We start from the raw sequence: 72,089 nt of genomic DNA, 5'->3' as shown, positions 1-72,089 counted from the left end.
TTTAAAGAAATATTATCGGCAGCAATTGAGAGATTTATACTAAATAAACTAACAAACGACGGAGCTGATCCTCCTTCGTACACAAAACGGGTTAGAAAACTGTTGCAGAATCAACGAAACAAACATGCCAAATTTAAACAGACGCAATATCCCCAATATTGGCGATCCTTTACATAAACTCGAAATTTAGAGCGGAGTTCAATGCGAGATGCCTATAACAGTGTCCACAACTAAACTTTGTCTCGAAACTAGCAGAGATACTGGTCGTATGAGAAGTATGTTAGCGGCAAGAATCAATCAATGCCTTTTCTGCGTGATAACGATGGAGATACTATCGAAGACAGTGCTGCCAAAGCAGAGTTACTAAACACAGCCTTCCGAAATTCCTTCACAAAGAAGACAAAGTAAATATTGCGGAATTGGAATCGAGAACAGGTGGCAACATAAGTAACGTAGAAGTAAATATACTGGGAGTAGTGAAGCAACTCAAATCACTTAATAAAAGCAAGTCTTCTGGTCTAGATTGTATACCAATTAGGTTCCTTTCCGAGTATGCTGATGCATTAGCTCCATGCTTAACAATCATATACAGCTGTTCGCTAGACGAAAGATCCGTACCCAAAGACTGGAAAGTTGCACATGTCACACCAATATACAAAATGGTTGTAGGAGTAATCCACTAAACTACAGGCCCATATCGTTAACGTCGATATGCAGCAGGATTTTAGAACATATATTGTGTTCGAACTTTATGCATTACCTCGAAGGAAACGGTCTATTGACACACAGTCAACATGGGTTTAGAAAACATCGTTCCAGTGAAACACAACTAGCTCTTTATTCAGATGAAGTGCTGAGTACTATTGACAAGGGATTTCACATCAATTCCGTATTCCTGGATTTCCGGAAGGCTTTTGACACTGTACCACACAAGCGGCTCGTAATGAAATCGCGTGCTTATCGAATACCGCCTCAGTTATGTGACTGGATTTGTGATTTCCTGTCAGAAAGGTCACAGTTCGTTGACGGAAAGTCATCGAGTAAAACAGAAGTGATTTCAGGCGTTCCCCAAGGTAGTGTTATAGGCCCTTTTCTGTTCCTTATCTATATAAACGATTTGGGGGACAATCTCAGCAGTTATCTTCGGTTGTTTGCAGATGTCGCTGTCGTTTATAGACTAATAAAGTCATCAGCAGATCAAAACAAACTGCAAAACGATTTAGGAGAAATATCGGAATGGTGCGAAAAGTGGCAGTTGACCTTAAATAACGAAAAGTGTGAGGTCATCAACATGAGTGATAAATGGAACGCGTTAAACTTCGGTTACACGATAAAGCGGTCTAATCTAAAAGGCGAAAATTCAACTAAATACCTAGGTATTACAATTACGAACAACGTAAATTGGAAGGAACACACAGAAAATTTTGTGGGGAAGGCTAACCAAAGGCTGTGTTTTATAGGCAGGACACACAGAAAATTTAACAGACCTACTAAGGAGACTGCCTACACTACGCTTGTCCGTCCTCTTTTAGAATACTGCTGCGCAGTATGGGATCCTTACCAGATAGGACTGACGGAGTATATCGAAAAAGTTCAAAGAAAGGCAGCACGTTTTGAATTATCGCGAAATATGGGAGAGAGTGTCATAGAAATGATACAGGATTTGGGCTGGAAATACACTCCTGGAAATTGAAATAAGAGCACCGTGAATTCATTGTCCCAGGAAGGGGAAACTTTATTGACACATTCCTGGGGTCAGATACATCACATGATCACACTGACAGAACCACAGGCACATAGACACAGGCAACAGAGCATGCACAATGTCGGCACTAGTACAGTGTATATCCACCTTTCGCAGCAATGCAGGCTGCTATTCTCCCATGGAGACGATCGTAGAGATGCTGGATGTAGTCCTGTGGAACGGCTTGCCATGCCATTTCCACCTGGCGCCTCAGTTGGACCAGCGTTCGTGCTGGACGTGCAGACCGCGTGAGACGACGCTTCATCCAGTCCCAAACATGCTCAATGGGGGACAGATCCGAAGATCTTGCTGGCCAGGGTAGTTGACTTACACCTTCTAGAGCACGTTGGGTGGCACGGGATACATGCGGACGTGCATTGTCCTGTTGGAACAGCAAGTTCCCTTGCCGGTCCAGGAATGGTAGAACGATGGGTTCGATGACGGTTTGGATGTACCGTGCACTATTCAGTGTCCCCTCGACGATCACCAGTGGTGTACGGCCAGTGTCGGAGATCGCTCCCCACACCATGATGCCGGGTGTTGGCCCTGTGTGCCTCGGTCGTATGCAGTCCTGATTGTGGCGCTCACCTGCACGGCGCCAAACACGCATACGACCATCATTGGCACCAAGGCAGAAGCGACTCTCATCGCTGAAGACGACACGTCTCCATTCGTCCCTCCATTCACGCCTGTCGCGACACCACTGGAGGCGGGCTGCACGATGTTGGGGCGTGAGCGGAAGACGGCCTAACGGTGTGCGGGACCGTAGCCCAGCTTCATGGAGACGGTTGCGAATGGTCCTCGCCGATACCCCAGGAGCAACAGTGTCCCTAATTTGCTGGGAAGTGGCAGTGCGGTCCCCTACGGCACTGCGTAGGATCCTACGGTCATGGCGTGCATCCGTGCGTCGCTGCGGTCCGGTCCCAGGTCGACGGGCACGTGCACCTTCCGCCGACCACTGGCGACAACATCGATGTACTGTGGAGACCTCACGCCTCACGTGTTGAGCAATTAGGCGGTACGTCCACCCGGCCTCCCGCATGCCCACTATACGCCCTCGCTCAAAGTCCGTCAACTGCACATACGGTTCACGTCCACGCTGTCGCGGCATGCTACCAGTGTTAAAGACTACGATGGAGCTCCGTATGCCACGGAAAACTGGCTGACACTGACGGCGGCGGTGCACAAATGCTGCGCAGCTAGCGCCATTCGACGGCCAACACCGCGGTTCCTGGTGTGTCCGCTGTGCCGTGCGTGTGATCATTGCTTGTACAGCCCTCTCGCAGTGTCCGGAGCAAGTATGGTGGGTCTGACACACCGGTGTCAATGTGTTCTTTTTTCCATTTCCAGGAGTGTAGTTAAAAGAAAGGCGTTTTTCGTTGCGACGGAATCTTCTCACGAAATTCCAATCACCAACTTTCTCCTCCGAATGCAAAAATATATTGTTGACACTGACCTACATAGGGAGGAATGATCACCACGATAAAATAAGGGAAATCAGAGCTCGTACGGAAAGATATAGGTGTTCATTCTCTCCGCGCGCTATACGAGATTGGAGTAATAGAGAATTATGAAGGTGGTTCGATGAACCCTCTGTCAGGTATTTAAATGTGATTTGCAGAGTATCGATGTAGATGTAGATGTAGAGGAGCCATGGACAGGATTGAGCGGCCCCTCCCGCCGCAGGTTCGAGTCCTCCCTCAGGCAAGGGTGTGTTTCGTTCTTAGGATAAGTTAAATAAGGTAGCGTGTAAGTCTAGGGTCCGATAACTGCAGCAGTTGATCCCCTGTGTGTAGACCGTACAAACTTCTGGCGGTATTGTGTGTCTTCAGTTTACCGATGGCTAGCCTACGATGGTTATTGTTTCTGTCTATTCATAGCACGGTCAGTTTTGCTTAGCGGATTTATGGCCAGTTTTTAATTTATTAGACTGAGCTTGCTCTCAGTCGTTGATTTCCTTGATTCAGCTAAGTTCATATTCTACGATTTTCTATCGTCTCTTTTCATTTGCTGGGTTTGCATGGCTCAACTGATGCGGCGCCTACTGATGTATTTTTGTACCACTGGAAATTGTTTTGATAGAAGGTCCATGTTATCTAGTACTTTCAAACGTCAGCTGAAATGTTTCCAGTTGTTTTCATTTGTTTTCTTACATTTCTTTGGAATTGTGAAAGCAGAGCAGAAAGTGAAAGTTTCTCAGTTCGCAATTATTACATATTTTGCTTGTTTCCTTGCATGTATAGTTTTAGATAATATGGTTTGAGGGTTTGAAAGTGGTGTATTCTAAATTATGGTTTAATAAAACAGACAAGGTTGCAACCGCCATTTATTTAAAAATGATAAGCTGTTTTGGTCTTTATGCTAGCCATCTTCAAATCCAAAACAGTGCAAAGATATAGAGAGTACGACATTAAATATAGAATTATAGAATAATGTTGCAGGCGAGAAAAAAGACCAGCAAGAGTTAAAATAACGTAGCATTTACCCATATAGCTGCAGCCGACTGTGGACGGAACATTTGCGTGAAATCAGTTGTTTACTGCTGCTGATGGCTAATCTTCCCCGCGTTCAGTATAGTAGAAAATGTGCACCTATTCCGCATGACGTCAGCCTTAGCCAATTGACAACGAGTAACGTAAGATGCGTTCAAGTGAGTGAATAAAAATTTGAAAGAAAGTTTAAAAGCATTCGTATAATACTACACGAAAAGTAAAATAACTATGTCAGTTCGTTGATAATAATCGTGTGAATCAAACACATTTCAAATTAACTAGAGCCAAAGTGAAAGGCTATGTGATAATCTATCCCTGCCTAGTGCTATTGGTTGGCACTTTCAGCGACGCTGTTTCCACAGAGACGTCGTCATTAACATGGCTCCGGAAGTCAAAGATGTACCAGGAGGAAGGAGTATGTTGCTATTACGATGGCTTGTCGTTATCATTACGTGCTGTCAAGGTTGAAGCAGTAAGGTACCGAAGACTCTGTTGGTGGCAGTGTGTCGATATGTTGTCGCCGGCACCAGGACATATGTTGAACGTTAATACAAGAAGCCAGAAGGTGAATCATTTCATTGATGACTTTATAGGGTCAAAATTTAATATTAGTAATAACAATCTATAAAATTGTAATAGCATAATAAATAATTGTATGTACGAAAGCACTGAAGAATGTGGCCATCTGAAGCATAAGGGTCTATAAGAATGTTTTTCATTATTTTTTAATTCTTATTTGTGATAATACTGTAAAATCAGTAAGTAGAAATCTGTATCTTACAAATAATAATAATAAAAACAAAAACAGCATTTTTAAAATATCTTGGTGTATTAAATAATTGAAATTAAATAAACACAGAAATATTAACAGTTTAAAAATTTGTAAAAGTACATGAAAAAACCGGAAGTAAAGGTCACTGGGCTTATCTGCATTAAAAGAAAGGTATACAAAACAATTTAAGAATATAATTGAAAGTGAAAATTACATGAAAATATAAAAGAGGAGATTAAAATCAACGAAATTGTGAAACTTCTAGTTCCCAGTATTCTCCTTAGAATTTCTTTTTCAAATTTTTCCAGTTTGTAAAGCGTCCTAAATATTGTAGTTTATGTTTTTCAGTTGCATACAGCGTTTCAGACATAACCACTGTTTGATAGTGTATTTTTTTGTGTTACAGGACAAATTATTTTTGTTGTATATGTTTCTGTCATTTGGAATGTCTTCCCATGTCATATACTTATTTTCTGTGGCTATCTTCTCTTTCGTGTTGCTTGTTATCTATTCTCCTAGGTGTTTAAAACAGTTTGTTTCAGATATTTTGTTGTTTTCTAATGATATTTTCATACTACCTTATTTATTGTATGTTACATCATATTTTAAGCAATTATTGGTGCTGTTTGAGACATATTTTCTGTCCTCTTTTTTTTCTGTTGCCGTATTTTTACTTAGGTAACATCTTGTCATCTGCAACTATGTGAGCGGCTGTCTGTAAACAAATACCAAAAGGTGAACTTCGTATGTATATATATTGCTGACATACGAAGTGCACCTTTTAGTATTTGTTTACAGACAGCCGCTCACATAGTTGCAGATGACAAGATGTTAGCTAAGTAAAAAGACGGCAACAGAAAAAAAGAGGACAGAAAATATGTCGCAAACAGCGCCAATAATTGCTTAAAACATGCTGTAACATACAATAAATAAGGTAGTACGAAAGCATCAATAGAAAACTACATTTCAAAAGACGAATTGTAAAAATGTATTAATGTTTTACTGTGTTTGTATAACCATGCTATTTTCTGCATGTTTTAAATTAGAAAACCCCACTGATGATGGTGATATTTGTCGCCGAAACCAGTTTGGAATAATAAAGAAATAAACGACTAACAAGATGTTCTGCATCAAGGCGGACTCAATTTCTGGCATTACTGGTATTAATGTTCACGTTTATGAAAGGAACTATAAGTTTTTATTAAATAATTTCTTTACTGACTGACGTTTTATGTTTTTGTGGTCTGGATCCTTACTACTCACAGCTCCTCGATAGGTACAGTATTTCAAGAAAGGTCTAGAACGTGGCAGGAGAAGTGGGGTACTTGAGTGTGGGGGGGGGGGGAGGAGGGGAGGAGATGAAAAGCTTCATTACTTTTAGAATGCCCTTCGTACTTCGAGAACTGAAACACAGCGAGGAAACACCGCGCGCTAATGAACGCGCGGCGGGCCCTGGTGGAGTCCGCGGCGGTAACACGGCTGCGAAGCCCGCACGTCCGCCGGCAGTCAGGCAGCGAGTGTTGCCGGTTGCGCGGCTGCGGTAGGCGGCGCCCGGGCCGATAGCCTGCGGCGGGCAGCGGCCGCTGTTCGCGCCTGAATGTTGATGAGGGCGCGTGTAGCGTGTAGCGCCGCCAACGTGTCGGCCGTATGCATACTGCCGCCCGGCGCGTGAATATCTCAGCGCGCCCCAACTTGCGCGTCCGCCACACCTACTGCTGCACGCGCATCCGGTCGGCGCGTGGCTGCATTCGCTTTGCGGCTACGTCGCTTACTATTTCCTGTATAGCCATGCCGTGGTGCCGATCCGGTACGAAATTAGAGTATCGGTCTGAGTACATGACGTACCTGAACGTAACCCGTACCTCTAATTGTAAAGACGTATAGCAAATTCAGATGATGTCACACGTCCACAACTACACTCCTGGAAATGGAAAAAAGAACACATTGACACCGGTGTGTCAGACCCACCATACTTGCTCCGGACACTGCGAGAGGGCTGTACAAGCAATGATCACACGCACGGCACAGCGGACACACCAGGAACCGCGGTGTTGGCCGTCGAATGGCGCTAGCTGCGCAGCATTTGTGCACCGCCGCCGTCAGTGTCAGCCAGTTTGCCGTGGCATACGGAGCTCCATCGCAGTCTTTAACACTGGTAGCATGCCGCGACAGCGTGGACGTGAACCGTATGTGCAGTTGACGGACTTTGAGCGAGGGCGTATAGTGGGCATGCGGGAGGCCGGGTGAACGTACCGCTGAATTGCTCAACACGTGGGGCGTGAGGTCTCCCCAGTACATCGATGTTGTCGCCAGTGGTCGGCGGAAGGTGCACGTGCCCGAAGACCTGGGACCGGACCGCAGCGACGCACGGATGCACGCCAAGACCGTAGGATCCTACGCAGTGCCGTAGGGGACCGCACCGCCACTTCCCAGCAAATTAGGGACACTGTTGCTCCTGGGGTATCGGCGAGGACCATTCGCAACCGTCTCCATGAAGCTGGGCTACGGTCCCGCACACCGTTAGGCCGTCTTCCGCTCACGCCCCAACATCGTGCAGCCCGCCTCCAGTGGTGTCGCGACAGGCGTGAATGGAGGGACGAATGGAGACGTGTCGTCTTCAGCGATGAGAGTCGCTTCTGCCTTGGTGCCAATGACGGTCGTATGCGTGTTTGGCGCCGTGCAGGTGAGCGCCACAATCAGGACTGCATACGACCGAGGCACACAGGGCCAACACCCGGCATCATGGTGTGGGGAGCGATCTCCTACACTGGCCGTACACCACTGGTGATCGTCGAGGGGACACTGAATAGTGCACGGTACATCCAAACCGTCGTCGAACCCATCGTTCTACCATTCCTAGACCGGCAAGGGAACTTGCTGTTCCAACAGGACAATGCACGTCCGCATGCATCCCGTGCCACCCAACGTGCTCTAGAAGGTGTAAGTCAACTACCCTGGCCAGCAAGATCTCCGGATCTGTCCCCCATTGAGCATGTTTGGGACTGGATGAAGCGTCGTCTCACGCGGTCTGCACGTCCAGCACGAACGCTGGTCCAACTGAGGCGCCAGGTGGAAATGGCATGGCAAGCCGTTCCACAGGACTACATCCAGCATCTCTACGATCGTCTCCATGGGAGAATAGCAGCCTGCATTGCTGCGAAAGGTGGATATACACTGTACTAGTGCCGACATTGTGCATGCTCTGTTGCCTGTGTCTATGTGCCTGTGGTTCTGTCAGTGTGATCATGTGATGTATCTGACCCCAGGAATGTGTCAATAAAGTTTCCCCTTCCTGGGACAATGAATTCACGGTGTTCTTAATTTCCAGGAGTGTATTTATTCAGTGGTTAACGTCGCTATCCTTAGGTCATGGGCTTCTGTGTTCCGTTCTAAGCCGCCTCGGAGATTTTGTTCGCTCGAGGATTGTATGTGTCCTAACCCTGCAGCAGCCAACCAAACTATACCAGACGGGCCAATAATACACTACTCGCCATTAAAATTGCTACACCACGAAGATGACGTGCTACAGACGCGATATTTAACCGACAGGGGGAAGATTCTGTGATATGCAAATGATTAGCTTTTCAGAGCATTCACACAAGGTTGGCGCCGGTGGCGACACCTACAACGTGATGACATGAAGAAAGTTTCCAACCGATTTCTCATACACAAAACAGCAGTTGACTGCCGTTGCCTGCTGAAACGTTGTTGTGATGCCTCGTGTAAAGAGGAGAAATGCTTACCATCACGTTTCCGACTTTGATAAAGGTCGGATTGTAGCCTATCGCGACTGCGGTTTATCGTATCGCGATATTGCTGCTCGCCTTGGTCGAGATCCAATGACTGTTAGCAGAATATGGAATCGGTGAGTTCAGTAGGGTAATACGGAACGCCGTGCTGGATCCCAACGGCCTCGTATCACTAGCATTCGAGATGACAGGCATCTCATCCGCATGGCTGTAACGGATCGTGCAGCAACGTCTCGATCCCTGAGTCTACAGATGGGGACGTTTGCAAGAGAACCATCTGTACTAACAGTTAGACAACGTTTGCAGCAGCATGGACTATCAGCTCGGAGACCATGGCTGCGGTTACCCTTGACGCTGCATACAGACAGGAGCGCCTGCGATGATGTACTCAACGACGAACCTGGGTGCACGAATGGCAAAACGTCATTTTTTTCGGATGAATCCTGGTTCTCTTTACAGCATCATGATGGTCGCATCCGTGTTTGGCGACATCGCCGTGAACACACATTGGAAGCGTGTATTCGTCATCGCCATACTGGCGTATCACCCGGCTTGTTGGTATGGGGTGCCATTGGTTACACGTCTCGGTCACCTCATGTTCGCATTGGCGGCACTTTGAACAGTGGACGTTACATTTCAGGTGCGTTACGATGCGTGGCTCTACTGTTCATTAGATCCTTGCGAAACCCTACATTTCAGCAGGATAATGCACGACCGCATGTTGCAGGTCCTGTACAGGCCTTTCTCGATACAGAAAATGTTCGACTGCTGCCCTGGCCAGCACATTCTCCAGATCTCTCACCAACTGAAAAGAACTGGTCAATGGTGGCCGGGCAACTGGCTCGTCACAATACGCCAGTCACTACTCATAAAGCTGCATGGGCAGCAGTACCTGTACAAGCTATCCATGCTGTGTTTGACTCAATGCACAGGCGTATCAAGGCCGTTATTACGGCCAGAGGTGGTTGTTCTGGGTGCTGATTTATCAGGATCTATGCACCCAAATTGCGTGAAAATGCACATGTCAGTTCTAGTATAATATATTTGTCCAATGAATACCCGTTTATCATCTGCATTTCTTCTTGGTGTAGCAATTTTAATGGCCAGTAGTGTTTATAGGATCATTTCATTTTTATGTTGCATTACCCGTTCACAACAACAAAAAGCTGTGCACGCTACGGTCACCCTTAATCTAATTTTTCATGGTGTACTGTAGGTAAATTACAGGAAAATACCGGCCTCGTAAAGCCGGCCGAAGTGGCCGTGCGGTTAAAGGCGCTGCAGTCTGGAACCGCAAGACCGCTACGGTCGCAGGTGCGAATCCTGCCTGGGGCATGGATGTTTGTGATGTCCTTAGGTTAGTTAGGTTTAACTAGTTCTAAGTTCTAGGGGACTAATGACCTCAGCAGTTGAGTCCCATAGTACTCAGAGCCATTTTTTTGAACCAGCCTCGTAATATCAGCTCTGACTGACATCACCACCAATATTTTTTTTATCAGTCATTAATTTCGTCACTCTTCTTCTGAAGTGTGTTGTCCTCACCACCATCCAGGCCATTTGGCACACAACGCTATGCAAATTTTCAGTTACCATAGCTATATAGTATATTAAAAACTTGTATCATCTGGTAGGAAGACAAACTTTTTGAGCACAGTAGAACGCCTACAGAATAAGGTAGAAGACATATTGTCTGTTTTAAATGTAGATACCGTTTGAGATGTAGTGTATGTGCAGCCAAAGCTTTTCAGTGAACAGTGAGGACAGAAATAATTTTGTTAATGTACTGCACAGTTAATAATGGCAAGGCAAATAATTCAATATTAACTTAATTTCTATTGGTGTTCAAACTGTAGATCGGTTTGAGTAGTATTTAGTACAAAATGAAGTTTCTGACCAATACAGATTTTCTTCATTAAATTAGTGGTCAAGTAATACCAGTGGATTGTCTCCACAGTGTTTCTCCCATAACTGAAGGGATACTTACTAGAACCGTCTTTAACACTTTTAATTAATTTGTGTACAGTGACAATTCACATATGAGGATATCAGATGGAGTTAGTCTGTGGCAACCAGTATTTATGTATATCGATGTTGCAAGGGCTCAGATCTGAAGATTTTCGTCCCAATTAGTCTCTCTTCTGTTATAAATATACTATTTTACTTTTTATGATCAGGTTCCTTTCATCTTCACCGAGCGAGGTGGCGCACTGGTTAACACACTGGACTCGTATTCGGGAGGACGACGGTTCAATCCCGCGTCCGGCCATCCTGATTTAGGTTTTCCGTGATTTCCCTAGATCACTCCAGGCAAATGCCGGGATGGTTCCTTTGAAAGGGCACGGGCGACTTCCTTTCCCATCCTTCCCTAATCCGAGCTTGTGCTCCGTCTCTAATGACCTCGTTGTCGACGGGACGTTAAACACCAATATCCTCCGCCTCCTTTCATCTTCAAATTTGTATTTATAGTGATTTATTAAGTACGTATTGAACTGCAGAACTATTTATAATCTGAGCTAGGATTCCTCATCATTTCAGAAGTATTACAAGATCCAATTTATCACCAGGTTCGACTGCCTTCAAGTTAATAAGAGGAAAGTCGTAACGAGTAATCCTCGGTTGAAAGAAATTTTTTGTGGGCGGAGATACGCATCGCGGCTTGATGAACACCTTGATAAAACAATTTCGCAGTATTTTACATCATGAAGACAGAGTCCACTCACACATAAGGCTGACTGATAACTTATTAATTTTGCTAGATGGGTTGAACCCATGATCCATTCCGAGAAGCACATGCAAATATTGTTAACAGAGACAGCTCTTATATGGCTTGCTTATGACACCAAGCACCTGCAGCTAAGCAGTCAAACTTCGGGGGTAGAACGGTTAAATCTGTCTTCAATAAAGCGAACGACGACAGTACAAATGCTTGCTGTGACGAAAACAAATGCATAAAACTAAAGACTTACACACACAAATAGTTACTAGTGTAACATAAGCTATAGTCACATTCCACGTGTGCACTGCATCTATCGTTCGGTAACTTTTAAGGAACAAGCCGTACAAATACATAAAATGTTTGCCTAACAGAAATGTATGAATATTTTACAATATAAAAGATGAAACACATTTGACTTTGTAGTCAAATAGGTCGATCAACATCTAACATTGCAAACTAAAGTGTAAGTGTGATCTAATGTATGATCAATTAAAATTGTATACCAATGCTGCAATAAATCTTGTTGTATGTGACGTACAGCCAATGTAAGTTAACTAAATGTCAATATATTACAACAAATGAAATTTGAACTCTTACGTGACACCAGAATCAACTATATTAACAGAACATTAGATACTGTGAGTATCTAAGAACAGCCATTTCAACATGTACACAGTGAAATAATGTGGCTATACAGATACTGCAACTATTTTTAGAGGCGTTTCAAAATGAATGGAAACAATACTGCAGATATTTTATAGACTTTTAAAATAAGTAAGAACAATTTTATGGAAAAAACAGATCACTGAATGTGCAAAAAATTTGGGTAACTTGGCACTAATATAAAATTGAGGCAAGACATATTGATATCCCTATTGGAATAATTACATAGTTTGTAAAATGTCTTTTAAATTCCTATATTTCAGATGAGATATTTCATTTAAAACAGTAAAGCTTTATTTAGTTATCCATTTATTTTTTTCCAGAAGCGCATGAATTTCCAATTATTCTAAAATATCCATGCGACCGTCTGTCATTTCTGTGTAACAGCTGTAAATTGTCCACTATATATGAAACGTAACGGCTTTCACATTTTAGGTGTAGAGAAAATGTGATGTGGTTGTTCTCACTATTACAAATATGTTCTTTGTATATGACACATCTTTTTCAACCAGTTTAGGCTGTATAAACTTTATCACAACCAGTGCAATTAGTTCTGTATATCCAAACTAGTCAGACTGGCTTATTCATCGACGGTGTCAGCGAGTATTTCTGACACTGTTGTTTGTATAAGAGATAACTGCAACATTACTATTTTCGGATGTATGTGACTGTGACAGACTTATTTTTCTTTCGTTTTAAGGTTTCATGAGCTGTATTTAACAGAATTATGAAAACTGCTGAAAACTTAAGATGGAAGAAAATTACGTTAAAAAATGTAATGTGAAAAAGGAAAACATAGTATGAACTGACACAGCTTTTTCATACAGTAATTTTATTTGGCGCCAGTGATATAGAAGTGGGCACCGACCCAGAACAAATGAAAAGAAATTACTCAGTATACTAAATAATCAAATGCCACATATAACCTCCACTAGCTACTGAGGCAATAAACAGACAACATGAGTATACGAAACTACTTAACATAGTGGCAATGGATAGCAGCGTAAGGCAGAAGGTCTACAGTCTTCTGGCTGGTTTCATGCGGCCCGCCACGAATTCCTATCCTGTGCTAACCACTTGATCTCGCAGCAGCACTAGCAACCTACGTCCTCAGTTATTTGCTGGGTGTATTCCAATCTCTGTCTTCCTCCACAGTTTTTACCGTTTACAGCTCGGTCTAGTACAATGGAAATTATTCCCTGTTATCTCTTAACAAATGTCCTACCATCTGCCCCTGCTTCTGGTCCGTGTTCTGCATATATTCTTTTCCTCCCCAATTCTGCGCAGAACATCCTCATTCCTTCCCTTATCAGCCCACCTAATTTTCAACATTCACCTGTAGCACCACATCTCAGACGCACTTATTCTCTCCTGTTCCGATTTTTACTGCCATACAATGCTATGCTCCAAACGTACGTTCTCAGAAATTTCTTCCTCAAACTAAGACCTATGTTTGATACTAGTAGAGTTCTCTTGGCCAGGAACGCTCTTTTTGCCAGTTCTAGTCTGCTTTTGATGCCGTCTTTCCTACATCCATCATCGGTTATTTTACTACCTAGGTAACAGAATTCATTAGCTTCATCTGCTTCGTGACCATCAGTGTTATTGTTGAGTTTCTCGTTGCTCTCAATCCAGCTACTTCTCATTACTTTCGCTTTTCTTCTATTTACTCTCAGTCCGTATTCTGTCCTCATAATTCCATTTAGCAGATCTTGTCATTCTTATTCACTTTCACTCAGGATAGCAATATCATCAGCGAATCTATCATTTATATTATTTCGCTTTGAATTTTAGTTCCTCTGTCCAACCTTTCTTTTATTTCCATCATTGCTTCCCCGATGTACAGTTTGAACGGCAGGGGCGAAAAACTACACCACTGTCTTAAACCTTTTGTAATCCGAGCACCTCGTTCTTAGTCTTCCACTCTTACTGTTCCGTCTTTGATATTGTACATATTGTATATAGCCCGTCTCTCCCTATAGCTTACCCCTATTTTCCTCAAAATTTCGAACATCTTGCACCATTTTACATTGTCCAAATGTTGTTTCCAAATCGACAAATTCTATGAACGTGTCTTGATTTTACTTAAATCTTGCTTCCATTATCAACCGTAACGACAGAACTGTCTCTCTGGTGCTTTTACCTTTCCTAAAGCCAGACTGATCGTCATATAACTTATCGTCGATTATCTTTTCCATTGTTCTTTACATTAATGTTGTCATCAGCTTGGATGCATGAGTTATTAAGCTGATTGCGCAATAATTCTCAGATTTGTCAGCACTTGCAGTCTTCAAAATTGTGTGGATGATATTTTACGGAAAACCGGATGATATATCACCAGACTCATTCATTCTACGTAACAACGTGAACAGTCTTTTTGTTGCCAGTTCTCCAGTGATTTTTGAAATTCTTATGTATTGTTATCTGTCTCTTCTGCTTTATTTGGTCTTAAGTCTTCCAATGCTCTTTTAAATTCTGTTTCTAACACTGGATCCCGTACCTCATCTAAATCGACTGCTGTTTCTTCTTGTACCACATCAGACAAGTGTCCTCCCTCATCGAGACCTCCATTGTATCCTTTCTACCTATCCACTCTCTCCTCTACATTTAACAAGGGAATTACCGTTGCATTCTTAATGTTACCACCTTTGCTTTTAATTTTACCGAAGGTTCAGTGTACTCTTTCCACGTATCGGCTCTCTCCTCTTCATTTAACAGTGGAATAACCATGGCACGCTTAATGTTACTACCCTTGCTTTTGACCTTACTACATGGTGTGTCAATCATTCGGTGAATATAAAACTCAGTACAGAAATCTCAGTCTTATGCCTTCGCAGCCACGCTATGTTCCATAGATTCCCCAACTTGTAATAGATACTCCACATCCGAATACACAGTAACAGTTACTGGTGGCCTCCATTGCTCTCAATATCCTCTACACAATAACTTCACCGTGACGTGATCAGTTAGTTTCCCATCGGTAGATGCGGTTTTCAAAACACAATATTTGCTTATCAGTACAGTACAGCAACAACTAATATTAACCATTCCTCGTCTCTGGCTGTGGTTACTATGTTCTGCTGGGCAGCACGAAAACACACTGTCCGCTCGCCAAATGGGCGATGTCCACGTACAGCTTGGCCATGCCCTGCATTGACTACCGCGACTCTTCACAATCCACGTTACTCACCTAGTCCCTGTTTCCGTCTTGGTTTCTGTGCACCAGAGAACGCGCTATCATCCGAAATGCAGACTGCATCGATTGTGTGGGATAGCAACGCTACACCCAAAACAAGTGCAGCCACCTCCCCCTCTGAACCTGGCGCCGCCGCAGAATTCATCAACTGCTGAAGACTGAGGCCTCTGGTGATGGCTCAAACTGTTATCACCTCGTCGGCTCGTAATAGCAGGTCGCCCTTCCAGCTGCAGCCTTTTGACAGATAAACAGAGAAACCCATCTGTTACGCCAGTACACGGTTCCCGACTGTGCGCCGGAATACCTACCAGCCGGTACCACAGCGGCCACGACGCTGACCCTTAGACGACGTCGACTGTACGTCTGCATACATAAACCGCTCTTCCACTGAATCACTCTTGCGCAGCAAAGCTTTGGATGGCGCTACTGCTAGGCACATACAGCAACATGTGCCCTCTCGTGATACTTCCGAATGTCGGACCTACAAAAGTTAGACCCGCTGTGCCAGGGAGAAAAGAAGTGTGCCGCTAAACTCAGTTTCATGGCACAACATTTTCCACCCACTTCCTGTGCTAGCGGCGCCGCGAATTTTGCACAAGATATAATTTACCTTTCTTACTTTATGCTCAATCGGTTCACTTGAGGCAAAACAAGAACATCAGAGACAAGGAAATAGATAACGTTCTATTCATCAATCAGATTTTTATAACGTTTCCTCATTTTTGGATGTGTTGCCCATCAGAACAACTAAGCATAAATAGTTATAGCAGCGAGGAGTTTCAGTGTCTCCGAGGTTATAGATCGAATCAGTATAAGCGAAGTATTTGTTTCAAGAGGAATTTATATAAGTTACAAGTTACCGTGGGCGCCATCTAGGTACACTAAAAATTCGAAAAGATACGATTTGGTAAATATGGTAAAAATACAAAACCCCGTCTCTGTTTCCTAAACGGTTATGACATTTGGGTCAAAGTTACACAACAATTATGAAAATCTGATGCAAACAAGTAGACATTTCAAACTGAATTACACTGACACCACCAAGCTCGGCTTCTAAAATCAACGCACAGTACTGCTGCGAAATATTGTAGATAAAAGCACGGTCGAACAAATTAGGTGGCATATAGCGACACTGGGTTACGTATGGGTGTGTATCCAATTAACTATGAGACAGGCAAAGAAATGAAAGAGGACCATGTCCTATTTTGTCTACCTGGCATTTCCACATGACGTTCAGGCTCCAAATTGGATTTGTTCAGATGGCGAAAAGTACTGAGAAGGTTTAAAACTTTGTTTAGTTTCAATACACCACAGACAATTAACTTTTCCAGTGGAGTAAGCGGAGCCGTCGACTACGCTATCTATATATTTCTCTTTTTTTCCTTTACAATGTAATAGAACCAAGATGATCTCATAGACACGTACGGACAAACTTAAATAGAAACACGGAGTAAAATTACCGCAGATTCCAGATTTTAGATTTGATTGAGTGCAACAAACTGTTCACTCCAGGGCTATTAAAAACGTATTTGTTATCATTTTAACCGATCACAGTGACTTGAACATAATATATAATGACAGATCCAAAGGGGGAACACGACTGGTTATTCCGTTATTACTCGCATCCGTCGATACAGACTCCGCTTGGCTGATAAATTACCTGCCTTTAAGGCTGCGTTCTATGCGACTCTTAAACTCTGGAGTAGACGAAAGTTGACTGGAATTTCAAATTCCTGATCTGCTTTGATTCACTCAGCGCTCTGCTGACCATTCATGACATACACACAGAGGATGTAATAGTCCAGAACATCCAAGACACTCTTCTCCAATTGCAAATACAGGCAAGAGAAAGATTTTTGATGGGTACCAGGACAAGCGAGGTTTCATGGGAACGAGTTAGCCGATTCTGCAACCAAGGAGGCATGTACCTTTCCGAACGAAATCCATTGTCTTTCTGTGGCCGGCCGGAGTAGCCGTGCGGTTCTAGGCGCTACAGTCTGGAGCCTGGCGACCGCTACGGTCGCAGGTTCGAATCCTGCCTCGGGCATGGATGTGTGTGATGTCCTTAGGTTAGTTAGGTTTAATTACTTCTAAGTTCTAGGCGACTCAGAAGTTAAGTCGCATAGTGCTCAGAGCCATTATCTCTCTGTGTGCCGTTATGTCATTGCTGAGAAAGTCCATAATGCCACTTTTGGAGAAAGAATGGGTAGGTATGACAGATAACAAGTTGATATCAATAAAATGAACCACACGGCTGTGGTGCACCTCCTTACGGCCAGTTATAAGTGATAAAATCTGCTTAACACGTCTTCAAAAAGGACTACACCCCCTGATCAATGGCTTCTTCTCAGACTTGAAGAGCCGCCTCTTTGTGATGCATGTGGCGTAATGATTACATTTCGGCACATTTTAACCTATTATACAATCTACGACAAAAAAAGCAAAGAACCTCAAAGGAATTATCCGACTCGGATGGAAATCGGTATATTGCTCCAAACGTTCTCAATTGGGCAGAGATCCAGAGACCTCGCTGGCCAAGGTAAGAGTTGACAAGAACGCAGACAAGCAGTATGAGCTCCCATTGTCTGTGGGAGAGCGATATCTTGTTGGAATGTAAGCCCAGGATAGCTTGCCATAAATGGCAAGAAAATGGGGCATAGAATGTCCAAAAAGAAAAAGGTCTAGCGTGAGGGCGCCACTGTAGTGCACGTGGTCCCAGTGGTCAACAGTGACATACCCTGTGCTGTATTAGGTGGCTGCCTCTCACTCAGCGAGGTAGTCTGGCATTCGCGTTGAGTCGGTTGATATCTAGCTTACAAACATCGTGTTTACGTTGCGTGTGCTTACTTCCCATTTACGAGTGGACGTTGTATTGATTTGGTGAGGTTGTCTCTTGTGACTCCGTTGCGTAATACTTTCTTGTTGATCTTGCTGTCTTGCTCGGTTGTCCGTCGTCGTGCTTGTCCTTCCATTGCCGTTCGTCCGTCTTGTTTGTTCGCGGGCCGCTCCCGCCATTCCTGTCGCGGTTACAACAACAACCAAAGGGGTCCTGCTATGAAAAGAAATGGCACCCCAGGCTATCATTTCTGGTTGTCGAGCTCTATGGCGAGTGACAGTCAGGATGGCAACCCACAGCTCTCCAGGGCGTCTCCAGGCACATCTTGTCACTGGAGCTCAGCTCGGAGGGGACCCATCACCAAAGACATTTCTACTCAATGAGATTCCAAGCCAAAGACGTGTCTGGAGACGCCCGAGAGAGCAGTGAGACACCAACCTGACTGCAGCCCGCCATACGATGTGAAAGAGAGGCCCTCTTTGGTTGTCATCCACGTCGCATTTACAGCACAGTAGAACGTCGACTATATTTTGCGCCCCGTATGGTTGTCCTTCATGGAAAGCCCTCTGACGCTCCAGTTGGACAGGATTTGACTCGATATCCCTCAGGAGGACATCCCACAACTCTGTCAACCAGTCTCAAGCTATATAAATACTAGCATAAGGGCAACAGGTGGACAATTTATTTGCCCAGTTTGTGAAAATCTTTCTCTTGAATAAATAAATCAATTTTTCTGAAGTCATTCGTTTGTCTGTATGTGTACATCACTTCTACCATTTTCGTCCCATTTTGATAATTTCTTCATGGTGCGTCGTACTTTCTTTTCTTTGAGTGTTGTTTATATAATAACGAGAGGGCCGACATAAGTAGTTTCCTCAATTTTAGGTGATGATGAGGTGAATATGGCACGTTTTCGGATTTTATGTTCTGTGTGCCCTTATACCTACGCTTCTTGGTAGAAGGTTTTACTGTGTGTAGAGGCTGGTTGGTTTACCCAGTTTCTGTGTAAGTGACCAGCCAATTATATTTTCTGACATAATCCTCCATAGGTTTCCATATGTGACAGCAATGTTTTAATGGTCTCTTCAGTCACTTTGTACCTTTTTACGGTTCAGAGTGACTGTGTTAATGTGTGAGGGAGTCTGAGGGCGCAAATGTGACCTTGTCTCGCTTTTCAGCGTAACCTATTCTTATGTGTTTTAACCCCATTCGTCTCATGCAGTTATTGCACGGGTCCTCATGACTGCTATGCTGAGCGCCCAGACAAGCAACAACAACAACAACAACAACAACAGAGAAAGCAAAACCGACGAGACACTAGGCGAAGATTATTTATCAGTTACAGGAAGGGAAGAGGAGCCCGGTAAGCAAGAGTGACTACCCGGCAATATAGACGTAAAGGCGCTAGGGGCGTAGGACAAGGATGGAAGAAAGTATTAGCCATGACTTAACGAAGAGTGTCCCCACATTCGTCTGAAGCGATGTCAGACAAACACGAAAATTGTAAACTTGACTGTTCCGACAGGTAGCCTATTTGAAACACAGGTGTATCGAAATTCAACAAAATTTTTACTGCGATATATGTGTCATGTTGACCAACATTTTCTACACTTGTGAATGGCCTTTGTTGGGGCGATGTCTTTCCAAATAAATTGCAGCTACACTGATATGCAAAATAATTGAAGGACGCAAGTAATTTTCGCATGATGTGTCACTGCCAAGTAGGATAGCTCGATGAAACCTGGACCATGCCTTGAAAGAGCTGCTCAGTACAGCATAGTGTGGTATGATACAGTACAGTACAATACAGTGCAGAAGACAATTGAAAGACATACGCAATGAAACGAACAAAAATGTCACATTTATTCAAAGACAATAATGTTGTCCTAGACATTACAAAAGGTGGAACATGGTTCTTAAGAGGGCGTGCATTTACAAAGCGCGGCAATGTGTCCTCTGTAACGTTCTACCATGCTGGCCACAAGGTTGGCACAGATTTCTTGCGGTAGGTCGTTCCAGTCCTCCACCAGTGCGGTTGTCAGCTGCTGGATCGTCGTTGGTGCTTTTGGACGTCTCGCAAGATCATTCAAGACCTGATCGATGGGATTTAAGTCGGGGGATTGGTCAGGCCTTCATATCTTTGAACACCGGGAACTCGCCGCTCGACGTTACTGTAACACTATACCCCTTCCCTACGCGCGCCTTTTCCACGGTGTATTCTTTCCTGACTTCGTTTTTATGGATCACAATGAGCGGCCGCATCTATCTACGCATGCGGAGGTGCTCTTGCAACGAGAGGATATTCGGCCTTTTGGCTGGCCTGCCCTTCTCTCCGACTTAAATCCCATCCAACACATAAGGAATGTATGGAGGAGTCGTATAGCAGTACGACCACATGCACCAATGATCTTGCAGCAGTTCGCAGTTGGGCTGCTGGAGGAATGGAACTTGATACCGCAATAACTCCTTACCAAACTGTTGGACAGCGTGGGAGAAGAGGCTGCGTTTTCGTCTATGCTAATCATATACCCCATTGAGAAACACGTCCCGTCTTTTGTAATATCCTGGAAACAATCATGAATCCCGGTGACGTCAGTGTAATTATTTTCTGCGACAAAAAGTGTCATTTCTGTTCGTCTCATTGAGTATTTCTTTCAGTTATCTCCTGCACTGTACTATAGTAGTTCATTCTATAATCCCCATAAAGGGCGAGTGAGGAGGAAAGGTACACGCTTTGAGGAGTTATAGTTTTTGTGATTCTGAACAGAAAACTTCAAATGGACAAATGCCCTATTCCGAATCTTTTCCGATGGAATTTATTGAACATTGTTACTTATTTTCTGCGTTATTCAAACATTGTCATTAAGGAAGTAGAGGCACACAGTAGTCAGTCGAAACTGACAGCTGTCTGTCCCTCCTTCCTTACAGTCGACGGTCCCTGTGCACAACAGTTCCAGATGGAACCAAAGTTGGGGTAAAACATTCTCATTGTTTGCGGTGTACCGCGGTAGTGTAGTGGACTTCGGGATGAATAATTTGATACAGGATATTTGTGGTCTATAAAGGCTGAATACTATCTGAAATTGGCGTACAAAAACTACCCAAGGTATAGCGCACGTGCTTCGCGCGAGCTTTTCAATAATATCGAGCTTTCTTCTCGCAAACTATGTGTTATAAAGAAAAATAGTAAGAAATTTGATGAGTTTAATTTTGTACAGCCTTTCGCAGAAGGGTGCTGTTTCGAGTTATTCATGAACAACAGACAAAAGTAATATTAAATATTTTCCATCTCGGGAATAATTCGGAATTGGATGTACGTCCATGTGAAGTTTTTTGTTCTGAATCACTGGTACTAATACTCCTCAAAGCATGTACTTGTCCCTCTGGCTCACCCTGTATTTGGTCCTACGTACCATCGAGCTATGTTATATGGCAATGAAACATCGTGCGAAAATTACGTTCGTCCAATACTTTTCAGTATCAATGTATTTTCAGGATGATTTTTATTTCACCCACCTTGTTTCATCTACGTTAATTTTTTATTTACATACAACGCTGTTCACAATTTGTCAGGTTTTCCATTATTACAGTGCTTGTTTCCCATTATAATTTCTATTATGCTGTACTCAATTACGTTATTATCTAAATCATCGTTTCCTGAAATTATGAGCTTTGGAAATGTTTCTAGTCAACAATTAGTTACTTCGGTTTCCCAACATTCAGAAAAGAGATTCAATATTCCAAAACAGCACTTCCTTTTGACCTTTAATTTAATAGGTATTTGAATATGTTCCTATACTTGTGAACTCCAAATGCGGCAACTCAACAGAATCCTACACAGCTATGCATTATAAGACGTAGTTGCTGATACCTTATCTGGGGTACTACTTTCATTATGCTTACTTTCCGCCGCGCGGGAGTAGCCGAGCGGTCTGAAGGCGCTGCAGTCGTGGACTGTGCGGCTGCTCCCGGCAGAGGTTCGAGTCCTCCCTGGAGCGTGTGTGTGTGTGTTTGTCCTTAGGATAATTTAGGTTAAGTAGTGTGTAAGCTTAGGGACTGATGACCTTAGCAGTTAAGTCCCATAAGATTTCACACACGTTTGAAATTTTTTTTGCTAACTTTCCCATTTTGAAATTCGATATGGTAAATTTTAGATGGTCGAAATAGAGAGGATATAAAATGTAGACTGTCAATGTCAAGGAAAGCGTTTCTGAAGAAGAGAAATTTGTTAAAATCGAGTATAGATTTAAGTGTCAGGAAGTCGTTTCTGAAAGTATATGTATGGAGTGTAATCATGTATGGAAGTGAAACATGGACGATAAATGGTTTGGAAAAGAAGAGAATAGAAGCTTTCGAAATGTGGTGCTACAGAAGAATGCTCAAGATTAGATGGGTAAATCACGTAACTAATAAGGAGGTATTGAATAGAATTGGGGAGGAGTTTGTGGCACAACTTGACTAGAAGATCGGTTGGTAGGACACGTTATGAGGAATGAAGGGACTGGAGGGAAGCGTGGAGTGTAGAAATCGTAGAGGGAGACCAAGAGATGAATACACTAAACAGATTCAGAAGGATGTAGGTTGCAGTAGGTACTGGGAGATGAAGAAGCTTGCACAGGATAGAGTAGCATGGAGAGCTGCATCAAACCCGTCTCAGGACTGAAGACCACAACAACAACAAAAACAACAACAAATTTTAGAGTGCATGAAATCCAAACTAAGACCTGGATATCAGCCTTCAGTTTTACCCAGTCAGGTGCCGTCATTGAAATGAGGAACTGTCGTGCCTTTTCTCCTTTTTAGCCTGGGACAACAGGCTGCCCATTTCATCAGCTCCTTCGTTCAGATCGTCCTCGCCTTCGCTGTCATTCTTCAGCGTAGCACAGGTAACGGATGATTGTACACTACTGCAATCTGGGCCAGCTGAACCGCGATTTTCTAAGAGCCTACTCACTTACAAACACAGACCTTTTCCTTCTACCACGCCACTTCCTTAGGTGCATCGTGCATGTCCGTCAATAGTGTGGGCATCAAATAGTGAACCCTGTCAACTGTGGACTACTTTGCTTCCGCCTAATACTGACGGACATGGAAATTCTTCTATCGAGGGACACAAAAGCAAGAAACGGTGTACACACTCGGTCAGCCACGAACCCGCAGTGAGACATTTCCGCACCAACAACTTATTTGACAGTATACTTCAGTCCCGCAGACAGCTCGGTACAGCACTGTAAAGACTGCTTTCCGATGTAGCAGTCGCTGTATAGAGAGTAATTGGATTATTGAGTGTCCACTCAATTAAAATCGGTGGCAGTTGTCGTGTGTTCCAAACAGCGAGATCTCAGGTTACAGTCAGTCCGCGCTGCTGCTACGGTCGCAGGTTCGAATCCTGCCTCGGGCATGGATGCATGTGATGTCTTTAGGTTCGTTAGGTTTAAGTAGTTCTAAGTTTAGGGGACTGATGACCTCAGATGTTAAGTCCCATAGTGTTGTTCAAATCTGTGTGAAATCTTATGGGACTTAACTGCTAAGGTCATCAGCATCTAAGCTTACTCACTACTTAACCTAAATTATCCTAAGGACAAACACACACACCCATGCCCGAGGGAGGACTCGAACCTCCGCCGAGATCAGCCGCACAGTCCATGACTGCAGCGCCTTAAACCGCTCGGCTAATCCCGCGCGGCTAAGTCCCGTAGACCCACAGTGCTTAGAGCCATTTGAACCAGGTTACACTTGGTACCTCACAACGGCAGCATAACCTGAAGACAGACATTGTCAGACCGAGACGCGAGTGAGAGACGTAAGCAAAGACACGTCCTCAAAATGTTCCATACGCCGTCGCTTCTGGGTGTCTACTTGCGTCAGAACGCAGCACCGCTCGCCGCACTCTCTGATGGCTGATGAACACAGCAGCATCAACATAATTCAGATCCCACAGCGCTAGTATTAGTAGTCGGAACTGCGTACTAAAGTTTAAAGTTAAATGTACACTGATATGTGATTGTCCTTCGGTACTATTCAAGTATAAACGATTATTATTGTACTCGGAGACAGTACTATATATGAGCCGTGCGTGCCTCGTGTTGGTGCCATATCTCATTTGACATCCTGTTTTTACTGTAGCACCACCTCGTTATGTTAATTTCAATTACTGGTGTCACTGAGCGCCGCCTTGCCTGCCCATGAGTGGCAGCAGCGGCGCTTATCGATATAAGCCATGGCGTATTATCTTTGCTGACTGCTATTACTTCCCGGTTGTCGTGTGTTCCGAGTTAGTTCGGATCTGCCAGTAAGTTGAAACGTGCCAGCAGTTAGTTTGGAGCTGGCAGTGTTTGAGTTGGAACGCGGCACAAGTTCAATCGAGGCGCGGCAGCAGTGAGGTCCGGACCGACATAAAATTTAAAAAGGACGACTGATAGCTGAAATATATTATTTACAAATTTTCCAGAATGCTTTGGAGAGGAGAAGAGTGTGTGCGAAGTTTCTCCTGCACTCCAGAACAAGAACAACGACGCGTGGATACCTGCCACAACCTGATTGAAATGTGAAAGATGTTTTTACTTTTCTTTTTGGCGAAAATCATCACGGATGATGAAACCTGACGTTATCAATACTAACCTACAACGGAATCGGTCTCTGATGGTTTTGGGTTGGGGTTGGGTTGTTTGGGGGAAGAGACCAAACAGCGAGGTCATCGGTCTCATTGGATTAGGGAAGGATGGGGAAGGAAGTCGGCCGTGCCCTTTCAAAGGAACCATCCCAGCATTTGCCTGGAGCGATTTAGGGAAATCACGGAAAACCTAAATCAGGATGGCCGGACGCGGGATTGAACCATCGTCCTCCCGAATGCGAGTCCAGTGTGCTACCACTGCGCCACCTCGCTCGGTTCTGATGGTTTTCAAGATGAGTTAGGAATGATACACGTCAGTTGAACAACATCCTGAACGCGGACATTTCTCTGATTGAATGAATGTTCTGTGCGTAGTACTCGGAGCGGGAGGGAGAAACACTTTGTAGAACAGCTTCAGCTTTAAAACCGCCTCTTAAACTTTTTCCTATTTTTTATTAATCCAGACTCTATACTTTTGGGACTGACGGGGAGGTCTCAGGACGGGAGAGGCGACGTCTAACAGCGCAGTGACCTGTGGAGAGCGAAGCTCGTGAAACTAAAAGCGGATTTCCGCGAGAGTAACGGACCGTGCTGGCTCCATATAGGGGTTTAGATACGCTGAAAGTGCTGCGGAAGCGTTTAGCTGTAGTGGTATGGAGTTACTTGGAGATAAGCAGAAGCTGTTCAGGAAATGTGGCAGTCTAGCCCAGCTGGACGGGGAACTACCCGTTGCGCGAACACATTACAAGCGCACTGCGTAGGACTGCCTGTACGTTGCTGCCTCGTTGCACGTAACGCAGAAGATACTCTGGTCAGGACAGGGTTGTTAGTAGAGCAACGAACAGTTGGTGCTAGAATACAGTTTGTGAAAGAAGGGACTACGGCTGATATTTTAGGAACAATAGGGAATGGAAGCAATGTAGCAACGCCCCTGTTGCCATCGAATTGTGTTTTAGAGGCAGCGGACGAAGAGGGCCTTCGAAGCAAAACAGTTCATAAGGGCTTTCATTAACAAGTTCCATACAGAGCTAAGCGTGCGTTACAATCGATATCTGCCGCTCATTACATGTCTCTGCTCGTCGTATCCTAGTGATTAGTTTCGCTGGCGTTTCGCGAGAGAGATCTTAGCTGTATACCGAGCTTATTTAACCGCACGCGCGCTTCCTCTTGGCCTCAGTGTTTACCTGCTGTTAAAAAAATAAATCCGGTTGTTCCAACGAGAACTGAGCAACGGTTCGCCGTGTCCTGGAATGTGTGTCTACAGAGTTTGAAACATAACTACATCCCACTGCCACTGTGGTCGCTGTTTGAGTCTTCAGTCAGCATGTTTCTCATTTCTACTATTCTACTACTTCCGGTTGCCGATGCTCGCTTGCTAGTACTTACACAGTCAAAGGTAAGCTCCTTTTGTTACGGGTTACTTAAGTGTTGCTTGTAACTCTTATTCTTTGAGTGAGGCTTTGCTATAGTGACTGAATCTGGTTTCTCGCATGCAACGCTGCCTAGCTTTGAGTAAGGACAGTTATTTTGCTTGCAGTTTTGTGGTTCATCATTCCGAGTTACCAGTAGATGCCAAGGATTTTTTAAGCCTGCTTGTATAATGCAACCAGGATCTGGATTTTAAGGCTAATTGTTTTTGTGTATGTCACATTCCTGTGTTCATTTATTGAAGAAAAATTAATTTTTGAAATTGTGCACTCTCTCTTAAAGGCATGTGTTTAATTATGAGAGGTTAATCCTTTAAAGTCTGTATTCCTTTCCAAATATTCATGCGTTAATCAGTTACATTATTATTGATTTTTCCGTCTTTAACTTACTGCAGTTAATTAAAGCTGGAAATATGGATGTATGTGCTTGTACATTTTGGTTGTTACAGATTGAAAACAGTATTTATTTATAAAGTTGGTGTGCGAGTTACTTACGGTGTTTCTGTCTCTTGTATCTGCAAAGTACTGATTTTTTGTTTGTTGTTAGCGGAGGTTGGGGTCGAAACTTCGTTGTACATATACGTTTGGCAATCCTTTTGTGGTATTTTTGTGTTGGTGTTGGTGTGAGCATTCTTCAAAAGCGGAACAATTTGTCCTACACTTCTACACTCCTACATGTTCTTTATATCTGGTGTCAGATGTCCTCCTGGTTCAATCGCACGCGCAGGCGTACACACATTATACAAAAAAATTTATTAGTTGGTACACTCACAACCTACACAAAAAACGAGTGAACAAAGATTTACTGGTTGGCAACACACAACCTGCCCGAAAAACAGAAATGAACAAACATGAACACTATTACTGTGCTGTGTACCTAACATATGTAACTGCAGTTCTACGTCTAAAGTGAACTAAATTGTAAATAACGACGATGCAGCGTAATAGAAAGTGCTTTCAAAAAAGAAAAATCCTGTCAAGTGTATGTGTATAACGAAGTGCCTTTCGACCACAACGTTAGCTATCAAAGCAGTGGTTTGCAGAATATCTGAACAAGAAGCAGAAACACCGTACTTAAACTACACGCAACTTTATAACGAAATACTGTTTTTAATCTATAGCAACCAAAAGGTACAAAAATATTTATCCATATTTGCAAAACGATAAAAAAAGTTGCTTTGTAAATAAAATGGAAACACGTCTGGTAATTCTCTTTTGTTAATTACAGTAAGCTTCAGACGGATTAACTTACAATAAATGAACAGCTGCTGCGGAAGACGCCCATGCAAACAAACATAACGTGTTAAAATGCCTCAAAGAGCCTACTATTTTTTTCTGTTGTCATATTATAGCTAAGTCGTTCAGTTTCAACCTACCTGTATTTTAGTTGACCTAATGAGCCAAATGAAAGGTGTGTGAAGCTCAAGCTGGTAATCAACATATTTCTTTCAGAGGCTAGGATTGTAATAATTTCCATCAGTTATTGATATTCTCAATTTGTTTACTGTTTAAATTTTCCTAAAGGTATTTCTCTTACTATTTATTGCATTTAAATATTTTTGTGTGCTAAGTTTTAGGCATTTCTTTAAGTATCTGTGACTTAAACTACCATCCTCATTGTGGCAGCTGTGAAATGGTTCATTTTCCGATGTTAACACACCACTGATGCAAATAAATGTGTTCAGAGCCTTCTTTTTAATTCTGGCTCAGCAAAATCAAGGCAGAGTTGACCAGTGTGAACTAAAATTAAGCACATCTTAGAATATTACTGTTTCTGTAAATATTTTCGTTTCATGTCAAGCGGGAAAACTACGCTCTTAAACATTTAACATTAGTTGACTTTTTTGGATACGTCTCTTCGTCGCTAGATGCCTATCATTAGAATATGAAATGCGCCTTAGAACCGTTCTGCTGTCTCTTACTCTCTCCGTTAGAAAGGATTCGGGAAGGATGATTGATCGCACCACACCCTAAGTGAAATGACTGTGAATGATGTGGAATAGCTAAATGAATGTGAAAGAATTTCCACTGGTTACAAATTTGTCCGCTATGTAAAAGTACACTGATGGCCATTAGACTTGGAACGACAGAAAGGACATAATCCGAAATTTTGCTTCTTGTTCTGCTGTAAGAATACGTAATTGTATTTGCAGGCCATCAGGAGGAATACACGGCTACAATTTGGTATATATATCTATAAATTTATAAAAATTGTAAGCAAAATCTTATAATTGTCTTGGTCATAGTGGTACATTACTTTCAGACTGATGCAAGGGCGTGCTGAAAAGTAGCCCCTTAAATTTTTACTCTGTTCTCACTGTCGGTTGAGGCATTACATGTCATGCATATTACTCGGTCGACTTTCCCGCTTTTCCTCGAACATATCCGCATCCTCTACACCTCCCGCCGTCTTGAACCCCCTCACCCCCTGGTTGCTCCTCTCCTCTCCCATCCCCGCCCCCTGCCACGTCTTCACCATTGTGTCCCCCCTACCCTCCATCTCTACACCCTCCATCTCCTTTCCCAAGGTGGCTTCCGTCAACTCCCCCTCCCGGATAATGCCCTCTCTCCCTCCATTTATCCTTCCTATCAACTCTGATCCTCACTCCCCCTCCTTTCCTCTGTCCTTTCCCTGGGCTCCCTCTTCCCCCCCCTTCCGTCCTGTTTTCTCCCCACTACACCTCTTCCTACCTCCCTTCTCCCCCCAGTCCTTTTGTATTCCCCTCCTCTGCCTCCCCCACTCCCTGTCGCGTATGCCCTCCACCCCTCTTCTGGGTCCTCATCCTCCATCAGCTCCTTTCTCGGTTCCCCCCTTCGCTTTTACTCTCCTTTCCCCCCTTTTTTGTTTTCCCATCTTCTGTCCCGTCTCCCCCCACCTGCTCTCGACTGTGGTGTCACATTTGCCAACTTTTTAGTGCAGTGTTCCAGTGACTATTCAGTGTTGTTTGTCTTTCTCGTGTTGCGAACAGAAACCATGCTGTCGCTCGGTGTGAATTTTATGTCTTTTGCGAACAGAATCCAGACTGTCGCCGTGTTTTTTAATTGTCTATTGTTTTCCCTGTCTGTTTCGTATGTATTTTTCTTAGCATCATCATCCCTCTGCTGTTGTTTTAAGTTCCACGATTTCTTTTCGCCTTGTTACTCTCTAAGTCTCCGATTTTATCGCCTGTATTTTTTTTTATTATCTGTTCTCTTGATCTTTGTCACAAAATCTGTTGGCTGAAGAGCGGCATACTAAGCTGCTGCCAGCCCGCCCCCTTCAGGGGGAATTGAAATTCAATAAAGAAAAAAAAAATTTCCCGCTTCACTGACGCAAGTTGCAACCGTCTGCCGCTAGACGGCTCCGAACTGTAGCTTGCAGCACGGTGGTGCGTAATGTAACTATGTCCTTGCGCGAGAAACAGCAATACGTAATAAAGTTTGTAGCCGCAGAAAGGCGCCTCGAATCGAAATCCGAAGAATAATGAAACCTGTGTACAGTGATGATTGTACCGACGCCAGTAATGTGCGACGTTGGGTTGTTCGTTAGTAATGAAGGAAACGGTAGTGCTAACCTCAACGTGTGTGACTGTGCTTAGAGTCTTTACAAAACTTACAGAACAAATCCGAGTACTTGGATAGTAATGATGTGGTGCGAGCAAAGGTGAGGTGGTGCATCCGTCAACACAGTCAAACATTATACACTGACGGTACCAACAAACTGCTCTCTCGCTAGGAGAAATGTGTTCATCGCCATGGTGACTACTTTGAGATATAAATAGTAGATGTCCGCCAAAGGGGGTTAAACTCTTTTTACTTTAAGAACTCGAACAAAAACAATAAAAACTGAATTTTTAATCGCATAGATATTCACGACACCTGCTGACGTTTAACTGTTGAAAATGTTCAAAACGTCCTTCACCGGCAGCAGCACAGCACGTGGAACTCTGCGTAACAGACCGACGCACATCTGTCCTGGTTGACGTTGGAAAGGATTCACAGGCAGTCAGAGTCAGCTGTCCCATGTCATCCAGCGTACGGGGCTTAGTGTCGGAGATGGCATCCTTTAGAGTTCACCACAGAAGGAAGTTTAACGGCGTTAGGTCGGAAGATCTGGGTGAAAACTCAACAATTCCTCGTCGGCCTGACCATCCCTCAACAAATGTTTCATCCGGGAATTACGACACGCAACGATGGTAACGTGACGGTACATGGTCTAGGTCAGAAAAAAAAAAAAAATGAAACTTCATTATCTCGGTTCAGTTGGTGAACCACTGGTACAGTTCATTCGTGCAACATGCCAAGGTACTTTACACCTGTTACTGTTCTCTCAAAAAGAATGTCCCTGCAAGTCATCTGACAGACATACCACATTGGTAACACACGAAGATTAACAGCTAGTTCTTCCGTAACACAGGTATTAGCTCTTGTCCAGTACACACAGTAATGGGGACTGATAGTTCCATTTAATATGAACATCGCCTCATCTGTCTAAACAATGACATCAGTCAACTGTCCATTATTGCAAACCCATTCACAGAATTCGAGGCGCCTGTCCGGATCGTCCACATTCATTGCGTGAAGCAACCTGGGTTTCCAATTTGCTTGCTTTAAAATGCGGAGAAAACTTGATTTGCTTCCTCCTGATTCACGCAGTGCTTGTCGCTTAGGCTTGTTTCGAGAGGTTGTCAGAGTTTTTAACACTGCGCCCACTACAATTCGCGCGCTACTGGTTTCTTCCTGCCACACCGTCCCTTCTATAGATCACGCACACTGTCTTCGCTTTCAGAATGTCGCGTAACTTCGTTATTGTTATACGAGCGCGGTGTCAAACTCTGTCTGCCAGCGTCTCTGCACTTCTTTCATGTTTCCACATCTCCAATAACCCTTTAAAATCTACTTTCTTTGCTCTAATGAAATGGTTCCAGACATCTTGTTGTTTACGTGTAGTTACTGGCAACTGAAAGGAGAAAAACAACAATAAATGAATGGCTACACACACTAATCACGAGAACACGACATAATGACAAAAAAAATGGTTCAAATGGCTCTGAGCACTATGGGACTCAACTGCTGAGGTCATTAGTCCCCTAGAACTTAGAACTAGTTAAACCTAACTAACCTAAGCACATCACACACATCCATGCCCGAGGCAGGATTCGAACCTGCGACCGTAGCGGTCTCGCGGTTCCAGACTGCAGCGCCAGAACCGCGCGGCCAGACATAATGACAATTAGATTGGCTTATCACTAATACTTCCACAGTCATTAAAGTTGAAACAGTATAAATCAGATTTTTGGGCCCTCTGCATGTGGAAATGTAGATTAAAGATATAGAATGTTAATAAAGTTTGTTTTTTAAAAAAAGCTTTAGAAGTTGAGGCATATGAGACAACTGAAATACCCTCACACTTCAAGAAATATATAATAATTGCAATCCCAAAGAAAGAAGTTGCTGACATGTGTGAAAATTACCTAACTATCAGTTTAATAAGTCATGGCTGCAAAATACTAACACGAACTCTTTACAGAAAAATGGAAAACTTGGTAGAAACCGACCTCGGGGAAGATCAGTTTGGATTGCATAGAAATGTTGCAACATGCGAGGCAATAGTGATTCTACGACTAATCGTAGAAGATACATTAAGGAAAGGCAAACCTACGTTTCTAGCATTTGTAAATTTAGAGAAATATTTTGACTGGAGTGTGGTACTTCAAATTCTGAGGGTGGCAGGGGTAAAAGGCTATTTACAATTTGCACAAAAACCAGACGGCAGTTATAAGAGTTGAGGGGCATGAAAGAGAAGCAGTGTTTGAGAAGGGAGTAAGACAGAACTGTAGCCTATCCCCGATGATATTCAGTCTGTATATTGAGCAAGCAGTAAAGGAAACAAAAGAAAAATTGGGAGTAGGAATTAAAATCCGCGGAGAGGGAATAAAAGCTTTGAGGTTTGCCGACGATATTGTAATTCTGTCAGAGACTGCAAAGGACTTGGAAGAGCAGTTGAACGGAATGGACGTTGTCTTGAAAGACGGACATAAGATGAACATCAACAAGAGTAAAACGAGGATAATGGAATGTAGTCGAATTAAATCAGGTGATGCTGAGGAAATTAGATTAGGAAATGAGTCACTTTTTGCTATTTGGGGAGTAAAATAACTGATGATGGTCCAAGTAGAGAGGATATAAAATGTAGGCTGGCTATGGAAAGGAAAGCGTTTCTGAAGAAGAGAAATCTGTTAACATCGAGTATAGATTTGTCAGGAAATCCTTTCTGAAAGTATTTGTGTGGTGTGTAGCCATGTATGGAAGTAAAACGTGGACGATAAATAGTTTAGACAAGAAGAGAATAGAATCTTTCGAAATGTGGTATTACAGAAAAATACTGAAAATTAGAAGTGTTGATGACGTAACTAATGAGGAGGTCCTGAGTAGAATTGCGGAGAAAACGGATTTGGGTCACAACTTGAATAGAAGAAGGGACCGGTTGGTAGGACACGTTCTGAGACATCAAGGGATCACCAATTTAGTACTGGAGGGAAGCGTGGAGGGTAAATATCGCAGAGGAAGACCAAGTGATGAATATCCTAAGCAGATTCAGAAGGATGTAGGTCGCAGTAGTTACTCGTAGATGAAGAAGCTTGCGCAGGATAGAGTAGCATGGAGAGCTGCATCTAACCAGTGTCAAGAGTTTTTACGTGAACAATTGGGAGGCATTACTTTTCAGTATGCCCTCGAATTAGTATCAGAGCTTCCACCTCTGGCAAGTGCAGAGATCTCTGTTACAGCCTGTCATCAAATCGAACTCAGCTTGGACGACAAATATTGGTATGTCATTCCATGCTGCGTGATGTCTACGACAGAAATCATCAATCGTCTTGTCTGGAGAGTCGTATCGTGTCATTCTCTCGGCAACTGATTCCCAGATATTTTAAATAGGTGGGACGTCTGGAATGTAACAGGGGTAACAGTCAAACACGCTCTGTAACGAGATTGGTCAAGAAAGTAGGGGCAACTAATGGTCTTACAATATCTTGTTGACAAATCCCTCATGGATACTTCAGAGATAGGACAACGGCCGTAACATGTCAGAAATACAATTTCTCCCATCCAGATTACCGGCTAACGCCAATGGTCGCGTTGTGTTCGCATAGCCCCCTAGTATGCTGTATCAGCCGCGGCGCTGCTAACCTGAACTCATTATGATGCTACGTTCAATCGGTCGCCACAATGCGCTGACTGCTGACTGTTCCTTAAAGTTTTGCATAAGGTTTTAACTGCTACCATCTGCTATTCAATGCGGAATCTATGCTGTTAAACACGCAGCAACTTTCAATTTACCGGTTTAGAGTACGAAAACTTCGTCATCTTATGTAGGAATAGTAAAGGTATACCAGGTGGTTACAATTGAAGTACAGCTATTAATAGATGTCCAGTGAGGGCTGTAATTACCGTGTGGTATCGAAACTTGGTAGATGTTCCAACGTGTTAATGAGGAACCAAGTTAGACTGAAAAAAAAAAAGTTCCTATTTTGGCCACCTGGAGCAAATCTAACGCTATGAATACCTGAGAGACATACAGAAATGGTTCCACATGTAATGGATTAGGAACAGGATGTGGGCAGGAAAATTAAAAAAAATAATAAAGGCATACTGTTGATTTTATTATTAACCTCGGTTTACACAGTTTGTACAAAAAAATGGTTCAAATGGCTCTGAGCACTATGGGACTCAACTGCTGTGGTCATCAGTCCCCTAGAACTTAGAACTACTTAAACCTAACTAACCTAAGGACATCACACACACCCATGCCCGAGGCAGGATTCGAACCTGCGACCGTAGCAGTCGCACGGCTCCGGACTGCGCGCCTAGAACCGCGAGACCACCGCGGCCGGTACAGGTTGTACAATATGAGCACCGGAGGCGTTGACGAGATGCTGTACAGCGTCAGATTTGCACCTGGTAGCCAAAATTGGAACTAATCGTTTTCAGCATAAAACGGTTCCCCATAAAAGCATTAGCATATTTATCATGTTTCGCTCTCGTACGATAATTACATCCCACACTACACCCTAGTGACTAGCTGCACTTTAATTAATACCTCCCGGTATTTGGATCCAAGGTCACTAAGAAGTAATGGATCGTCTTCACCAACTTTAAAAACAGAAAAGGCCGCACGGGATTAGCCGAGTGGTCTAGGGCGCTGCAGTCAAGGACTCTGCGGCTGGTCCCGGCGGCCGTTCGAGTCCTCCCTCGGGCATGGGTGTGCGTGTTTGTCCTTAGGTTAATTTAGGTTAAGTAGCGTGTAAGCTTAGGGACTGATGACCTTAGCAGTTAAGACCCACAAGATTTCACACACATTTGAACATTTTTTGAAAAACAGAAAAAAGCTACTTTTTCTAGTTCTGGCACTGAAAACATTTCCAACTGTTTTCTCACGCAAAGAGTCTGCAAGTACCGGAGAGTTCCTGCCACAAAATCCGACACTGCATTTGGGAAATTCATCAAAGGAACCGACGCGTGACACATGTTGCTTCCTGTAATGTCACGGGAATATATCAAATCAATTAATGGGTTTAAAGTGTTAGCTGAAATCATTTATCTGCAGGCTGAACATGATATTTTCTTTAATGCTTTCATTAAGATGTATTCACCGACATAAGTCGACAGTATTCAGATGTGTACAGGTCTCTTTATGAACATGCTTAGTTTAAATTTTTCAAATTTAGAAGTTATTGATTCTTAATTATTATCAAAAAGTGATATCTGTAGGAAAGTTAAGGCTTTTAGTTTGGAAAGCATGTCTTATTTTAGAACTCCAGAATCCATGAATGAATTTAATCCAACATCTGTGCGGGTTTCTTGCGTACGGCTTGCACTTCTTTTCCTGGATGGCTGCTGTTCAATTTGTCGTTTGGATATCGCTTGGAGAGGATAATTTGGAAATATACTGTTTCCGGAATCTTTCTATTGCAACCAGATCCATAATCTGCGTGTTTTTCGTGAAGTTTTTTCGAGAAACCACTTTCAATCACGTATTTGTTAGGTCATTATCATCCGAAAATTTGTGGTAACTTATGTGACCGTTTTTTTCCGTTTTCATTCTTACAGAATAGCACGCAGCAATATCTGTATGTAAGGAATTCAGACTATAATATATCGCAGGAACATAGTCTCAACGACCTTTTTGTGAGCATATTCAGCACCATCAGCATCACGCACAACGGTAGAACGAAAGGAAAAAGTACAACAAAATGCAGTTGCAAGAAGGAAAATCCTGCCACTGTTGAATTGTGGCTCACGCCGGCAGACATTTTTCCTCTTACGCAAGCTCTAACAAGATCTGGATGTGATGGTTGCTGCGTGTGGACGGGTTACTCCTGTAACCGAAATTGCAGATCTGAAGATCGTTCTAGAGAAACCGAAACCAGTCATGTGAATAAACATTTTTTCGATCAAGACAGATTATAAGTAACAAGTTCAAACTGATGACATTTTGAGGAAGATACGTAGAAGGAAAGGTATTCTATATTCGCCCGACGACGTCCGTCAAATTTACGTCTACGTCTTCCTCTACATCTACATCTACATAGATACTCCGCAAGCCACCTTGCGTGGCGGGGGGGACTCTTTATCACTACTATTCATTTCTTCTCCTACTACCAGACAGAGCGAGTGAAAAACGACTATCGATATGCCCTCGTATGAGCACTAATTTCTCGTATCTTATCTTCGTGGTCCTTACGCGCAATGTATGTTGGCGGTAGTAGCTTCAGTTACCTTCAAACTCCGGTTCTCTAAATTTTCTCAATAGAATGTCGCTTTCCCTCCAGGAATTCTCTTACGATACCCTTATCTCTGATGAAACTCGTCATCGAGGACAACATTCTGGATTCTGTTACTTAAGAAGTCTTTGAGCCACTCACACATCTGTGAACGCCCTCCCTATGCTCGTGGCTTCGTTAACAGACTGCAATGGGGCACCGTGTCAAATGATTCCCGCATATCTAAAAATATGGAATCCGTCTGTTGCCTTTCATCCATAGACAGCATAGTAGAAAAGGGCAAGCTGAATTTCACACGAGAGATGCTTTCTAAAACCATGCTGATTCGTAGACATAAGCTTCTCTGCCTCGAGAAAATTTATTATACTCGAATGAGAATATGCTCAAGAGTTCTGCTAGGGATATTTGTTTGTCATTTTACGGGTCTGTTCTTTTACCCTTCTTATATGTAAGAGTCACCTACGCTTTTTTCCAGTCCCTTGCGACTGTGCTGGGTAAGAGATACGCAATAAATTGGAACTAGACAAGGGGCCGGCGCTGTAGAATTTTTAAAACCGAATTTGGGCTCCATCCGGACCTCGTAATTAATTTGCTTTGAAATCTTTCAGTTGTTTCTCTACGTAGGGCTGGTTATAACTATGTCGTCCATAAGGCAGTCTGTCCGATGCTCAAAGGAAGGTATGTTTGTACAATTCTCCAGCGTAAACGATTTCTTGAAAGCGAAATTTAAAACTTTGACTTCCCTTTTGCTATCTTCAGCTATCACATCAGTCTGGTCAACAGGGTACTGAATGGAAGACTTAGATCCTCTTAGCGATTTTACATAGGACCAGAATTTGCTCAGGTTCTCTGCCAGTCTTTGCACAGACGGACAAATCTCTGCTAACATTTGCTTGTCATCGTTTGTGCGTTCTCTTTTGTACCAAGAGTGCAACAGCCTCTGCGTTCTCAGCCCATTCCTACATTTTTTATTAATCCATGGCGAATGTTTTCCATCCTTTGTCCACTTACTTGGCACGTAAGTCTCCCACACCACGATTTAGAGTCTGCTTGAACTGTGCCCATAATCCCTCTACGCCTGTCTCTCTGGAACTATGTTGGCTCTATGAGGTCATAACAACTGATTATCTGCTTCATCTATCAGAAACACTCTCCCACCCTTCTAGACTGATTTAGTAACTTCCGTCAGCATAGTTGCTGTAATAACATCATGGCTCATCTCCGTTTCTATTCTGACATTTTATGTAAGATCCGGCCTATCTGCATGTGGGCCGCAGAGCTAAGTGCTCAAGACAGTTTTCAGAAAACATGTTCGAAGTATTTCGCCCGACTGTCTGTCTATACCTGCTAAAATCAATCCATAGACATCCGTCTATACTTGCTAGGCTAAAGTAGCCTCCTACTAGTTAACCATGATCTAGAAAAAATTGTTCAAATGGCTCTGAGCACTATGGGACTTAACATTTATGGTCATCAGTCCCCTAGAACATAGAACTACTTAAACCTATCTAACCTAAGGACAGCACACAACACCCAGTCATCACGAGGCAGAGAAAATCCCCGACCCAGCCAGGAATCGAACCCGGGACCCCGGGCGTGGGAAGCGAGAACGCTACCGCACAACCACGAGCTGCGGACCATGATCTAGATGTTTACGCACTATTGATAGTAGACTTTCTTTGAATGAGTCTAGAACTGTCACAGCGGAATCAGGTGGCTGGTAAAACCATCCAACAATTAACTCGGTTTCATCTACAACTGGTATAGGCGACCAGATAACTTCACTGTCGCACTTCGACCTCGATAGAGATAATACTGTCGACTGAAATGAACATTCCCTCTCATATGGCTTCTAATTTGTCTTTCAGAGATGTGTTCCACAATTCGCTAAATATCTCAGAGCTTCCCACTTCGGATTTTACCTAGCTCTCGGCCCCAAGAATAATTTGAGCCCGAGAACTTTCGTGGAGGGAAGTAAATTCGGGAACTTGGTTACAAACAGTTCGACTGTTTACTAATAAAATTTTGATAGTCAAAGTATCTTTACTCTGAACTGTCTCTTTATTCCTCCACCATCTTACAGGACAGCACACCGCCTTATCTGTCTGGACTCTAAGTGTGATAGGCGACATGGGAGCTACACTTGATATAATTTCTACTGTTTATTTTCTTAATCGACAGGATAGTACGTGTCTTCAGCTGCTGTGTGTCGACGGGCGAGAGTTTATCAGAGTACCTCAAAATTCTGTCTAGCTTACAAAACCCTCGTGTGCACGCCACAAATATTCTCCTACCCGAGTAGCTGATTCCTTGATGTAGTGCAACACTGAAGTATCAAGGGGAGTCCTACAATTCCCCACCCGTCAACGCAAGCCTAAAAACCTTCAGCCAAGACCATTACAGAGTCGATGAAGCCTTTGGCTGAGACCCTTCACCGGGCTCTAAACCAAAGGACCCTGATCAACTCTTTGAATAATGCTGTAAATGAACGTCGATGCTTCTCCTGTGAACTACTCTGTTGGATACTTTGAAAGTGTTTTGTTTCTACTGCTTGGGCTAGAGTAGTGACTGTTTTAAAATCCGAGAACTGAGGAACTTTCTTCTTGCTGACCTTAACTTTACACAGATTTCAAGGCTTGTTTCATATTTAAAGAGTTTTGTGATTAATTTTATTTGTTGAGGAATTTAATCACATGGTTTTGGGATTCAGGAACTTTCTTTGTCACTGAAGAACTATTTTTTGTTCGCTTGTGGAAGAATTTTTTTAATTTTCAGATTAAAAGCAGTTTTATTTCTATAATACAATGAGGATTTTGTTATAGTTGTTTTGAAGAAATAAACTTGTGTTCCTGTGACTATCTGCCTCTTTAGTTGATATCTCCGTGGAACCGGATATAACACCACCCAGCGCACGTTGTTGAGTTTAGCGCTCCAAAGCAGACGGCCCATACTTGTTCCCATGTCCATCCAAGACACCGCTAATTACGATTGCAGTGTGCACGGAATTATCGACATTTGACAATGGATTAATGGAAATGTGCCGGCTGGTCAGATGAATAACCTTTCTTGGCACACTAGTCTCATGGTCCGGATAAGGCATCATCCATGTGAAAGAACCATGAAATGGAGAAAGAGGAGAACGCACCAGCGAGGCCCCTAGCTTTTCTTCCTTTCGTTGGAAATATTTCCTTCTAAATACCAAGAAACCTTAGTAATTTTAATGTGAAAGTGATTTCCTTCCCATCATCTAAGATTTCGGGCCTGCTGGGATCAGTGGAGAATAATTTTGTTATTGGGGAAGGCGGTAATTTAAAAAATACCTTGCCAGTTTGGTGTGGCCTATATAGGACAAACAACACGCATAGTGGAAGAACGCTGCACAGGACATACTGCATGATAGTCATTGATCTAAATGAAATAAAATCGTCATAATTTCTGAATGGTTTGTGTTAGGACATTCAAACTGCACGGTTGGTCGCAGGACATGATATGAATTAGTATGCCTTGTATGGTTTGGTTTATCGACGAAGTCTGCTTTCATTTGGATGGGTTCGTCAATAAGCAAATTTGGTTCATTTGAGGGACTGAGAATCCACGTTTCGCAATCGAGAAGTTCCTTCAACGGGTGACTGTGTGGTGTGAAATGCCCAGTCACGGAGTAATCGGTGCGGTATTCCTTGCTGGCACGCAGACTACCGAATGGTAGGTGAAGGTTTTGGTGGATGACTTCATCCTCATTATCTAAAGTGACCCTGATTTCGACAAGATGTAGTTCATGGATGACGGAGCTCGAGTCCATCGAAGCAGGAGATCGTTTTATATTCTGGAAGAGAAGTTTGGGTAACGCATTCTGGTTCTGTGGTACTCAGGGGCCACTAGCATGGGCCTAGAATGGCGACCATGTTCTCCGGATCTGAACAAATGCGACTCCGTTTTGGGGGCTATATTAAAGACAAAGTGTTCAGCAATAACCCCATAACCATTTCTGAACCAAAAACAGCCATTCAGGAGGTCATCGACAACATCGATATTCCGCCACTTCAGCGGGTTGTGCAGAACTTCGTTATTCGTCTGCGCCACATCATCGTCAATGATGGCAAGCATATCGAACGTGTGGTAACCTGAATCCAAATATCCGTAGTGACGTTTACATGCTGAATAAAGTGCGTGCACACCGTAGTTTGTAACTGTTCTCCGGTTTTCTTTCACATAGATCAACAATTGTAATCCTCTAAATGTAGCACTCGGCTTCTGCAAACCAGCAAGTATGCAATTGCGTAACATTTTATCTTAAACGGACGTTCAATGGAGTACCACAAATCTTTAATTTTGACAACAGCAACATGCTTTTGGGACTCCATTATTAAAGAACCCGTTGAAATATGCATTGAGGAAAATCTAATGCGGCTACCAGTGTGGAAATGGGGCTACCAACGCGTGTAATCCCGCCATCTCCGGCATTTGCTCCAGACGAAGACGCCAGAATACTCCCATAACTACGGCGAGTGGCAAAGCCGAAGACAGCTGATCTGCGTAGTCCCACCAGAGGGGACACTGACCACTGACGCATCCGTCTCAGTGCTCTCAGCGAGTTAATTATGGCGAGGCGGAGAACGTCTTCATCAGGCGTCGATCGCTCACTTAAACATGACTGGCAGGTGGCCAGTCAAATTATCATGAAGCTTACGACGACCTCCTACAATCCTCAAATTTCTTCCAACATTTAATTCGCTGAGAAAATGTTAAATTCTCATTAAACGCCTTTACGCGGAGGAGATGACTTCACGTGTAAGAAATTTCGGCAAACTAAGTGGTAAAAGAGCAAATCTTTTAGGTTCATTAAGTTTTTTAATGAAATGTCGGAACAATGGAATAATAGTAAAATTTGGCAGGGTGACAAACTTTATTAAGATTACCACTGCACGGAAGATAACGGAAAGGGCAGTCATGCTATTGTTAAGGAGAGAATTTGTTGTACGAGACGAATGTTGGATACCATTTCAGAACAACTTTTCCACAAGCATGTGAAGGTTTCAGCTCTTCTCTCTCCAATATCATGTGACTGCGTTCATAGAGTGACTTCGGCCAAGTTTTGTTCGATATATAAGGATGCAAGTTCTCGGAGGCTATTCGCCACAGGGAATAGCTCCACGACGTTCCGTTGTTAACTTCACGGAGAAGAATTTGAACGATGCGACGTTGTCTCAGCTAGCTACAGGACTCAATTTAGCACGTACACCTAGTGCACTACCTCTTATAAGTTACGTGGGTGGTGCTGAAGAAGCTGTACGACCCCTTACTATGGACGGTGCCGAAGAAATATGAAGGCAAACTTGCCGTGCTCTTTTGAAGGCTCATCCTCAACGCAGAAATGTAATATCTGACGAAAGGGCTGCGCTCCAAAATCTCCTAGAGGATCCAGACATAGTGGTGCTGAAGGCTGCTAAAGGTAGCACGTATGCAACGTAACACGTGTACACTCCTGAATTCTTCCTCGTTACCTCCAGAGTCCCTCAAGCGGTTACGACCACATGACAGTAAATGCAAATGTCGTGTGCCTAGGGCCTCCCCCCGTCGGGTAGACCGTTCGCCGGGTGGAAGTCTTTCGATTTGACGCCACTTCGGGGACTTGCTCGTCGATGAGGATGAAATGATGATGATTAGGACAACACAACACCCAGTCCCTGAGCGGAGAAAATCTCCAGCCCAGCCGGGAATCGAACCCGGGCACATAGGATTGACATCCTGTCGCGCTGACCACTCAGCTACTGGGGGCGGACCAAATGACAGTGTACCATCAAGACAGCAAGATTGTATGGTGCAGAAAGATGGTCCTCATTTATGGCCTATAGTGAGTAGTATTGGCACCTCAGACATATGATTTAGCCAACCATCTTGCTTCTTTGCTGAGGCCATTGGTTGGCAAATGTCCACATCTTATGCGGAGCTCAGCTAATTTTGTCAACGGGCTGGCTGTTATCTACCTTAGGAGTTCGGATTTTTTAGTGAGTTTTGATGTAGTAACTCTTTTTACAAAGGTACCTCTTGCTGATTCCTTGGCATTAATTGGCAAACAGTTTCAGGCTTGCGTCACTGCTTTGTTTTCCCACGCTCTTTCTTCAACTTACTTTGTGTTTAACCAAGAAAAAGAGTCTGAGGGCGTGGCCATGGGCAGCCCCCTGTAGCCGTGGTGGTTAACTTTTTTATGGAGTATCTTGAGCAAAGAGCAATTGAATCAACGGTTCCTAAACCAACTGTTCTTTGGAGAATGATACTCTCATAGTGTGTTCCCACGGAGAAGACAATGGAGTTTTCACATCATCTTGACTCTATTCATGAGAACATTCGATTTATTATGGAATTAGTGGAAGGTTATTGTGTCCCATTTCCGGATGTTTTGGTTAGACGGAAGAGTGACGGCTCATTGGGACATCCTGTTCATTGATCTGTACTTATACTCTTCAAGTTGCCAGCACGAATCCCAAATAATGAGATTAAATTCCTTCTACACAGAGCCCACAGAGTGTCGGATGTAGATAGTTAGCCTATCGAACTTGCACATCTAAAGACAGTGTTCAGAGGCAACGAATACTCTACCCGGAAAACTGACAGGGCATTCTCAGCTAAAGCCAAGAACCGGAAAGCGAATACAGCGGAGAACACGGTAGTAAAGTCCCTCGCTTTTCTTCCCTTCGTTTAAAATATTTCCTCCAAAATTCAAAATCACCCTTAGCAATATTAACGTGAAAGTCATTTTCCGTTCACCCCTAAGATTTTGGAGCTGCTGGGATCAGTGAAAGAAAATTTGTTATTATGGAAGGCGACAATTTACGAAATACCTTGCCAGTGTGGAATGGCCTGTATAGGACAAACGACGCGCACAAAGGAAGAACGATGCACGTAGCATGAATGTTGCACTCGCCTTCCGCAACCCAGCAATTCTGCGATTGCGGAATATCGTATCTCCAACGGACGTTCAACGGTGTATGGACAAAACATTAATTTTGGCCACGGCAACATATTTTTGGGACTACATTACAAAAGGATCCTTTGAAATACGTTTGGCGGAAAATCTGATGAACCGTGGCAGCGGCTACCAGCTGGATAATGTGTGGAATCTCGTCATCTGCGAAATTTGCTCCAAACGAAGACGCCAGAATACTCCGATGACTGCAGCAACGCCGAAGACAGCTGACTTTGGCAGTTTCGCCTGCGAGGGCGCTGCCATCCGGCGGTCTGGTTCTTCTGTAACCGTAACTCTGACGCATACCCTCAGCGCGCTGTATAAGGCGGGGCGAATTACGTCTTCGTCAGTCTTCGATGGCTTACCTGAAGATAACTGACAGGTGTCCAGTTGAAATATCGTAATGTTTACGACGACCGACTACAATACCGAAATCTCTTCGTACGTGAAACATGCATCGCACTACGGACGCGAGCTGCAGGGCTCAGTCTTGCACTAAGGGGGACATTCATTAAAGGTCCCACATGGAACTTGTGGCGCTAATCGCAAGCACCAGGACAGCTGTGGACTTCGTGGACATTACTGCCGACCGCCTGTATCTCTTCATGCTTGAAGTTTTCCCCGACGGTGCTGGCATTTTCCAGCAAGGTAACTGTCAGCGTCATAAGACCGGATCAGTATTGTCGCACAATGGTTTAAGGAATGTCATAACGAACTCGCGTTGTTTTTGTGGCCGCAAAATTCACTTCATCTGAATTCAAGGGAGCATATCCAGCACTCTATAGCATGCCGAAAACTACTGGCTCCGTAATTCGCGGATGATGTGTGACCTGTAAACAGACACACATATATCTGAAAACCTGCCAATGCCTTGTCGTATCAATGTCACGCACAATAGCTGCTGTATTCCATCCCGAAGATGGGACAACAAGCTGTTAAGCAGGTGTTCGTTACGTTTTTGCTCGTCGCTGTACATTTGCCGGCAAGACCTCGACGAAGTGCATTGTTCTCATAGGCGGAGAACTCGATCTCTTCGTTCACTGTTGAAAGTTTTCGAGCATTTCGCCAGCAAAGTGCTTTCTTGGACTTAACAGTTCCGTAAGATTCTTGCATTGCGACTATTCTGGTCTGAATTTCTTAGTCTGTTATGCAGTGTTCGAATGGGTTTCACATTAAAACCCACGTTTCGTTCCCGTCTGCGGAGGACATTTTCAATAGGAAGGAGGAGCGCGTGAAACTGAGTGTCATCCGAATTCCGGTGATGAAGAAGATATGTAACCATCTTCCACCATGGGATGATAGCTACGGCAGACGACGGCTGTCGACAACGGCCGATTGCATAGGGTATCCATTCATTTGACGTCACGCCATTGCGCGGAAGAACACAGAAGCGGAATTTTACGCGGTCAGTAGCTAGCCGGGGTGTGAATCAGACATTCAAAAAAGGTACGGTACCTATTGGAAATGAACGTTTGGCGTCCTTGTCCGAGAGGCCCCTTGCGGTGCAGGTCCGGCCGCCTTGGTGCAGGTCTTATTACATTGGACGCCACATTGGCTGGCCTGCGCGCCGGATGGCCATGAAATAATGATGAAGACAGCCCAACAAACAGTCGCTGAGCGGAGAAAATTCTCGAACCAGCCGGGAATCGAACCTGGGCCCGTATGATGGCAATCAGTCACGCTGACCATTCAGCTATCGCGGCGGACACGATGCCTGTTGAAAATGTCCAAATAATTCAACCATGGTATAATAGGCCGGGACATTTTATTAATTGTGAAATTTCCGGCCGTGAAAGTTTATATTTTAGAACTCCGATAACTTGCAAGTGAGCTTCAGGAAAGTTGTGACAAATTCGCAAATATTGATTTGCGTGCACACGTGGTGCACAACTCTTGAACTGCTTTTAGAAATACCTGTACATTGCATAATGGAGAAAACTGGGAACCTAAAAATCGCCAGTACGGAATGAAGTGGAACAATTGGACCCCAAGGTTTAGATCGTCATTCACCATTTATTGCACACAACATGATTTATTCATGAGAGGTTTCAGAATTAAAACAAGCAATAAACTTTACAAGAAAATATAAAGGTGGTTTAAGCTAATAAACTTGACCATTTTAAAACAATTCGTCAATATAAAGATTTTACAAAGAAAAACAATTTAATTTAAAGGATCTTCAAAATTTGTTTCAGTGATCTTAACAACAACCTCTCAGAGTGCAAGAGATTAGTAATTAAAAATTAATTTCACATGAACCAATTAACAATAATTTTACCAATTAACAAAGGGTTGAATGAATAAAGACAATTCCAGGTAACAAGCCGCAAGGGACACAATCATACTAATAATAATTCACCTGTAGAAGAAAAAGGTGCTGGCAGTGAAGAGCAAGAACTCGATCCAGAAAAACAAGGGTGCTACAAACACTCCTTATTAAAAAAAACTTTGAACAATACGTGATAATCGTTATTAGTAGGGACGAGAATACCGCTGGCGAAATTCTTCATGACTTCCAACATTGTTAGAAGAGCATTCACATATAACCCTTTTTCTTTTAAAAATACAACACTAAATAAATAACCCAAAAACATGGCAGTATTTTCATTCTTTTTCTTTTGAATCATACGTTCTGTGATTGGTTCGATGCAGCCCGCCACGAATTCCTCTCCTGTGACAACCTCTTCATCTCAGAATAGCAACTGCAATCTACGTCCTGAATTATTTGCTGAATGTATCCCAGCCTGCCTTCCTCTACAGTTTTTACCCCTTACAGCTCCTTCTGATACAATGTGTATTATTTCGTCATGTTTTAACAGATTTCCTACCGTCTTGTTCTTCTTGTCAGTGTTTGCCATATATTCATTTCCTCGCCGATTCTCCAGGAAACCTCTTCATTCCTTACCTTATCAGTCCACCTAATTTTCAACAAGTTCTCTGCCATCACATTTCAAACACTTCGATTCTCTTCTGTTCCAGTTTTCCCACAGTCCTTGAGTCAATACCACACGGTGCTGTGCTCCAAACGTACATTCTCAGAATTTTCTACCTCAAATTAAGGCCTTGTCTGATGGTAGTAGACTTCTCTTGGCCAGAAATGCCCTTTCTGCCAGTGCTAGTCTGCTTTTGATGTCCTACTTGCTCCGTCCGTCATTGGTTATTTTACTGCCTAGGTAGCACAATTCCTTAACTTCATCTACTTCGTGACCATCAATCCAGATGTTAAGTTTCTTGCTGTTCTTACCTCTACTACTTCTCATTACTTTCGTCTTTCTTCGATTCACTCTCAATCCATATTCTGTAATCATTAGGATCCTCCCTCCATTTGCCAGATTCTGTTATTTTTCGCTTTCACTGAGGATAGGAATGTCATCAGCGAATCGTATCACTGATATCCTTTAACCTTTTCTTTGCGTCATTGCTTCTTCGATTTATAGATGGAAAAAGAGGGGTGAAAAAATACATCGAAGTTTTACACTCTTTTTTAATCCGAGCACTTCGTTCTTGGTCGCCCACTCCTATTGTACCCTCTTTTTCTCTTCTATATATTGTATATGGCCCATCTTTCTCTGTAGCCTACCCCTATTTTTCTCGCCGGCCGGAGTGGCCGAGCGGTTCTAGGCGCTACAGTCTGGAACCCCCATCTTTCTCTATAGCCTACCCCTATTTTTCTCGCCGGCCGGAGTGGCCGAGCGCTTCTAGGCGCTACAGTCTGGAACCGCGCGACCGCTACAGTCGCAGGTTCGAATCCTGCCTCTGGCATGGATGTGTGTGATGTCCTTAGGTTAGTTAGGTTCAAGTAGTTCTAAGTTCTAGGAGACTGATGACCTCAGAAGTTAAGTCCCATAATGCTCAGAGCCATTTGAACCATTTGAACCTATTTTTCTCAGAATTTCAAACATCTTACAGCATTTTATGTTGTCGAACGTTTTTTACAGGTTGACATATCCTATGAAAGTGACTTGTTTTTTCTTCAGTCTTGCTTCCATTATCAACTGCAACGTCATAACTGCCTCCCCGGTGTCTTTACTTTTCCTAAATCCAAACTAATCATCATCTAACACATCATCAATTTTCTTTATCACTTCTCTGTATATTATTCTCGTCAGCATATTGGATGGGCGAACTGTTAAGCTGATTCTGTGACTTATCGGCTCTTGTAATCTTCGGAATTGTGTGGTTGATGGTATATTGCCCGTCTCCACACATTATACACATCAGCGTGAATAGTCGTCATGTTGCCACTTCCTCCATGATTTTAGAAATTCTGCTGGAATGTTATCTATCCCATCTGCCTTATTCGATCTTTTCCTTTCCAAAGCTCTTATAAATTATAATTCTAATACTGGATCCCCTTTTTCTACTATATTGACTCCTGTTTATTCGTCTGCTGAATCATAATATAAGTGTTTCCCCTTATAACGACCTTCAGTGTTGTCTTTCCACCTATCCGCTTTCTCCTCTGTATTTAAGAGCACAACTCCAGTTGCACTCTTGATGCTACTACCCTTGCTTTTGATTTTACGGAAAATTGTTTTGACTTTTACATATGTTGAGTCAGTCCTTCTGAAAATCTTTTCTTTGCCGATATCTCCACGTTTTTCATGCAGCCATTTCGACTTAACTTCCCTGCGCATCCAGTTCATTTCATTCCTAAGTGACATATTGCTGTATTTCTGAATTTACATGAGCATTTTCGTACTTTTTTCTTCGGTCGATCAACCGATGTTTTTCTTCTGTTACCAACAGCTTCTTCGCAGTTACATTCTTTATACCTATGTTTGTCTTTCCAGTTTCTTTTTCGGAGATGTCTTTTCCAGCTGAACCGCCTACTGAGCTATTCCTTGCTGCAGTATCTATAGCCTCAGAACTTCGAACATACACTCCTGGAAATTGAAATAAGAACACCGTGAATTCATTGTCCCAGGAAGGGGAAACTTTATTGACACATTCCTGGGGTCAGATACATCACATGATCACACTGACAGAACCACAGACACATAGACACAGGGAACAGAGCATGCACAATGTCGGCACTAGTACAGTGTATATCCACCTTTCGCAGCAATGCAGGCTGCTATTCTCCCATGGAGACGATCGTAGAGATGCTGGATGTAGTCCTGTGGAACGGCTTGCCATGCCATTTCCACCTGGCGCCTCAGTTGGACCAGCGTTCGTGCTGGACGTGCAGACCGCGTGAGACGACGCTTCATCCAGTCCCAAACATGCTCAATGGGGGACAGATCCGGAGATCTTGCTGGCCAGGGTAGTTGACTTACACCTTCTAGAGCACGTTGGGTGGCACGGGATACATGCGGACGTGCATTGTCCTGTTGGAACAGCAAGTTCCCTTTCCGGTCTAGGAATGGTAGAACGATGGGTTCGATGACGGTTTGGATGTACCGTGCACTATTCAGTGTCCCCTCGACGATCACCAGTGGTGTACGGCCAGTGTAGGAGATCGCTCCCCATACCATGATGCCGGGTGTTGGCCCTGTGTGCCTCGGTCGTATGCAGTCCTGATTGTGGCGCTCACCTGCACGGCGCCAAACACGCATACGACCATCATTGGCACCAAGGCAGAAGCGACTCTCATCGCTGAAGACGACACGTCTCCATTCGTCCCTCCATTCACGCCTGTGTCGCACCACTGGAGGCGGGCTGCACGATGTTGGGGCGTGAGCGGAAGACGGCCTAACGGTGTGCGGGACCGTAGCCCAGCTTCATGGAGACGGTTGCGAATGGTCCTCGCCGATACCCCAGGAGCAACAGTGTCCCTAATTTGCTGGGAAGTGGCGGTGCGGTCCCCTACGGCACTGCGTAGGATCCTACGGTCTTGGCGTGCATCCGTGCGTCGCTGCGGTCCGGTCCCAGGTCGACGGGCACGTGCACCTTCCGCCGACCACTGGCGACAACATCGATGTACTGTGGAGACCTCACGCCCCACGTGTTGAGCAATTCGGCGGTACGTCCACCCGGCCTCCCGCATGCCCACTATACGCCCTCGCTCAAAGTCCGTCAACTGCACATACGGTTCACGTCCACGCTGTCGCGGCATGCTACCAGTGTTAAAGACTGCGATGGAGCTCCGTATGCCACGGCAAACTGGCTGACACTGACGGCGGCGGTGCACAAATGCTGCGCAGCTAGCGCCATTCGACGGCCAACACCGCGGTTCCTGGTGTGTCCGCTGTGCCGTGCGTGTGATCATTGCTTGTACAGCCCTCTCGCAGTGTCCGGAGCAAGTATGGTGGGTCTGACACACCGGTGTCAATGTGTTCTTTTTTCCATTTCCAGGAGTGTATGTCCTTATTCCTTAGTACTCCAGTATCCCACTTCTTTGCGCATTGTTTCATCCTGGCTAGTCTCTTCAGCCTACTTTTCATCTTTAGTAAATTGTAATAAAGTAATATACAAACCTAAAACGCTTTTCTTTAACATAGAATTTAGTGACTGCTTGGAGAGCACAGTCTATTAAGGCAAACACTCCAAAAATGTATTAGAGACTCTGAGGGGTAATAGAAAGAAATGCAGCTTATCTTGTACTTGATGTCCGTGCACGGAGTGGGATCCGTTAACACCGGCGCACACAATGGCAGACACGGTTAACACCTCGCTAGCTCGACAGCTCGGCAGCCGGCGTGGGGAGAAACAGTGTACCGCTGCTCTACGTGTCCGCGAAACTAGGATCATAAGCCCCAACAGGGCTCGAACACTCACATCCGCGAGTAGCCCACAAGCAATCAAGGTGGGAGAGTAGACACCTCGAGTACGAAGCATACAGTAGTAAATATTAAATTATGGAGGGACCCAACTGCGTCCACACAAAATCAGATTAACACAACTAATCCCAGAATACTCCAGTGAACCACTAAGTGCCATGACAATTTCAGATGAGTGTACAAAATATAAATTACAACAGCATGGCCCTGGCCGGGGTGGCCGCGTGGTTCTAGGCGCTATAGTCTGGAAACGCGCCACCGCTACGGTCGCAGGGTCGAATCCTGCCACGGGCATGGATGTGTGTGATGTTCTTAGGTTAGTTAGGTTTAAGTAGTTCTAAGTTCTAGGAGACTGATGACCTCAGAAGTTACGTCCCATAGTGCTCAGAGCCATTTGAACAACCGCATGGACGAGGGTGGGTGGGTGGGGGGGGGGGGGGGTAGCAGTCAAATCAAGTGGGCCATCCAAGGAAATTTAAAGCTTAAAACGCTTGGGTCAAACTACATCAAAACTGCCATGAAACTAGTTCACAAAATATCTAATTATAGATGTGCCTTACAGTCATTGCTTACTCGGAGCTAGGGCAACACGCAAAACTCCACAGAAAATATCTGCTGTGGAGTAAGACCTCTGCTCGGTTATATACAGCAGCGCCTGGAACTGACTAAATGCCTGTACTGACAGAACGCAAAACGACGGATAGTCGTAAGGATCACAGATTGGCAAGGTAACAATGTTAATGAAACAACTGAAACTGTGGCAGCGATAAACTGAAATCTATTCTGCACCACACTTAACTTCAAGGATGGTAACATCGACCTGCGCAAGAAATCAAGAATACGAATTCAGAGTTCAGGAGCAAAAAGCAAACTGCACTTAAAAGAACGTCAGGATAAACTCTTCTTCAGATATAATGGCCAGAAAACGTGTTCAAATAAAACGACATAAGCGCAGGGAAATCAGCTTTAAAAATTTTCAAGATGTCATATCTGACCATAAATTCTCGACTTTGCATATAAGTGAACCAGATCCACATAGCAACAGCCGTTAACCGCCCCGGAGCACCTGGACTACGCGGATAATTCACTACACACCGCAACTATTGTCTACGTCTGCCAAATCTACGACCACTTCGCAAGACACTTTCTGGGTTCGCACTGCCCTAATCTCGCTCCAGAGACTCCTTTTCTCTCATCCAGAGTGCGCCACCTCGTGTTCGAATCGCAACCGACGACCAAAGGTCGAAACTGAGGGCAAGAGTCGATATACAGAAAATTGCCACGGCTCAGTTTGATTTTATTGACACGTGTAAAAGTTTATTTTGAAGGTTAGCCGAAACTGCACTTCGTTATGGAATCAGCTTACTGGATAAACTGATGACTGAAATCGATCTAAATTATTAATATCTCGAAAAATGTGTATTTTTGTAAATCTAAAAGTACAGTCCTCGTGTGCCGTGCCAACAGTCTCTTACGCTGCTTCTCGCAGTTGTCTAGACAGCTAGTCAGTTACATGTCCCACACTTCATTTGACCGATCCTTTTATCTAAATTATGTGAAACTAATGGCTTTATGGGATGTATATACATAGTTGATGGGGTACCACTCGCTGGCGAGTATGATTGACTTCTTCGAAGCTCCATTTCCGGCCGGCCGCTGTGGTCGAGCGGTTATAGGCGCTTCAGTCCGGAATCACGTGGCTGCTACGGTCGCAGGTTCGAATCCTGCCTCGGGCATGGATGTGTGTGATGTCCTTCGGTTAGTTAGTTTTAGGTTGTTCTAAGTCTAGGGGACTGATGACCTCCGATGTTAAGTCCCATAGTGCTTGGAGCCATTTGAATCTCCATTTCCGACCAATCTTAAGTGACTGCCGAGGCCGATCCTGGAATTGCAGATTTTTCCACATTTTTGACACATGTTTATTCTGGTGGGGACTGTCTGAGTAGTGTTGCTTTACCTTCAGGAGCTCCGGTTGTTTCTTAGCGTTGCGCATGTCAGTTTCTGTTTTCGCCTCAGTTGCTCGCAGTGCTGAATTCCTTCACAAACAGTACGAGGCCACACAGCACGGTTAAGTGCAGTTATCAGTTTCAGTATGACGTATTTTCACGTTGTCCTTCAAGACATATTTATGTCTTTTTATGTTCTTCCTAATTTCCTTCCACCATCTTCTAGCCGGGAGTACACAATTAGTCTTGGTTGACGATGTGGTATTTCCAACGTGGTTGATGCTTGATGATCAAGGCTTCACTGTTAGTAGAGTTTGCTTCTTCCAGAACACTGAAGTTAGCGCGCCGATTTTATCGTTTTACCTTTGGAGTAGGTATTAAAATTCATGGAGAAGAAGTAAAAACTTTGAGGTTCGCCGATGACATTGTAATTCTGTCAGAGACAGCAAAGGACTTGGAAGAGCAGTTGAACGGAATGGACAGTGTCTTGAAAGGAGGATATAAGATGAACATTAACAAAAGCAAAACGAGGATAATGGAATGTAGTCAAATTAAATCGGGTGATGCTGAGGGAATTAAATTAGGAAATGAGACACTTAAAGTAGTAAAGGAGTTTTGCTATTTAGGGAGTAAAATAACTGATGATGGTCGAAGTAGAGATGATATAAAATGTAGACTGGCAATGGCAAGGAAATCGTTTCTGAAGAAGAGAAATTTGTTAACGTCGAGTATAGATTTAAGTGTCAGGAATTCGTTTCTAAAAGTATTTGTATGGAGTGTAGCCATGTATGGAAGTGAAACATGGACGATAACTAGTTTGGACAAGAAGAGAATAGAAGCTTTCGAAATGTGGTGCTACAGAAGAATGCTGAAGATAAGGTGCGTAGATCACGTAACTAATGAGGAGGTACTGAATAGGATTGGGGAGAAGAGAAGTTTGTGAAACAACTTGACTAGAAGAAGGGATCGGTTGGTAGGACATGTTTTGAGGCATCAAAGGATCACAAATTTAGCATTGGAGGGCAGCGTGGAGGGTAAAAATCGTAGAGGGAGACCAAGAGATGAATAGACTAAGCAGATTCAGAAGGATGTAGGTTGCAGTAGGTACTGGGAGATGAAGAAGATTGCACAGGATAGAGTAGCATGGAGAGCTGCATCAAACAAGTCTCAGGACTGAAGACCACAACAACAACAACCCTTAGGTTCCCTTTCAGGCAGCTCTGATGGTACTTTTCCAGATATCGTAGGTGCCTTCTGTAAGTAGTCCATGCTTTGCGCCAATATGTAGGAGACGGTAAACGGTAGCTTGGTATAAATAAAGCTCGGTCTTAATGCTGTTGTTATTATCATTGTGAAATATCCTTAGTTGCAAACCAGTACTAGCACATCTTAAGCGGTGTTGGATTTTACCATCAATATTTTCATCTGCTTAAAGATGGCCACCAACATGAGAGTAGTGTTGTGTGTTTGCACGACTTTGCCTTGGATTCTAATTGTTTGGTGTGCAAGTTTAAGCAGGATTTGCATCTCCTGGATTTTAAGACTTAGTCTGATACCCGTATACGCTTCATCAGATGCATTTAGAACCGCTTGTAGATTATCTTTTGAGTTGGCAGGAACGACATTATCATCTACATACTGAATTTCGATGATGGCTATAGTGGATACTTTATTCTTGACCTGCAGTTCTCTGAGATTGAAGAGACCACCATCAGTCCTGTATTCCGTTTCTGTGCATTTTGGCAGTTACCCATCGACAGGATGAAGATACAGTTCCAACATGTAACAAAAACAAAGTGGCAGCTATCACATAGCTTTCACATCCGCTGTGATTTCTAAATTCTTTCCACGGCTTTTGTTCCAAGAACCGTGCCATTCATGTTTTTGTGCAGCAGTTAGTACTTCATAAGACAGCCTATTTTAACTAAGACTTTCCACAAAGCATGTCGTTTGACTGAGTCGAAGGTCTTGACAACAACTGCGAACATCATGCACCCACTATATTGTTGTTCTTTGCACTTCTTGCTTATTTCACTGGCAGAGGAAATCATAATTAGTGTTAATAGTAATGAACATATCACTTGTTAGTCGTACTCACGCAACTACAAGTGAAAACTAGGTTTCTAGCAAGCTATCAGATTTTAATAAAAATTTCGTCCATGTAATATAAGGACATGCCCATGAGAAATGATTTTGGGTTAAATTTTAAACTTGCTTTGCTACCTGCCAAGCATTTTAAGTTATGCAGCAAATCATCGAAAATATTTGTTGCTGCACATTGACCTCCTTTCTGTGGCACGGACAGCTTTAATAACTTTTGTGAAACAGTTAGTACTTCACAAGACAGCCCATTTTAGCTAAGACTTTCCACAAAGCATCTCGTTTGACTGAGTCGAAGGTCTTGACAACAACTGCGAACATCATGTACCCACTATATTGTTGTTCTTTGCACTTCTTGCTTATTTCACTGGCAGAGGAAATCATAAGTAGTGTTAATAGTAATGAACATATCACTTGTTAGTCGTACTCACGCAACTAAAAGTGAAAACTAGGTTTCTAGCAAGCTATCAGATTTTAATAAAAATTTCGTCCATGTAATATAAGGACATGCCCATGAGAAATGATTTTGGGTTAAATTTGAAACTTGCTTTGCTACCTGCCAAGCATTTTACGTTATTCAGCAAATCATCGAAAATATTTGTTGCTGCACATTGACCTCCTCTCTGTGGCACGGACAGCTTTAATAACGATAACAGATGTAATATTTTCTCTATTGTAGGTATTGACATAACTATTCTTTTCAAACAGGGATGGGTTATTTGTGACTAACTGCATTAGTGAATATACAATGAGGTTCCAAAGATCATGGAATAGCGAAATGCACATGTACAGATGGCGGTAGTATCGCGCACACACGGTGTAAAAAGGCAATGCATTGGCGGATTTATTATTTGTACTCAGGTGATTGATGTGAAAGTTGTCAGACGTGATTATGGCCGCACAACGGTAAATAACGGACTCTGAACGTGGAATGGTAGTTGGAGTTACTCGCATGGGACATTCCATTTCGAAAATCGTTTCGGAATTCAATATTCCGAGATCCACAGTGGCCGAGAACATCAAATTTCAGCCATTACCTCCCACCACGGACAACACAGTGGGCGGCAACCTTCACTTAACGATCGAGAGCGGCGGCGTTAGCGTAGATTTGTTAGTGTTAACAAACAACAGTGCATGAAACAACCGCAGAAACGACGAACGTACACGTTAGGCAGTGCAACGAAACTTGGCGTTAATAGGCTGTCGCAGGAGACTGCAGACGCGTGTGCCTTTGCTGACAACACGACCTCTACTACAGTACTTCTCCTGGGCTAATGACCATCTCGGTAGGGCCCTAGACGACTGGAAAACCGTGCTTGGTCAAGTTGTCAAAAGGCACTGTGCAAGCTGGTGGTGGTTTCATAATGGTGTGGGCTGTGTATACATGGAATGGACTGAGTCACTGCTCCGACTGAATCGATTATTGACTGGAAATGCTTATGTTCGGCCAATTGGAGACCATTAGCAGCCATTCATGAGCCTCATGTTCTCAAACGAGGTTGGAATTTGTAGGCATGACAAAGCACCATGTCATAGGGGCCACAGTTGTTTGTGACTGGTTTAAGGAACATTCTGGGCAGTTCTAGCAAATGATTTGGTCACCCAGATCGTTCGGCATGACTTCAGTCGAGCATTTGTATGACAAAATCAAGAAGTCATTTTATGCACAAATTCCTGCCCCAGCAACACTTCCACAAGTATGGACGGCTATAGAGACAGCATGGCTCAATATTTCTTTAGGACACTTCCAATGCCACATCGAGTTGCCGCACTACGCCGGGCAAGAAAAGTACAGACACGATATTAGGTTTCCCATGACTTTTGTCACCTCTGTTTTTGTACTGTTATGGAGAAGTTAAAATAGCTAATTTCTTCAAGAGATACCTGTATACGACCGCGGGTGAATACCACATTTTATTCTTATGGCTAGATTTTGTGTAATTAATACTTTATTTTTAACTGATTCCCAGGAAATTTATTCCACAAAACATTGTTGACTGGAAATATGTAAAATATGTCAGGAAGATGATTCGTTGGCTCCCGAGATTGACAGTTCTTCGAAGATCTGAAAATAGCTTAATGTAATTGCTTCAGCAGCTCACTAATATGCTTCTTCCACTTCAAGTTTTCATCAATATATACAACAAAAAATCTGGATCATTCCGTCTTGTTTACTGCCTGTCGTTTATGCTGTATATCGGTTGTTGGTAATATGACTCTATGAGCTCCTCGGAATTGAGTAGAATGCTTTTTTTCCCTTAAATTTAGGCAGAATCCACTTTCAGCTTTGAAAATCATTAACAGTGCCTGAGGTTGCTTTCTGTTCAATGAGATTAATTATATTAGTATTATCGTCTGCAAAAACAAAACCAATTGTGTTTTACGAATGCAAAGTGGAAGGTCGTGCACATATATAAGAAATAGGAGTGGTCCCAAAATTGAACCTTGTGGGACTCCCTTCTTTTTTTTATTTTATTTTTTTTCCTTCCCAGATACTAAAATATTTTCTCCTACGAGTATTATCTGAATTATCGACAAAATTTTGCATTCTGTTTTTTAAGTACGATTCAGACCGGTTGTTTTATCAAGTGCTAAGAGAGTAAAATGATTTATGCTTTCAAAAGCCTTGGAAAAATCACAAAAAATAGCTGTTGGCAATATTTTATTATTTAAACGTGATAATATTTGGTGAGAAAATGGATAAAAATCTTTCTCAGTAGAGCGACCCTTTTCGAATGGAATCAGTTACGTGGCAAGATAAATGTGATACTACTCTTGAGTACACTACTTTCTCGAATATTTTTATAAAAAGACGTCTGTAAAAAAATTAGACGATAGTAATTACTTAAGTCTTTCTTGTCATCTTTCTTATGAAGAGATTTAACGATTATAGACTTCTATCTGTCTGGAAAATTTCCCTACGCCATTGATACAATACACATAAGGACATCACTTACTAAGTTAGAACAAGTTTCAGAATTCAGCTTGAAATTCCATCAACACCATATCAGCTTCTTTTTAGAATTTTTTAAATTCCATTAATTTCCGAGAAACTTTTGGTCTATTAGGACGAGTTAGGCTGCAAGTGATTCATCGGTGTGCACACTAACAGTGCAACTGTTCAGAAAGGTTATGCCTTTTTTTGCATCGACTTAGGCAGCTGAAGGAGGTGCGTACAGACAGCGGGTCGTTGGAAATTCCGCAACGGTGCGGCAATGGCCCTCGAAGGAGCCCTGTGTAATATGCTTCCAGCGCTATTACGTTAAACTCTCTCAAGGGAGCGGTAGGACAATGGAACCAATCTACCTGAGTCGTCACAGAAATGACCGATAGCCTCTTGTCGCATCTGCACCTCGGAAGCGTTCTTTGGATAGTGGTCTACTATACGTACGACATTTTAAATTTACTCCTTGTTGAAATTCTTTTTTAATTCTATTATTTCGCCATTCTTAAACACTAAAAACTAACATCATACTGTTACACAACTAAATTATCTCTTAGAATTTCATTTGTGATGGGAAGGAATGGTTGTGAGTAAAAATGTGTTGATGATATTAACGACGCTAATGAGAGACAATCAGGCGAATGAGCCCTGGGATATCGTTTCGTTGGGGAAATACACCGAGAAACCTATCACAAATGAAGAATTGAATCTTCAGATATTTACTGCTAAGCTGCTGCTATTGCCGAAAATTGTCCCTGGGAGACATACAGTCCCGCAAATAGCGATCCGTTGTACGAGGGGTAGTGCAGGTGGCCAACTATCAATTGTATTGGAAATAATAGACAAGTAGAGGACAGTATCCAAATTATAACAGTGTCAGCGTATCTTCTTATCTTAATAAATGAAATCATATTGTGATTTAGACTATAATCACACATTAGTAAGTAAGATCTGCATATCGTAAGCTGCTGGAAAAACCTCTTGATCATCTTTGGGTTCGGCCCACAGTCACTTCATGTTGGATGGGAAGTTTTTATTAATTACAGGTAACTGTACCAGTGCTGTATGATGTGGAGAATTTCATTCACAAACTTGATTCTGCGTAACTATCCACGTGGACATCCGCGAGCATAAAGTGTTAGATAGTGGGGGTGCGAGTGGTGGAGACCTTGCACTCTCATGGATTGTCTGATACAGACGTTTTATTCCTTAAAGAATGTATCCAATCATTTCTAGAAATATGGATTTAAACTGCCGTGTGTAACGTCCAGTCGAAGGCAAGTTGGTTAGACATAGAGCATAGGCTCTGACTAGGGAAGAACTAGAACAAAAATCGGACTTTCAAAGGGTCCATCTCGGAATTCACCTTAAAGGTTTTAGAGAAACCACGAGAATTGTAAAGCTGTATGGCTGGAATGAAATTTGAACGGCCATCCTCCTGAACGCAAGTAGCATTGTCTTACTGCTAAGGCACCTCGCATTATAAACACATGGAATGTGGTGGTTTCATCGTATGAGGACGTCGTTTCAGTCCGTTAAGTCCGAAGGTGCCACGGATGTTTAATATTTATGGCATAAAAAACCTTTGTGTAGCATATAAGTAATGAAATACGCTTATCCTATTGGTATCAAATGAAATTTCGCTCCACAAATAAATTACGTTGTGTGGTTGGGGAAAGGTAAGAAACTTCCCTTGGCTAGTTCAAGAAGCCAGAGACGCAGGTCAAGAAAGGTGATTGGACAGATGTCATGCCAGGGCTACTGATGATGTATTGAGGATGATTTCTGGTGCGTCAGGGTCGTTACCGCATGTTGTCGCCAAGCGGAGGGGTCAACAGCTCGAATAATACTGATGCAGCAGAAAGGCAAAAGACGCAAAGTTCAAGGCGGTCCGGTTACTTCTCACGGGAACTACGGATTTATTGTGGCCTACGTGACCAGACCTGGTGCAGTCGCAAAACAAATTCGTACCGAGCAAGTACAAAACAACCGTCATTTCAAACCAAAGGGCTCGCATTCTGGCAGCCACCATCTACGCTGAAAGATCTATGGAAGTCCACAGGGCAACGTGTTTCTACAAACAGCCATAACGAGACTTGGCCTCCAGTAGCTGTGGACCTACCGCTGGCTCCAAGTCCATTGCTTTGGGTCAGTGGTTTGCAACGTGTGGGCCACCTGTGGGCGTACTTCCAGACAGTACCAACCTTCCCCTTGAGGGCGGCTGTTCGAGACCAGAGGAGTACAGCCATTCGACCAGGTCCGCCTTGGTAGGCACAATGTCACTGTACGCTTTGCTCACAAAGATAGGCACTCCCACAGAGTGCTGTCTTCCTCTGCAGTGGTCACTGTCGGGTTCCGTGCCTACATTGGGTCCTGATCCGAAGCTGCGCCAAGACGGCACTGTCGCTGCCACACACACTGTGCGTCAGCTTTCCTGCTGAGCCACTGGGTATACGGTAGGCCGCAGGCCGCCTGCTGAGTGTTATCTCATGCGCTTCTTTCAGCATACGCCCCAGAACGCCTTGCCATGACAGTTGCAGTGAGTGTTGTAGTCTGTTCTTCATTAAAATGTGTAAAAATGGCTCTGAGCACTATGGGACTTAACTTCTGAGGTCATCAGTCCCCTAGAACTTAGAACTACTTAAATCTAACGACATCACACACATCCATGTACGAGGTAGGATTCGAACCTACGACCGTAGCGGTCGCGCGGTTCCAGACTGTAGCGCCTAGAACCGCTCGGTCACTTCGGCCGGCTAAAATGTGTAACTACTAATGTATTTCTCTGAGCAACATAGGTCATGATGCTGACAACAACTCATCACCGCAAACCAACCTGCCACTGTGGAGGTCACCCGCTCTGGGCCTCTACATTGCAATGACAGTTGGGCGTCTTGGCATCAGTCATCGCCAAAGTGGACATCTGCAGCAGGTCCAACTGTCAGCATCAAGACTTGCAGTAGAGAAGTTAATAGTTTTTCCCTTACTACAGATATGAAGAAGAATCTATTGGTCTTTTGCTGGGAGCTTAATTTTGTTATTATATTTGAAGTGCCGCAAGTACGAGGGCGTGTCAAATGAAAACCTTAAATATTTTTTAAAAATATTATTTATTGTACAGAAGTGGTACAAAGCTGTATCACTTTTCAACATAATCTCCTCCACGCTAAATGCAAGTCCTCCAGCGCTTACAAAGTGCATAAATTCCTTTAGAAGAATAACCCCCTGCGGGTTCGGGGATAAGAATAGGCCCGCGGTATTCCTGCCTGTCGTAAGAGGCGACTAAAAGGAGTCTCAAACTTTTCGGCCTTCTGTGATGGTCCCCTGTTGGGTTTGACCTCCATCTCTCAAAATTTTCCGAAGAGCGAGCCGATTGGGGAAGATCGCCTTACTTGGTGCATTGTGTCCATCTTGCGATCAGACCTTTCGCCAGCTTATTCGCCGTTGAATTGCAGTCCTGCCCGCTCTCCATCTCTTGGGCATGACTGCGTTCCTGCGTGCAGATTACACCTTGCAGTGTGCAGTGCCTCTTTCTGCACTGACGGCGACCATGGACCACATGTTACTTAACATCCAGCACGGTAGCCAGTCCGCTGTAGTGGGGCCGCCATGTACCCTATTGGTTGCAGCCCCCAGACAACACAGGGATCGCTCAACTGATGCCTGCGCCTTTAACTCCCCACGTATGCCTTCTCGTTGGGGCATCAGGACTCCTGGCAATGGCCATACTGCCAGGTGGCTATTGCTGCGGCTGGGTGGCGCCCGTGGGGAGGGCCCTTGGTCGGAGTAGGTGGCATCAGGGCGGATGACCCGCAATGAAGCGTGGTACATCATCTCTCGCTGGCGGCCAGCCACCAGCAGTCTCTAAGCGTTCGAGGGCTCACTTTAAAGCTAACGTTTATGACCCCAAATCGTTCCCATCCCTGGCCACACCACGGGAGGAACGACAGGCAATAAATGACAGTGACATATATTCGCCCAGGTATCTCGTCTGTACCAGAGCTGATGGTGAATCGTTTCTATCCGTGAAGCCTCAGTTCTTTGTAGAGCATTTAGAGGACAAGTTTGTGGAGGTGGAGGGCTTGTCCAAAATACGCTCTGGGTCAGTTTTGATAAAAACGGCATCCTCTGCCCAGTCACGCAGGTTACTTGCTTGTGACAAGTTGGGGGATGTCAACGTTACCATCACCCCACATAAGACTTTAAATATGGTCCAGGGTATTATTTTCCATCGGGACCTACTTTTGCAGTCTGATGACGAGCTGTGCGCCAATTTAGAGCCCCGAGGTGTGCATTTCGTCCGGCGCGTTCATCGGAGTCCGAGGGACAATCGGTAGCTACCGGTACCTTCATCTTGGCCTTCGAAGGTGATACATTACCAGAGAAGGTCAAGGTGATGGTCTACCGATGTGACGTCAAACCCTACATCTCTCCCCCGATGCGGTGCTTTAAGTGCTGGAAGTTCGGTCACATGTCATCTCGCTGTACTTCCAGCCTCACATGTCGGGATTGTGGACGCCCATCTCATCCCGGTACTCCATGTGCCCCGCCTCCCATCTGTGTCAGCTGTGGAGAGCGTCATTCACTTTGCTCGCCGGACTGCAGTAACTTACAGAAAGAACGCAAAATCATGGAATATAAGACCCTGGACCGACTGACCTACACTGAGGCTAAGCGGAAATTTGAACGGCTACATCCCGTGCGCATGTTATCTTATGCCTCCGCTGTCACTCGTGCTCTAGCTCCTTCAGCTGCAAGACATACAGTCAGCTCTCAGAGGACCTCACCTGCCCCCTTGACGATGGGGGCCCCTTCTCTCGCTGTTGCCCCCACACCATCTACCTCGGGAGCAGCACAAACTAAACCACCGGGGACACCAGTCCCCACTTCTAAGACGGAGAAGCGTAAGTCTTCTTCGGCTTCTCTCGCTCGGAAGGGATCCCTTGGGTCACTCCCTTCCCAGGTTCCTACCAGCGGCACAGCAGACACCAACCAGTGGCTGAAGAAGCCACAGGTCGCTGGTCGTCGGGCTTCGCGATCCTCTTCGGTCCCGGAGACTGACTCCAATAAGGCCTCTCAACAACGACAACCAAAGGAACAGCGAGAGAAAACGACTTTAAAGACCCGTAAGACCAAGGCACCTGCGGTGGCACCTACTCCACCACTACCTACAAGCTCTGCGTCTGAGGATGAGGTGGAGATTCTTGCGTCCGCTGAGGACCTCGATCTCGCCAGTCCCTCAGACGCAATGGATAGCATTTGCAGGGGTGCTCCATCGGAGGCAGCAGTTGACCCAGCGGCGTAATATGCCTTCCCAGTCCCGTCACACCTTTCTCAGACATGGACAATGCCATCATCCAGTGGAACTGCAGCAGTTTCTTCCACCATCTAGCTGAGCTCCGACAACTTATCAGCCTTCACCCTTTCTTCTGCATTGCTCTTCAGGAAACTTGGTTTCCAGCAATGCGAACCCCCGCCCTCCGTGGCTATCAGGGTTACTATAAGAACAGGGGAGCTTATGAAAGGGTGTCTGGTGGCGTCTGCATATATGTCCTTAACTCTCTTCACAGCGAGTCTATCCCTCTACAAACAGCTTTAGAGGCTGTCGCTGTTCGGGTGTGGATGCCGCAGGCTGTTACCGTCTGCAGTCTTTACCTTCCACCGGATGGTGATGTTGCGCAGCATGTCCTGGCTGCGCTGATAGCCCAATTGCCGCCACTTTCTTATTACTGGCGACTTCAACGCCCATAACCCTCTGTCGGGTGGGTCAGTGGCGATAGGTCGAGGCGCCAACATTGAACATTTATTGGCACAGCTCGATCTTTCGCTGTTAAATGATGGTTCCTTCACACACTTCAGTGTGGCGCATGGCACGTACTCCGCCATTGACCTTTCGATCTGCAGCCCTAGCGTCTTAGCGTCTGTCCAATGGAGAGTGCATAACGACCTGTGTGGTAGTGACCACTTTCCGATCTTTCTGTCACTGCCACGGCGTCAGTCTTCTCTGCGCCGTTGCAGGTGGGCAGTGAATAAGGCTGACTGGGACTTGTTTTCCTCCATTGCAGCTATTGAGCTTCTCTCTACTGATGGCATTGATGCGGTGGTTCAATCGGTCACCACGGACATCGTTACTGCCGCCGAATCTGCCATCCCCCGTTCTTCTGGGTCCCCTCGGCGGCGGACTGTGCCTTGGTGGTCGCCTGAGATCGCTGAAGCGATTAAAGATCGCCGGCGGGTGCTCCAGCGTCACAAGCGACATCCCTGCATCGAACACCTCATTACCTTCAAACGTCTGCGTGCGTGGGCCCGCCGCCTTATCCGCCAAAGCAAGCAGGAGTGCTGGGAGAGGTATGTGTCCACCATTGGCCTCCATGTCTCTCCATCGCAGGTCTGGGCCAAGATCCGACGCCTCTATGGCTATCGGATCCCTGTCAGCGTCCCTGCGCTCTCACTGAATGGAGCAGTTTGTACAGACTCCGACGAAATTGCCAACAGCTTGGCAGAGCATTTTGCTCTTAGTTCCGCTTCTTCCAATTACCCACTGGCCTTCCGCTCCATTAAAGAGCGGATGGAACGTCGGAGCCTTTCTTTTCGCACCCACCATTCTGAATCCTACAATGCTCCATTCAGTGAGTGGGAATTTCACAGTGCCCTTGCCGCTTGCCACCGCTCCTGGGCCAGATCGCATCCACTGTCAGATGCTGAAACACCTTTCAGTGGACTACAAGCGACGCCTCCTCGACCTTTACAACCGTCTCTGGGTCGAGGGTGAGTTTCCGTCGCAGTGGCGTGAAAGCATTGTCATCCCCGTTTTGAAACCAGGCAAGAGCCCTTTGGAGGTGGACAGCTACCGCCCCATTAGCCTCACCAACGTTCTATGCAAGCTTCTCGAACGGATGGTGAGCAGGCGGTTGAGTTGGGTACTCGAGTCTCAGGGCCTTCTAGCTCCGTCTCAGGGTGGGTTCCGTAAAGGTCGCTCCGCCGCCGACAATCTGGTGAGGCTGGAGTCAGCTATCCGCACTGCCTTTGCCCACCGGCAGCACCTGGTTGCTGTCTTTTTCGACATGCGGAAGGCGTACGATACGACATGGCGTCATCACATCCTTTCTACGCTTCATGGATGGGGCCTTCGGGGCCTTCTGCCGATCTTTATCCGCAATTTTCTGTCGTATCGTACCTTCCGCGTGCAAGTCGCTGCCTCCCATAGTTCCTCCCGCGTCCAGGAGAACGGGGTACCACAGGGCTCTGTCCTCAGTGTCTGCCTGTTTTTAATTGCAATAAACGGTCTCGCTGCAGCGGTGGGAAATTCTGTCTCCGCTTCCCTGTATGCTGACGACTTCTGCCTTTATTATAGCTCTATTGGCGTTGCAGCTGCTGAATGTCAGCTACAGGGGCAATCCGCAAGGCGCAGTCTTGGGCTGTAGCGCGTGGTTTTCAGTTTTCGGCTGCCAAGACCCACGTTATGCATTTCTGCCGGCGCCGAACGGTCCATTCTGAGCCGCGGCTTTATCTTGACGGCGAACTTCTTGCTGTGGTGGAGACCCACAGGTTTTTGGGTGTACTTTTTTATGCCCGGTTGACTTGGCTGCCTCATATTCGGCAGCTTAAACAGGCGTGTTGGCGGTATCTAAATGCTCTGAGATGCTTGAGCCACACCAGCTGGGGCGCCGACCGATCTACCCTGTTACGGCTCTACCAGGCGTCTATCCAGTCCCGTCTGGATTATGAGAGCCTGGCTTATGGCTCCGCTTCCCCATCTGCGTTGCGGGTGCTGGACCCAATACAACACAGTGGGATATGACTTGCCACTGGTGCCTTCTGCACCAGCCCTATGGACAGCATACTAGTGGAGGCAGGTGTCCCTCCCCTGCGGTTACGGCGCCAACGTTTGCTGGCCGCTTATGCTGCCCATGTTTTTAGCTTGCCCGGGCATCCAAACTATCGTCTCCTGTTCTTGCAATCGGTCGTCCATCTGCCAAAATGTCGGCCCCGGTCTGGTTGTATGATCACGGTCCACGTCAAAGAGCTTCTCTCTGGGCTTGGGGTTTTCACTGTTCCACCTCCTTTCCGGGCCACTTTGCATGCACCCCCATGGTGTGTTCCTCGCCCTTGCCTTCGGCTCGACTTGGCACAGGGCCCAAAGGACTCAGTCCCTCCAGAGGCTTCCGCCACCGCTTTTATTCCATCCTGGCCATATATCGGGGCTCTGGCATTGTTTACACTGACGGTTCGATGGTTGCTGGTCGTGTCGGGTATGCGCTAACTCTATGGGACCATTCCGAACAACGTTCCTTGCAGGATGGCTGCAGCGTTTACACTGCTGAGCTGGTCGCCATCTTTCATGCCCTAGAGTATATCCGCTCCTGATCAGGTGAGTCCATTATCTGTAGCGATTCCCTGAGCGGTTTACGAGCTCTCGACCAGTGTTTCCCTCGTTCTCGTCTGGTGATGGCTATCCATGAGTCCCTGAATACTCTCGCCCATTGCGGCCGCTCTGTGGTCTTTGTGTGGACCCCCGGTCATGTCGGTATCCCGGGAAATGAACATGTTGACCGCCTGGCGAAAGAGGCCACGAGTAAACCATCTCTGGATGTTGGCCTCCCAGAGACTGATTTGCGGGCAGTCTTACGCCGCAAAGTTTTTGCGCTATGGGACGATGAATGGCACGAACTGACAACACTTGATAAACTCCGTGCTGTCAAGGAGACGACAGCTGTGTGGCGGTCATCCCTGCGAGCCACTCGCAGGGGCTCAGTAGTCCTTTGCTGGCTCCGCATTGGCCACTCCTGGCTGACACACAGTTATTTACTGCGCCGGGAGGACCCTCCTCTATGTCCCTGCGGGGCGGCTTTGACAGTGGCCCACATTTTGTTGGCCTGCCCCCTTTTAGCTGCGGTCAGGCAGACATTTGCGCTGCCTGATACGCTCCCTGCTCTTTTATCTGATGACCCTGTTATGGCTGGCTTAGTTTTACGTTTTATTCGGGCAGGGGGTTTTTATCGTTTACTCTGAGTGTTTATGTTCTTTTGTGTTGATTCTGGCCATTGGCCAACGATTTTAATCTGAGTTTTTAATTCGTTGGTTGGCTTTTCCTTTTTTGTTTCTATGGTCGGCCAACCACTGTCACGCGCTGTGTGATTTTAGTTCGTCTTGTCTGGTCGTTGTCTAAGTCTCTCTTGTTCTGTGTTGTCTGTGATCTATTCTGTTACTCGTTTTTATTCTCTGTGGGGGTTTTTAGTATTTGAAAAAAGGAACCGGTGACAATAGCAGTCTGGTCCCTTTAATCCCACAAACCAACCAACCTTTAGAAGAATATTCTTTTGGTAGTCCGCACAACCACTCATGCAACGCATGGCGTACCCCTTCATCAGAAAGGAACTTATTTCCTCCCACTGCATCTTTGAGTGGTCCAAACATATGGAAATCACTTGGGGCAAGGTCTGGTGAGTATGGTTGATGAGGAAAACACTCGTTTCCGGTTCGTGGAAGTGAACCCAGGTTTCGTCCCCAGTAACGATTTTTGCAAGGAAGCCATCACCTTGTCATTGAAGGCGCCACAGACGTTCTTCAAAAGCATCAACACGTCGTTCTCTCACTTCAGGAGTCAGCTACCGTGGCACCCATCTCGCAGACACTTTGTGAAACTGGAGCACATCATGCACAATGTGGTGTGCTGAACCATGACTAATCTGTAAACATGTTGCATTGTCACTCAGTGTCACTCGGCGGTTTTCCTTAACTATGGCTTTAACTGCTGCAATGTTCTGTGGAGTCACAACTCGTTGTCCCTGACCTGGCATCCTCCACTGAAGTCACACCATTTGCGAACTTCCTACTCCATTGGTAGACTTGCTGCTGTGACAAACATGCATCACCGTACTGAGCCTTCATTCGTCGATGAATTTCAATAGGTTTCACACCTTCACTACGCAAAAACTGAATAACAGAACGCTGTTGTTCCTTGGTGCAAGTCGCAAGTGGGGCGGCCATCTTTATACTGATACTGCGACGGTATGTGTGCATCTGCACTATGCTGCCACCTGTAGGCCATTCCACACGCTGTTTGTAGCACGCTTACCAACTTACAGGATAATGGCACGAAATATCGATTTGCTATTACAAATTTAAGGTTTTCATTTGACTCACCCTCGTAAACTCAAACAGTGTACTGAGGTTATATAAATAAGAACCCTAATTTTTACCTGAGGACAGTCACCATAAGCAAGTGGTGTGGCTCATTATCTAGAAGTGTATAAGATGTAAACCATGAGTAGCGATTCAGAAGCTGAAACTGAGTTCTTTCGATAAATATTAGTACAGCGTTACAATTCAGAGTCCTTCGTTTCACTTTTCCTGTTGTTGCAGCTTGTTATAGAGTTTCCACACTGTCAAAGTCTGAGAATTTTTTACGGGACAATTTTTTAGAACGGACCTGTAACATGTGTAAATGTACCATATTCGAATTAGGGTCCCATCCGCGATTTACGTAACTCATTGATTTCAAAAGTATGAGTAACGGTTACTTGCAGTAGTGTAAAGTTGGATTCGCATTATTTTTGGTTGAAGGAAAGTGCTTGGGAAGCAAACTGGACGACACGGCCAACGACCCGGACGCCGGGAGGGCCACACGTCCTGTTACGCTTCTTCAGAGAAGGGCCAACAATGAGTGGCGGTCACACCATCAATGGCGCCCTGCTGTGCCACAGGACGGGTCTTGTAACAGAAAGGACTTCCTGGAACCTTCGCTTGTGAAAACGATTTATGATATGGAGTAAAGAGGAACCTTACCAGTAGGCACTGTTGTCTGCCGAATGTAGAAACTGCTTTTGGGATATTGCTAGGCAGATGAAAAGAATCCCTAAGACTTTGAAAGCATAGTACGCCGTGGCATGTGCAGCTCTTACAGAAAGACTTTCACATAGAACGTTTTCACTGGGATGGCATTGTCAAAAGGAAGCTCCCTTATTAGCTGAAGAAAAAGACAGGAAGAGAGAGGAACGACTTTTTTCCGAGGAAGCTATTAGAAAAACTTTCACTGGTTAAACATAATCCAGTGAAAGGGACCTGTTCTCTCAGAGGAACATTTTTAGTGGCCAGAGCTGACAGAAAGCAGAATCCAGCCAACCTGGGCTACGTCGTAGCGAAAAATGTGGTAAAGCGAGGTTTCCTCGATGGACTCCCTCGCACTGTAAGAGACTTCGTCGGAGAGTTCAGTTCGACACTTCATCAGAAACTTCTGACGCTCCTCGCATCCTGTTCGCCTCGCCTCCATTGATGACGCCGTCTTAGAATGAATATCGTCGGAAGCACAGAAGATTGAGGCCGTAGCATTTCTACCACCAATCGTTGCAGTACGGGGAGACCGAACTGCTTTTGTGTGAGATATAAGGAGGGTCATACCGGTTTACAATTTTAATATCGTAGAGGTTCAATCTAACAACGTATCTTGCAAGTCTTGAAAAATTTGCTTTCAAATTTCACAACAGGTGCGAGGTAGAATCTTCCCGTGTTGCCTTCAGCAGTTCTGTACTTCACTAACTCATTTCACGACAACCGCTAAGTACTTACGTGACTTATTATCAGTTTACCCCGACACCAACGTCAGATTAATTGGTCTGCGTTCACAGAGGTCGCCTTATCGCGATGTTGCCACAGGATGGCCTTATAAAAAGTTATCGAGAATTAAATATTCTTGTCATAATTATTGAGTATTAGAAGCGTATTGAGAAGTAAAGATATCTGTCCTAATTATTGATAAATAAAATCTTATGAAGGTAAATAAAGAGGAAGATGGCGGATAGCGTGAGAATTCGGCATATGACTCCACGAAGAAACGTAAATTTTAGAGTTAAAACGAATCAGTGTGCAAATCGTAAAGTGGAAATTGCAAGGCTGTACGAATATGTCCAGTTTACAGTTTATTATAAACACCATAAAGATGGATACCACAAAGGTTCAAAAAGAAAATAGTGAACTGAGCTCTTCAAAATCGCGCCATGATAATTCGACTCTGTCGGAGAATTTAATGGAAATAAAGTTAAAAAGATGCAAACAGAAAGTCGAAAATGTAGAAAACAGTGAAACGAAGGTAACTGTAGTTCGCGAAAATTACTTTAACGTTCCTTGAAAATAAGAGTGTGATAGTGTTGTAACCAATTCAAGTGAACCAGATGTAAACACCAAAACTATAGCACAATGTAAAAAGCAGAATGCTGCTCAACGAAAAATTGTAGCACAGATAAGAATCTGCCGTACGGTAAACCTCCAGAAATAGCTCTCCATTCTGACAGTCCTGGACGCAATCTTGCAGCAATATTACGAAGTGATTTCATCGTGAAAGCGTGTCGATATGTTAGGCATGGTGCACCCTTACGTGAAGTTACCAAAAACATCAAGCAGGACAGTTCAGATAGGGAAAACCGCTGTGTTGATTGACAGTGCAAATGATATTTATAGAAATGAACTGGCTACTGCAATCCGCAATCTAAGGCAATTTCTTCACTTTGCAAATAAGAAAATCGTTATTGTAGCAAGAACACCACACAGACACGATATCACGCATACTTTCTGTCTAAATTCTGAAGATAAAAAGACAAAGAGACAGTTTTACAAGACCCGTAAAAATATACACGAATGCCAGTTTCCTTAGTGTGGACTTCCCGCAAAGGTGGACTCATACAAAGCATGGACTTCACGAGAGCAGAAGTCGCAAAAAGCTACTCAACGAAAAAATCGTTAAAGCATTAGAGCCGGCCGCGGTGGTCTAGCGGTTCTGGCGCTGCAGTCCGGAACCGCGGGACTGCTACGGTCGCAGGTTCGAATCCTGCCTCGGGCATGGGTGTGTGTGCTGTCCTTAGGTTAGTTAGGTTTAAGTAGTTCTAAGTTCTAGGGGACTTATGACCTAAGATGTTGAGTCCCATAGTGCTCAGAGCCATTTGAACCATTTGAAAGCATTAGAAAAATTCAGCCAAGCAAGAAAACAGTCTGTACAAACCTGCCATCCCACTTAGGTATCCAGGAACAGTGGAGCTCCCATCAACACCAGTGAACAACTATAATCCAAAAATCAATGGTACAGAATGTTGTGTCGATTCCCTAAGGTCTCGACACAATGAGTGGCTAGGTGCACGCGAAACTAACGCAGACGGGCGTAAATTCTGAAACAGGAGACTGGATGAAAACTATAAAGAAAAGAAGAGAGATTTTAATATACTTAACTTTAATGTAGTCTTGTTCTTGTTGAAATACATCTCTTGCATAGTAGTAAGCAATTATCAATGATACACATGGCGCCTTGCTAGGTAGTAGCGATGGACTAGCTGAAGGCTATTTAATCTGTCTCTCGGCAAATGAGAGGAATACTTGGTAGGTCTAGTCGCAAGCTATGTCGTCCGTACAACTGGGGCGAGGTCATGTCCGTGTCTTGTGACCTGCCATGTGGTGGCGCTAGGTTTGCGATTACATAGTGGCGACACGCGGGTCCGACATGTACTACAGGACCGCGGCCGATTTAAGTTACCACCTAGCAAGTGTGGTGTCTAGCGGTGACACCACATTCCTCCCCCGCAAATCGGCGAACGGTCGTGAGATAAGGCTTCCGCCCGCCGTGGGGAGGACCCCATGTTGACGTATGCGATGAGGTGGGGAGCCTAACAACAGGCGAGGCTGTGCCACCCGCACCCGGCCATTCGGTCCGAGGGGAGCTAGGAAACGCCTGCAAACCTAGTCCAGGGTGCACGTCAACATGAGGTGTATGCGCACGTAATGAGACAGAAGGGTCGACCTCCATGTGGTCGGAGCACCCGACGGGCGAAGACGACATCTGGTCCGGAGCGGGCAAGAGGTCCATGGCGGAGGACGGCTGGTCACGGGAAGCAAGCGGCGGCGCGTGACCCAGGGAGGCGCGAGGCGGCTGCAGCGAAGCGTCCGCTGCTGGCGGCGCCGGCGGCGGCTGCGGCGGCGCGACGCCATGAGGCAAAATGGAAGGCAGCGTCGGTAACACCTGGGGATGAGGCGAGCCAGTAGATGGGTCCCCAGGGCGCTGACCTGACGGCTCCGTCGCTGAAAGCAGACGGGGAGCGGCAGAACCCAGGCGACGACAGAGGCGCAGCTGATTGAGATGCCGACGCACCTCACCAGAGGCCCCCAAAACCAAATACATCGCGCGGCCGAGGCAGCGAAGAATGCGCCCTGCGAGCCAACGCTGTGAACCGCGATAGTTGCGATAATAGACAACGTCGCCAGGAGCAAAAGCAGGAGTCTGCCGCTGCACAGGAACCTGATGTGGCGGATGCAGCAAAGACATCAGAGTTCGATGAGGACGACCATGGAGCAACTCAGCCGGCGAGCGACCATCGCGGGGCTGAGAGCGATATGAGGACAAAAAGAGCAACAAAGCGTCCTCCCGAGAATGCGACTCTTTCAACTTCAACATCTGCGACTTGAAAGTCCGGACCAATCGTTCAGCGGCACCGTTTGACTGAGGCGAAAACGGCGCGGATGTCAGATGTTGAATACCATTGGCCTTGCAGAACGACTGAAATTCTGCGGACATGAATTGTGGGCCATTGTCGGAAACAATAGTCTGCGGAAGACCCTCAATGCAAAAGATAGCAGACAAGGCTTGGATTGTGGCAGAAGACGTCGTGGAAGACATCCGGACAACAAAAGGAAAATTACTGAAAGCATCGACCACAACCAACCATCGAGCATTCCAGAATGGACCAGCAAAATCGATGTGCAAGCGTTGCCAAGGGGAAGTGGCTTTCGGCCATGCAAAGAATTTCCGCGGCGGTGCGGATTGTTGTTCGGCACACGCCACGCAAGAGGAGCACATATTCGCAATCGCAGCATCGATTCCGAACCAAGTACAGTGCTGACGAGCAAGTTGTTTAGTTCGCACTATACCCCAATGTCCTTGGTGAAGAAGCTTTAAGACAGAGGACTGTAACGAACGTGGGACTACGACTCTGGATTGATCATTATCAGAACGCAACAACAAAACACCACGTCGGACAAAAAGTCTCTCCTTGTGAGCAAAAAAACGGCGAACCAAAGGATCCGCGATCCGTGACTTTGACCAGGGCCATTGCGTAGCAACAAAACGCAAAACGGAAGCAAGGACAGGGTCAGCAGCTGTGGCAGTAGCTACACGACGAAAATCAATCGGAAACGATGCGACCACGTCATCGGCTTCCGAATCAATGAACATGCAAGCAAGTTCGGAAGAATCGAATGCTTTATCCTCAGCAACAGGCAAACGGGACAACGCATCAGCGTTTCCGTGCTTAGCAGTGGACCGATACAAGATATCGTAGCGGTACTGCGAGAGAAAAAGCGACCAGCGAATGAATTTCTGCGCTGTACGTGGAGGTACAGGCTTGTTCGGATGAAAAAGCGATGTCAAAGGCTTGTGGTCCGTGATGATTGTAAAGTGACGAC

The sequence above is a fragment of the Schistocerca nitens genome, chromosome 9 (genome assembly GCF_023898315.1).
Source record: "Schistocerca nitens isolate TAMUIC-IGC-003100 chromosome 9, iqSchNite1.1, whole genome shotgun sequence".
NCBI lineage: Eukaryota > Metazoa > Arthropoda > Insecta > Orthoptera > Acrididae > Schistocerca > Schistocerca nitens.
Note: the sequence above shows the minus strand (reverse complement) of the source record.